Source organism: Nannobrachium achirus (genome assembly GCF_963921795.1).
Source record: "Nannobrachium achirus genome assembly, chromosome: 9".
In the NCBI taxonomy this organism is placed as follows: Eukaryota; Metazoa; Chordata; class Actinopteri; order Myctophiformes; family Myctophidae; genus Nannobrachium; species Nannobrachium achirus.
The window spans coordinates 64517454-64589542 of NC_137818.1; the positions used below are offsets into that span (position 1 = coordinate 64517454).

The window sequence follows — 72089 nt, forward strand, 5'->3', positions numbered from 1 at the left end:
ACGCTTTGAACGTTAACGTTCGCCCCATTTTTTACAGAACCTCGATGCCAATACGGCGCTCGTTCGTTCGTTCGTCTGATGACTGTAAGCTGATGAGGGGTCGCGCGGCCGTGTACTGTAAACACATTTTCCGCGGTGATGGTGTAAAAAATCCATTATGCGTTACATCAACGGAGACAATTTCACTTCCTTGTTGATTTCCTCTGGCCCCGGAGCTCTGTAGCCAGTGACTGGTCTTCTTCTTCTTCAACACATAACAGGCAAATTCACATTCATTCTCGCATGACGCCGCCCTCTGCTGCCTGGCAGACCAAAGTGCACTATTGCACAATAAAAAAATAAAATAAAATAAAAATAAATAAATGTCTATCTTTCTACTATAACGTCGCAAAGGTAAGCCGCTTTTTGATGGCACCAGACCCAATAAATAAATAAATAATCTGGCAGTAGGAGAGTTAATTTCTTGAATTTTGACACAAATCCCTGACACAAAACCTTTTCAGGTGGGTGTGTGTGCACATCAATTTGGGCGTCCGTGTCAAAAAAAAAAAAAAAAAAAAAACGTTTGAGAACTACTGGCGTACTGTTTGAGAACACTGACTACTTGTGATGCCCAAAAAAGTTGTAAAATAACTGTTTGAATGAATCAAAATAAACGAACGTCTTTTAACTGCTCAGGGCTTAGATTGTATCATGTCATTTTCACTTCCACTTGAAAATATATTTAATTAAGGGCAGAAACATACATCTTTTTCTTTCTTTTCCCGTATTATAAAGCTTGATCATAGATAGCACCACACAAAAAGTTTTATTTTGAGCTTATTACCCTTATTTAAAAAATTAACAGTGCAGTAATTTCTTTTAAATTGTGCAATTAGCTTTTCTTTTACTTTTTTTTTTTACAAAAAAAGAAAAAAGAAGGCTGATGTCCCTGAGGCCCAAACCGGGCTTCTAAAAAAAATAAGAAATAGGAGAGTAGAAGAAAGTAATTGAAAAAACACACAGCCCCCTCACGCATTTTAGAAGGACAATATCGCTATCGGTCACCAGAACCAGGGACGTATGTTTTCAATGAGTCTACCATGGTTAAAATGGTGTTTAATGGGCGTGTCTGATAAAATGAATATCAAATATCAAAATGTTGAATCAAGCAACTTAAGAACTGTCTGGGGTGCACACAAAAGCCTCAGTAGATGTAAGGACCCCAGAAGTGTTTTAAAGTGAAATGTCCCTTTAAAGAATGTGGTTGCACAAGCGTGAATGTTACAAGACATATTGATTAACCTTAAAAGTTAAGGTCCACAAAAAAAAGGAGAAAAAAATTGTTGATTTTGACCTTCAGAATAGCACATTCCATGAATTGCAGCTTATCATCAATCTCTATTGCTAAGTGCTTGTTTGACTTTGGTAAGTAGGACCTCTTTGGTCATGTTAACCTGAAGCTTGTCAAAACCTCCCAAGGATGAGTTGTTGTCAGGCTCAGGGCCGATGCATTCTCCACTTTTTTTTATTTTGATCCCACGGTTTTTGCAACCCATTTTCTCACCCAGTGCCAACTACCTAACTTGTAGTCCTGGTTTCCGCTCTCCCCCTGCTGCGCCAGGGGAATTGGGGGAGGTAGTATAGAAACCAGGACTACTGCATGTTTTTGTGAGGGCATCTACCCTAGGAGACACAGGGAGAACATGTAAACTCCACACAGAAAGGCCCTATCCTGAATGATGCCATCATATTGTAATTTGAACAGAGGAGAATCGATTTAAACTCGACTCTAACCTGCATCAAGTCTACATATTTAAAAGAGGTGTGTGTGGAGACTAAAGCTGTCACAGTATTACAAAGTTTGGTGGTCAGACTCGGAGAGAGTACTCTCAGAGTCTGACCACCAAACTTTTTCATCAAAACGGTCCGGTTCAACTACAATGACGTCACTCGCAACTTCTGAAAAGCATTACCCTGAATTTGAGTTTGGAAAACTTTACGTCGGAAAGTGTCAACTCTCAGACGAAAGGTTTGGTGGTCGGAGACAGTATGGACAGCCCTTCAGGAGACATACCGGTACAGGGGCTGTTTATGAACCATGGGAAGGAAAGCTGTTAAATCTAACCTACTGTGTACAGTTAGTGGCGGAAAGTAACTAAGCACATTTACTCAAGTACTGTGCCTAAGTACAATTTTGAGGTGTTTTTTACTCCACTACATCTCAAAGGCAAATATTGAACTCTACTATACTTATTTAAAAACTTTAGTGATAATTACTTTGTAGATTTTGATTATTAAAAAAAAGTATCTCCTTGTATGGGTCGTTCTGTCCATGACGTTAGTAATCTCCATACATGGAGTTCTGTGGCTGTGCTCATACGGACATAGGCTACCGTGCTCATATGGACACTCATACTGTAGTGTACATACATACAAAGCCAGATGTAGGAGCGGTTAGCACTGCTCAAAAACACTTCAGACCAATACACTTTGGCAATTTTAAAATAGATCTACAAGCTCACAACTACAAGCTCACAATAATGATTTTCTAGGGAAAATCTGAGAAAATCTTGAATCCATAGAATGAGCCTAGGATTAAACCTATTCAATATCAATTCAAAGGAGCTTTATTGGCATGAGAAAACATAAGTTTACATTGCCAAAGCAAGTGTCAAAATATAATAAAAACTGTTAAAATGGGGAACACATATAGTTGGAGGTCACCAGTGCCCAAAGTGCCAGTCAGTTTTCCAACCAGCAGATGGTGTTACACACACACCATTTGAAACAGAGAATGAGCACCCTACCCTCCCCTGCCCCTTCTTTGTATTACTGTTTGTTTAGACTTACCGTTTCTTTTTTTTTGTTCTTTCATTTTATTTTATTTACATATCTACTGCATAGTACTGTGTTCTATTCGTCTGTCATTCAATGTTATATGAGATACTTAAATGGTTTCCTGTGGAAATAAGCTTAGTCTTTTCTAGGATCTCCTTTTAGTAGACCTTGTACCAGTGAACTGTACCGTCATGAAACTGTACCTTTTCCTATGCAAACTTCTAATAAAGTCTTCAATCAAAACACAAAAGCTCCATGAGGTTCCAGGGTATTGAAAAGGTGACTCTGCCAGAGAGTAGTGGTAACATTTTATTGGATTTATAGTTTACAAATGCCATTCCCCAAAGGAATGGCGTTTAAGAATAAGAATATTCCATAGCATGTTATGTTGTAAGTGTGGGATGGTGCAGGTGGTACATCTAAGACTAAGACACACTTTGCAGCTTTCATAAATCATTCCAAAATGTGCATTATGTAATGTTCATGTCTGGAATGTTCTGGTTAGGGTGGTTAGTCATACACAGGACAGGTCACAGACATATTATTATGGATTCCACCTACGTTATAGGATAGTCCAGTCTTACCAGTGTCTGATTGGCTCCCTGGCAGGCATAGTTTTACTTAGGTTAGGATTAGGTTTAGGCATACGACATAGTTTTACTTAGGTTAGGGTTAGGTTTAGGCATACGACATAGTTTTACTTAGGTTAGGGTTAGGTTTAGGCATACGACATAGTTTTACTTAGGTTAGGGTTAGGTTTAGGCATACGGCTACTGGCTCCATAAACATCCATAAACCATCACAGACAATCATTGAGACAATCATTGTCTCACACCTGTGTCTCACACAGAAGGGGTGAGTATCTATCAGTATAAGATCATGATGTGATTATTTCTGTAAGAGACTCTTGGTGCAGGGGTGTCAATTGGGTATGGCAGGGGTATGCAGCTTTGATTGAAGAGAAACCCGCACACTCTGCTCCAAGGGGTATGCAGCTGCCATACCCTGGGTCCAGGGGGGAAAAATAAAAGTTACTTTTAAATATAAATCCATGAATGTCTCTTTGTCTATCTGTGCTGGTTATTATGTTGTTAAATTACAGTAAAATAACTACAAAAGCAAAATTCAACAAAATGCCTTTAACAAGGTATTATAATTATATTCTCCACATCTTGACAAGATGGTATATTCCCAGGTTCCGCAGGTCAGCTGCACAGGTGCAATGCATTATTGTTAATTGTGGCACATTTATTACAGTAACATGCCAAGTTTAGCGGCACTTGAACAACCGTTCCAGGCTGCCATATCCAGCCCAAGAAATCGTAGAAACTAGGGGAAAAAATTAAATGTACTTCTTAAAATAAATGTATCATGCCTGTTGCTAAGGTATGGCAACATGACTGGTGTCTTGCACGCACTCCACCATACCTTAGCTTTTTCTGAACTGACGCCACTGTCTTGGTGAAGGTCCAGAGGGACCGAATGTTAGTGTTTAAATAGAACTGATGCTGTGCTGAGCAAGAGAAGTGTGCATTTCCTCATGACATTTGTCATTCTTTAAACACACGCTAAAATCAACAAACACATGTGAAGTCGTTCAAGGTGTTCAAAGGCTCTAGCCTGTGCAGCAACCTGCAGTGTCCACTGAACCGTTGAGCTCAACCGAGTCCAACTGAAAAGCCATGCTGTCTGATGGTGGCTCCGGGCTCACAATGGACTGAGCAGACAGAATCTCCTCCACCAAGCGTCTGAAACACCAAGGTGTACTGGTTAGTGCAAGAGACAATACATACCATTAAAGGGATACTTCACCCCCATGAAAATTTACCCATTATACTGTGAAGCCGTGAATTCATGGACAAGTTGTGCTTTTGTCACATTTTCACAGTGAATGTAGTTTTTATATATACTTGATTGATTGATTGATTGATTGATTGATTGAAGGCTTTATTAGAAGTTTGCATAGGAAAATGTACAGATTCATGACGGTACAGTTCACTGGTACAAGGTCTACTAAAAGGAGATCCATGAAAAGACTAAGCTTATTTCAACAGGAAACCATTTAAGTATCTCATATAACATTGAATGACAGACAAATAGAACACAGTACTATGCAGTAGATATGTAAAGAAAAAGGGGAAAAAAAAGAAAAGAAAACAGTAAATCTAAACAAACAGTAAGTATATACAAGGAATATACAGTAAATCTAAACAGACAGTAAGTATGTACAAGGAATATACAAGTATACAAGTATATACAAGGAAGGGGCAGGGAGGGTAGGGTTGGGCTAGGTTTTTTACCAGTTGCGAACGGCTGCTGCCTGTAAGTGGTTTTTCAGGGCAATTTTAAAGGATGCTAGTGATCCACACTCCTTTATGGCCTTCGGTAAGGCATTCCACATTTTTGTGGTATAGCAGAAGAACGAGTTCGACCCTTTCTTTGAGTTGACTCTGGGTTGAACGTGATCTGTGGCACTGCCTCTGGTGTTGTAATTATGGACATCCTTAACGTTTATAAAGTATTTTGACAGGTACTTGGGTATCATAGTGGTGAAGAAAACAGGGGCTATAGGATTAATAACAAACAGCAAAACTATATTTTAAAAATGTGTTTATAAACTCCAACACAAACTGCCTTGTGCGAACATAAGCTTAGAAAACACTGCCCTCTATGTTTTGAACGCCCAACATGTACAGAACAAGTGTCTTGATCCTTGCTTCCTTTTCTCTATTTCTTTTTTTTTCCCTTCTTTTTCTTTTTCTTTTTTTTCTTGTTCTTGTTTTTTCTCTTCATTTTTGAAATTTCTATCTCAAATCTGTTTTTGTAAAAGGGTAGGCATAATAAGCATTGCTTCAGCCTATGCCTTTTTGGTCAGAAATGTGGCTTTATTTTGTAGACTAAATTTTGTTTGTATTCACTATAAAAAATGTAAAAAAAAATTGTATGATGCCAAAAGAATGACTGAAATAAACTAAACAAAACATCATTCACCATGAAGGAATCAGGCAAAAATAAAAATCATCCGGGGGGGGGGGGGGGGGGGGGGTTATTAATTGCGACCGTAGGTCGCATTTACTACCAAAACCTCCACCGGCTGTCTGTGAGTGAGTGAGTCCGTCACACTTTTGCCCTGCTCATATCTCCACAATCGTTGCCCCCATCCATGCCAAATTTTGCACACACACTCCTTGACTGCCAAACTACAACCTCCAAGGACCCCCGGAGCCCCAGGGACCCCCAGATGTAAAAAATGACCAAATGTGCTCACACGTCACACGTCACACTTTTTCCCTGCTTATATCTCCGCACCCGTTGACCCGATCCATGCCAGATTTTACACACACACACACACACACACACTCCTTGCCTGCCAAACTACAACCTCCAAGGACCCCCGGAGCCCCAGGGACCCCCAGGTCCCTGGGGGACCCCCAGATGTAAAAAATGACCAAATGTGCAAAAATGACCAAATGACCACCCCAACGGGGCTGCTCACGGGGAATTCCCGGGGACCACCGACTCTTGGTGCTCCAGAACGGATGCAAAAGTGGTGGCGCCCCCAGTGGAGGACCCCCTGCCACTGCAGCGCACATAAAATGCCGTAACTCGGGCTAGGAAGCGTCCGGGAGAGCCGGGGCCGGTACCTATTCGTCCGCCAAGGCAACGCGGAGACCCCACCCCTCATTTCTCACATGGCCCTATTCTAGCGCCACCTTCAGGCCGATTTTTAAAACACATTTTTGGACACTGCTCCTACAGTTTTTGCCCTAAAATCACGAATATCACTAAAAAGCATGTCTACACTCATGCCATCAACATGGATCAGGAAGATTTTGGAAAAACACATTTTTGCCCTATTTGTGGAGATAAGCCACCTACGGTCGCTTATCTCCCGATTAGGGAGTCTTACTGGTAGATACTAGGGCATTAACGACTTGTGATTTTTGCAAGTCGACTCGACTCAGTAAAAAGTTGAGTTGAAGTCGACTTTATCGTTTGATCACATCACACATGACCCCCCCCCCCCCCACACACACACACACACACACACACCAATCATTTTGGGGGGTCCCCAGATGATTAACTTAATGTGGAACATTGTTTTCTCACTCAACTGTAAACAAACCAACATAAAGTTTAAGTGTGTTGAGGGTATCTACACATTTCTAAAGTGCCAATTTAAGGACTTTTTAATACCTCTAAAATGGCAAATTAAACATGGTCCAAATTGTCAAATGTATAGAGGCAGAGATTGTGAAAATAGCAGATCTACATGCTCACAACGCCTCGCATCACGAGGCGTTGTGAGCATGTGGATCTGCTATTTTCACAATTGAAAGTATTTTTTTTTTTCTTCAACTTCGACTTTCGACTTTCTCTGGTGGTAGTCGACTTGTGTAATGAAGTTGACTGAGTCGACTTGTCGACTTCTTTGTTAATGCCCTAATAGATACAAAGACGTTTTGGAGGTGAAGTATTCCTTTTAGTATCATGCATTATCAGGAAGTATGCTGCACTGTGTTTCCTCTACTGTATACCTCATGGCCTCGTTGACATTCCTGTTGTCTTTAACTGAAGTGTCCATCCAGCATGTGAAGCCACAGTCCTGACTGAACCTCTGTATGCTCTCCACCGACACCACCCGCTCCGTCAGGTCACACTGGAGAGACAGAGAAACAGGAGGAGGGAATGAGAGACCGGTATTTTACCAACTACTTTAAATGTTCTGTTCTCAGGGGCGTCACAAGGGGTGGGGGGAAGTGGGACTGAGTTACTAGGGCCCAAGGTGGAGGGGCCTTCATTATTCTATACTTTAGCTATTGAAAAACAGCAGATATACAAGCTCACAGCATGGCACCGAGTGCCGTGCTGCGAGCTTGTAGATCTGCTATTTTTGAAAAGTCGTGAAAATGTGTGCAAATCTTTGAATATATGTATATGTTTGAATATTGAACATTTGTAACTCAAATTTAGCTTCTGGGGGGTCCCTGGAACAAAACATTTTGAGATGGGGTTCCGTGGCCAAATACACATCATTTTGGGGGTCCTTCACATGAAAATGTTTGAGCACGACATAAAAAGATAGATTTTTCAGGGTTAGGGTTAGGGTTAAATGTTCACAATTTTTCAAGCTTGTGAGCTTGTATATCTGCTATTTTTCAATAGTTAAAGCAGAAAAGAATGCGTCTACTGTCCTTAGCTCTTAGGTCAGCCTTGACAGGGAGTTAAACAGTGGAATCCCAAGCAAAGAAACACTGAGAGACAGTTCTTCAGTTTCTTATGGAACTCTTTACTTTGTGAAACTGTAAATAAGCACAGAAATACAGAAAATATGAATCATACTGAATAATGAACTGACATACAGTACAACTCCAACAACACTTCTCATCTAAACAGCACACAGGCACAGAGCACAGGCAGGCAAACATCAAAGGGGTCACCATGACAACACAATTGCTTTCAATTAAGCCCTCACTGGGCACAGGCAGCTGATTAGGCCAGGTGTGTACATTCACCAAACAAACTTTTTAAACATCATGAAATGTCCCCTTAAACATGAATTAAACCCCCAAAACAACATGATATAGAGAAATAAAGCATAACTATACAACAGAGGTACATGAACTTACAGATTGTGCCGGAATCAAGGGCAAACATTCAAGAAAACACAGAGTGCAGTGGCAGCATAACACTCCTTCCCTCTCTGTGTCTGGGTGAGGAATGAGGAATTTCAACACTTGAGGGCTTAAATACCCAACACTAGGGGGCAGTGTTTTTTCACTTCTACAGGTACAGAAATATGACACTGGGGCCAGAATACTCCCCGCCTGGCATCTATTAGATGGCAATACAATAAACAGAAATAAAACAACTCAAGGTAAGTACTGTAGGGTAAGGTAAGTATAGAGTCTTTTCTAGGTAGTCTCTTTGGAAACCAGGAGAATGACCTCGGACACAGGTCTTGAGAACAGTCTCTGTTCCCCTTTCCTTGCATCCTCTATTGCACTGACTTCAGCCATGAAGGTCTTGTTAGCGTTGAAGAGAAGGGCAGCGGACTAGCTGGTAGTGAGTCTACGTTGTGGTCTTTGACTGAAAGCAACAGTTTATTATCCTCAACGGTGTGATTGACAACTTGCTTGTCAGGATCATCTTGAGCTGGTTTCCACAGAGGTTGTGTAAGGTGTACAGCTGTGAACCTTTCTCTGACGTGGATGCTGCTTTCAGAAAGCTTTAAGAAGCTGGTATGACCATTCTCCAGGACACTGGTCCTGAAAGTGTTCACTGAAGGTTTGTGGTTTGCTCCCCTGGGGCACACGTCTCCGACAATTACCCATCCTAGATCGTGGCGTTGGGCAAATGGTGCATTGTGTGGCCCGTTGCACTGGTTTCGAACCTTGTGAACACGTATAATGTCCCTTCCAAGCAGCAGCAGGATGTCTGCCGAAGGGTCAAGAGGTGGTATCTTGGAAGCAATGGCTCTAAGATGAGGATGACGAGTGGCGGCTTCCGGTGTAGGAATTTCCTCTCGGTTATTAGGAATCAAGTTGCACTCGATGAGTGTCGGTAGTGCCATAGATACTTCCCCGTCTATAGCCTCTATCATGAACTCTGAGGCTCTTCTTCCACTGGTAACTGTTGTGCCAGAGCACGTTTTCAAGGTGTAAGGAGAGATGGTGCCGTGAATGTTGAATATGTCAAAGAAGGCGGACCTGGCCAATGACGAGTTACTCTGGTCATCCAGCATCACGTACATCTTCTTCTTACGCTCAGGATGCCCTTTTGGATACACGTAGACCAGACACATTTTCGAACATGACTTCCTGTGCAAGCCTTCTCCACAGACTTCTGTGCAGCTGGCAGTAGTGACAGTGGAGTTTTCCTCAGCTTGCTCCCCGCCATGTTCCTCTGAAGTGACAGGCTCTCCCTCCATCCAGGGAGGTGGACCATCATGTAGAGCTGAGATGTGCCGATCGCTGTTGCACTCTGAACAGCAGATGATGGTCTTACAGTCTTTTGCTATATGGTTTGTGGAAGTGCAGCACTTGTAGCAAATGGAATGCTCTTTGAGGAAACTCTTCCTCTCATCCAAAGACTTCATTCTGAACCCCCTGCATCTGCTTAGGGAGTGAGGTAACTTATGAATGGGACACTCCTTGCCCGGATCCATAGAACTTTTATTGCTGTCTGGGGAGTTGAGAGCTTCAACCTCAGTCCTATTGGCAGAGATAGGAGTCCTGGCCTTCCACTGGTTGGCTTGAGGCCTCTCAGTTTTGGGAGGTGCCATGCTGGAGCCTTGGAGGTAGAAGCTGGGATCTGTCCACATTTCTGCATGATAGTTGACAAAGTCAACGAAGTAAGAAAAAGGTGGGTAATGAACAAGATTATCTCTCTTGTAAATAGTCCCCTGAGTAATCCATCTCTCTTGGAGGTTTGGTGGGAGCTTCTCCACAATAGTGTTGATTCCTCTTGATGAATCGAGGAACCCAAGACCTGTTAGATAACCTTCATTCTTTGCTGCTGCAATCTCAAGGAGGAGATCTGCAAGCTCTTGGAGATGTTGGTTGTCTTTGTGAGAGATCTTTGGTAGGTTCTCCAGTCGTTTGAATAATGAAGCCTCAACAACTTCTGGAGAACCGTAGTTCTTATCCAACCGTCGCCATAACATGTCAAGACCAGCTGCGGGATTGTTGACATGGACTGCTCTGATCCTCATGGCTTGCTGAAGTGACTCCCCGCCAAGCCAATTGGTAAGTAGGTCTAGCTCCTCACTAGGTTTGAGATTCAAGCCTTCTATGGCATTGCAGAAGGTTGATCTCCATGCCAAATAATTCTCTGGTTGGTTGTCAAAAACCTTGATCCCTGTGGTGAGAAGGTCACGTCGCGCAAGAAAGGCTGCAAGGTCAGAGACATCTGTGGGTCTGGGAGTTGGCATGTTCGTTACCCTTTGTGGGGTGGTCACTGTATTGTTGACCTGTGGTGAGTAGGGGCTAGACTTGATGTTTGTATGACGGGGTGATGAGCTGGATTGTTGCACAGCTTGAGGGTGAAATGAGGCAGGTCGATGCGTGGTGTAAGGAGAGGCTGAAGTAGACTGATGCATGGCGTGATGAGGGCTTGGGTTAGATTGGTACGTGGCGTGATGAAGGGATGAGTTAGGTTGGAGCCTGTTGTGATGAGGCGTTGAGGAAGGCTGCTGCATGATATGCTGGGGGGTTGGAGTAGATTGATGCATGATGTGAGTAGGGGTTGAAGAAGACTGATGCACGGCATGAAGAGGGATTGAGGTAGACTGCTGCGTGATGTGAGGGAGGTTTGAAGCATACTGCTGCGTGATGGGAGGTGTGGTTGAGGTGGCCTGGTGTATGGCTTGAGAGTCATGAGACTGTTGGGGCCTGTGAAGAGAGACAGGTTGCAAGATGTGGTGACTAACACCTGCAGTGCTTGTCAAATGTGTCAATTGGGGCTGTAAAGTGCCTGCTGTCTGCCCTTTGTCATCGCCTTCATCCTCTTGTTGGGGGTTGAAGTGTGTCTTGACGTAGTCATCAGTGCGTTGTCTTGACGTAGTTCGTGACAAAGGGGGACCGATGATGGGCACCACCTGACTCTTATAGCTCCCATCTTCTGCAGCAGCTTCTAGCACCTCTGCAGCAGCTAATGCAGCTTTAGCTTTCCCCTCCTTTTTGAGGGCCTTTAATGTTGCATCAATACGTGTTTCTTCAATTTTCAGCGTGGCATCAGTGCATGCTCTTTCTGCCTCAATGCGTGCGCGTTCTGCTCCAATGCGTGCTCTTTCAACCTCCAAGTCTATTTGATGTTTGGCATATTCAGCTTCTGTGCATGCAGCTTCAGCCTTCGCCCTTGCTTCTGCTGCAACTTGGCTTGCGTGCGATCTACACGTATAATGTGAGGTTGCCGTTTTACTTGCATGTGACTTGCGGGAATGATGTGCAGATGATGCCTTGCTTGCATGTGATTTAATGGAACGAAGTGATGATGAGGACCTTGATGACCTTGATGAAGCTCCGGACTCAGATCTGACCTCCAAGTTCGATGCTCCACTGACATCTGGAAAGCCCGACATCTTGTCCATGATGTATGGTCAATCTTTTCACTGTACTGTCCTTAGCTCTTAGGTCAGCCTTGACAGGGAGTTAAACAGTGGAATCCCAAGCAAAGAAACACTGAGAGACAGTTCTTCAGTTTCTTATGGAACTCTTTACTTTGTGAAACTGTAAATAAGCACAGAAATACAGAAAATATGAATCATACTGAATAATGAACTGACATACAGTACAACTCCAACAACACTTCTCATCTAAACAGCACACAGGCACAGAGCACAGGCAGGCAAACATCAAAGGGGTCACCATGACAACACAATTGCTTTCAATTAAGCCCTCACTGGGCACAGGCAGCTGATTAGGCCAGGTGTGTACATTCACCAAACAAACTTTTTAAACATCATGAAATGTCCCCTTAAACATGAATTAAACCCCCAAAACAACATGATATAGAGAAATAAAGCATAACTATACAACAGAGGTACATGAACTTACAGATTGTGCCGGAATCAAGGGCAAACATTCAAGAAAACACAGAGTGCAGTGGCAGCATAACACTCCTTCCCTCTCTGTGTCTGGGTGAGGAATGAGGAATTTCAACACTTGAGGGCTTAAATACCCAACACTAGGGGGCAGTGTTTTTTCACTTCTACAGGTACAGAAATATGACACTGGGGCCAGAATAATGCGTAATAAAGTGTTCCCAGTCTAAATGGGTTAAACCCTCTCCCCCTATGAAGAACATTCATGGGGAGCCCGCAGTGAATTCTTGTACTCAAGGCCCAGAATTTGGTGCGACACCCCTGTCTGTTCTAGCGTAGCTTCATTCAGGGGCGTCAATTGGGTATGGCAGGGGTATGCAGCTGCCATACCCTGGGTCCAGGGGGGGAAATAAAAGTTACAAATAAATATAAATCCATGAATGTCTCTTTGTCTATCTGTGCTGGTTATTATGTTGTTAAATTACAGTAAAATAACTACAAATGCAAAATGTAACAAAATGGTCACTTAAAGGTATATTCAGTGATTGTACTTCATTCAAATAATAATATAATTAGTACATTTTCCATTCATTCTCCTCACTAGAATGTGTGCTGACCATATAAGGACTTCCACCATGGCCCGTGTTACGAGCATAGCTAGATTTGGTTTTCAGAGGTGGCCAGCCAGTCCTCGACCAATCAGGGTAGAGTATGGCTGTTGTTATGTTATGATGTTTAGTTATGATGGTCAAAATAAAAGTTTTGAGAACCACAGTCGCTCTGAATTAAGAACGTCTGCTAAATGCCTAGATTGTAAACTACTGAACTCATAAAATGCCACAGTCTCGTAGTAAATCAGTATCATACATATCCTGAAGCTAGAGACGTAGGCCTACCGATATTCAGTGATTGGGTCTAATGATCAAAACGAGAACGTTATAATGGTGTCAAAATCTATAAAAAACTAAACATTTTCACGCTGTAAGGCCAGTAAGGGACAAGATGACCCCCAGCCACTTTCATTATCACTGAATACACCTTTAAACAAGGTATTATAATTATATTCTCCACACTTGTATTCTCCCCATCTTGACAGAATGGTATATTCCCAGGTTCCGCGGGTCAGCTGCACAGGTGCAATGCATTATTGTTAATTGTGGCACGTTTACTAACATGCCGCGCGAGGCGTTGTGAGCATGTAGATCTGCTATTTCACAATAGAAGCGTTGTTACAAAATGTAATGCCTCTTTTCCATGAGGACTCCCATCTTTGCCATACCCTAGCTTTTGCTGAACTGACGCCACATGACTTCATTCACCTTATTGGCCAGCAGGATGCAGGGGAGAGGCTGCCCATTGGACAACATGCTCTTGTCGTCCAGGTCCTGTTTCCAGTGGCGGCAGCTTTGGAAGCTGGCCGAGTTGCTGACGTCGAACATCACCACACAACCTGAAGCTCCTTTATAATAGATCCTGTTCATAGAGATGAAACGCTCCTGACCTGAGGAGTGGCAACACAGTTATACTGTATAGACACACATGCATGCACACAGAGAACCTAGTAGGCCATTAACGAAAAAGTCCACAAGTCGACTCAGTCGACTTCATTACACAAGTCGACGTTGTGTAATGTCGAAGTTGAAAAAAAAAATCCTTTGTATTTTTTCTATCATTATTTTTGCTCCATGTGTGCGTCTGTACAGCATTTTAAACAGTAGGATTGCTTATTGTCAAGGACAGAATGATCCAATATTACAGTGCTACATTACATTTGGTATAACATGGTTCTATTGTGAAAATAGCAGATCTACATGCTCACAACGCCTCGCAATGCGAGGCGTTGTGAGCATGTAGATCGGCTATTTTCACAATTTCTGCCTCTATATATTTGACAAGGCCCATGTTTAATTTGTCATTTTAGAGGTATTAAAAAGTCCTTAAATTGGCACTTTAGAAATGTGCAGATACCCCCTATACACTTAAACTTTATGTTGGTTTGTTTACAGATGAGTGAGAAAACAATGTTGCACATTAAGTTAAACATCTGGGGACCCCCCAAAATAATTGGGGGGTCGTGTGTGATGTGATGACGTCATCAAACGATAAAGTCGACTTCAACTCAACTTTTTACTGAGTCGAGTCGACTTGCAAAAATCCGAAGTTGTTAATGCCCTAATAGAAACACATGCATGCACACAGAGAACCCCGGCGTAGAACCTAGTAGTCATGAATTAAATGACATGTGGCAAAGGTCATCCGGATCGGGAATCGAACCGGCGACGCCAGCAGGCATCATATAGCCTTGTATGTGGTATGCGCCTTGACCACTAAGGCCAGCGGGCAAAAATATCGTGATATTGTATTTTTCCATATCGCCCACCCCTGCACTGGGGTTAGAATCGCAAGGCACACGATGACCTACTGCCTCAATTAATGTTTGTCAGTAAATACACCCAGACCCACTCTAATACTGCTGCTTTGTGTTTACATTATCCTGTTTTGATGCAAAGTTTTAAACGTTTCATAGAATTTTGCACATTAATTTATTTAAACCTTATATCAATTTTGTTTTGTATTTTAATCTATAGTATTCTCTATGTCAAACCTTTTGGTTTTGCTATACTTGCAAAGTAGACAGATGGTAACAATGATGGTTTTAAAGTTGTCTTTTTATCTCAATAAAAGAAAAATATATACACAGTACAACTACAACATAAAAAAGGCCGTAAAAGGTATTATTTGGGATGATCCTTTTTAGGCAGGGTGTTTAACTGTACTTGTACTGTACTACATTTCAATTGTATTGACTATACCTATACTATTCTGCATTTTTTGTCTAATACAATAATCAATCAATCAATCAATCAATCAATCAATCAATCAATCAATCAATCAATCAGTCAGTCAATCAGTCATCAATCAATGAACCAGTAAGACTCCCTAATCGGGAGATAAGCGACCGTTGGTCGCTTATCTCCACAAATAGGCCAAAAGTTTGTTTTACCAATTATCAAGACATACGGGCAGTTGACAGTTTGCCATGGTTACTCATTGAAGTTGAATCTCCATATATGGAGATAACCTACGCATCACACTAAGTCTGACCTCACCAGCCCATATTTGGGCATGAGCAACTTATGTCTCCATATATGGAGATATGATGACATCACACAGTCCTCAGCCGATGATGTGGCGTGATGTCATACAATACACAAACGAGCCCTACAGTATAAAGGGGCAATTCTTGCCAGGAAAGAAGCATTTCTTCGACTCAGACCTTATCGCCAGGGTTGGCTTATAGCAGCTGTCGGTAGGACCATATATGGATTCTGTTAGTGTGGATCTCCTAACAGGGCATCATCTGGGATACTTTTATGCCCATATATGGAGATCCCTAACAGAATCCCTTTCATGCCCATATATGGAGATCCCTAACAGAATCCCTTTCATGCCCATATATGGAGATCCCTAACAGCATCCCTTTATGCCCATATATGGAGATCACTAACAGCTAACAGAATCCCTTTTATGCCCATATATGGAGATCCCTAACAGAATCCTTTATGCCCATATATGGAGATCCCTAACAGAATCCCTTTTATGCCCATATATGGAGATCCCTAACAGAATCCCTTTTATGCCCATATATGGAGATCCCTAACAGAATCCCTTTTATGCCCATATATGGAGATCCCTAACAGAATCCCTTGTATGCCCATATATGGAGATCCCTAACATAATCCCTTTTATGCCCATATATGGAGATCCCTAACAGAATCCCTTTTATGCCCATATATTATGGAGAAATCCCTGCTCTGAGTATCTGACATCAGTGTGATGTCACCTGTTTATGCCCATATATGGAGATCCCTGCTCTGCGTATCTGGTTGGTATGGTAAACAGTTGGTTGCTAGGGTAAAAAAACATGGTTGCTATGGTAAACAGTTGGTTGCTAGGGTAAACAGTTGGTTGCTAGGGTAAAACCATGGTTGCTAAGGTGGTTGCTAACGTACACTAACAGACCAGCAACAACAGACTGTTGCCACAGCAACGTACACAAAGGTTTGTGTACACATGTGGTGTGATGTCATACTGATGCGGAGATATGAGCAGGGCAAAGGTGTGACGTGTGACGTGTGACCGACGGACGGACGGACGGACGGACGGCCGGTGGAGGTTTTCATAGTAAACTGCTCCCTGACGGTCGCAATTAATCAGTGAATCAACCAATGAATCAATCATGTACCTGCAATGTCCCAAAGCTGCAGTCTGACTTTCTCTGTGTCTGTCCAGAGCAGCAACTTCATAGTAAACTCCGCTAGAGAGAGAGAGATTGAGAGTTAGAGGGTTTAATTGCCCATCTTATTGACTGTAATCATTGCTTTTAGGTTTTCTTTATTTTATTAATTTGTATCTTATGTTTGTAATCTATTAACCTCTCGCGCTGTCATTTCCTACACTCGTTAGTGCAACTATCTTTGAGCGGTGCCTCAGTGCTCCAACAAGTGACCTAATGTGTAGATATATCGTCACTGTCGGGCAGAAACCTCGTATCTCCAAGTTTCAAATGTGTTCGTTTTTTCGTAAAGTAAAGCCCTGCTTCATCGCACAAGGCCGTCGCACAAAAGTAGTGAAAACAGCCGATCTACAAGCACACACCGCCTCGTGGTGCGAGGCGTTGTGTGCTTGTTGATCGGCTGTTTTCACTAGTTTAGTACATTTTTTAAATGATAAATACAAAGTGAACGTTTTTGGACATACAAGGTTTCCACGCGACAACGACGATAAACATACCTACAGTATATATACTGTTTATGAGTATGGAGTGACCGTGTTTTTTTATAAGCATTGATTTGTTTGTACGTGGGAACACAACACGGTTTGCACTCAACGAAGACCTAAAGGTTTTAGATAAATAAATGAATCTTCAATTCAATATTGCTGCAAATAAACGTTTTTTACACATACACCGGAGAAGCTTCATAGCAGCAAACTTAAGTCTTTACTGATAGGCTATACAAAGTATTACCTCCCATTGTCATCTTGTAATTCTTGTTGAACTCTCCGTTGACAAAGCGGTGCACAAAGGAGGATTTCCCAACGTTTCCATCTCCTATGATCAGTATTTTGAACTGGTGCTCCGTCATACTCTCCCCCACTCAGCTCAACGCGGTTGAGCACAACAGCATAGAGAAAAGGTTCCTCCAATTTAGACGGAAGACATTAACGACGATGCTTGCAAAGCCTCATGTTCAAGATTCAAAAGCCACAACGCGTGATGCACTGTACAGTAGCCTTCATGTCAGTTCTTCACAGTAGCCTGCGGCAAAGTTTGTTTTTCCTTTCGTTTAAACAAGGAAGCTATTACTGAAATCTGAAATCTCTGGCTGACCTTATTAGCTGTTTTTCTTGCCTGACCCCACATGTTGTACCCCAAGTACTACCCTGCCCTAACTCAAGCCCAGTGTATCTCTTTCGCCATCCAAAACGTCTAAAATAATGTCTTTACGTTCAGAATAATCGCATTGGCTGCTTGTCTTAAGTGCATGGTGCTCTGCTGCTGCCAGATTTGCTTTGTGGACGCATGCCATGCATATCTCGAGCCACACCTTGGTGAAACACAGAAACGTGCAGCGCTGAAGTCATGGACATAAATGCGTAGAGACACTGCATCGCTCCACTGAACAGCAGCTGCCAAGCAGGCCCTTTTCAACTGCAAAAGATTAACACAGAACTTTCCATAACCTGAAAACTTCCAGAACCTGTGAAGGTCTGTGATTTTGGTTTTATGTTTTACATTTCCATTACAGCAAGAACCACCCCTGATAAGGGTTAGGTGTGTGTGTGTGTGTGTGTGTGTGTGTGTGTGTGTGTGTGTGTGTGTGTGTGTGTGTGTGTGTGTGTGTGTGTGTGTGTTCCAATAATAATCAAAATCTACAAACTAACTAGTAACTAAAGTGACCAAGTAATTGTAGTGGAGTAAAGGTATATTTAGCCTCTAGTTTTGGTTTCCCAGAACTAGTACTACCTCCTGAGCAGGGCCCAAATTAAGTCCAGAGAACCTTATCTGATACTGAGACGTAGCATATAATCCATAACCTGTGAAATACAGTTCTTTACAAATACGGGTGTAACGATATAGTAATTGAATCGAAAAATCAATTTAATTAAATTAATTTGCAATGATCTACTATATTGTTTACAAAAGCAAAATATCGTACCGTTTTGGCTTTGTATCGTACCGTTTTGAAATGCGGTAATCGGTATCGAATCGTTTTGCAAAGCAAATAATGATTGTATGGAAACTAAGTATTTATGCCTTGGTATTTGGCAATTTTAAGTGGGAAAATGTAAAAGAGGGGTTTAATTACCTTTCCATTCCATATAGCTACTCTTGGTCTATCGATAAATGTGTGTAATCTCTGTGTTCATGTCAAGGTGCGGGTCCATGTGTGATGAGATATAATGTCCATGTATTTGCTAGATAATCACAGTGTTTACTTATTTATATCCATAATAACAGATTTGTCCCTTAAAAAACCTGCTCTATTGACACGTCTCACACAGATTTAATGTCTTTGCTAAATAGTTACTATATCGATTTTAAATCATTGAATGGAATCGTATCGTATCTCCATGAATGAACCAATATCGTCCATGTATTGTATCATAAACCATGTATCGTGATGCGTATCGTATCGTTGTTCAAATGTATCGCTACACCCCTAGTTACAAAGCACGGCATGGTCCAAAATAGCCACAAGTCACTGCACTATTAGCCAGGGGCGTCACCACCATTCATTGTGAGTACGACGGAACACCCCCACTTTCATAAATACGTGAACTCGTCCCCCCCCCCCACCTTTTTCTCCACTGCAAGCTGGCTCTCTCATCAACACAAACGCAACCTCTCGTTACCGAAACTACAGCCAAGCGCTCCCAACCTCCTTGCCCATGTTGTATATTTTGAGACGAATTAGACTGAAAATGAATGACTAATCAGTACAGGCTGCCCGTCAACTAATTATTAGTTGGAATACTCATGGCAAATATACCTCAGTTGACACAGTCGTTCAAATTACATTCTTTAGTTACATAATCAAACATTCCTCTTATGTCAACTTTACACTAATTAGTCATCGTGATAATTTGTTTAGCTAAAAATCAACAACACATAAACTTCAACAAATATATGTTGACTTAAAGACCCAATGAAATGACTATTTTGGGTATTTTATTTTGAAGTTTCAGTTTGAAAAGGAAGCCTGTGTGTTTCTGAACTAATCCGAGGGGACCAGCCCTTCAGGCGATGGGATTTAAAATCTGAGTAATGGGAGTAATGGGAGCCAGCAATGGGAAACAAACAGGTGAATGTAATCAGAGATTCATTAATTTATATTAATTTTACCTGTCTATGTCATCACTTTTTGAATTTCTGTTCACAGGAAGTAATTAAGAATGGCCTATTTAGGGACCTTTGATATAAATATACACAAACATTGTCAGGGACGTTGCATTTTCAATATTGAGCTGGGTGCTTGTTTTTGACCCCGCCCCCTTTTAAGTAGGTATTTGTACTTTACTTGAGTATTTCCAATTTCCAATACTTTTACTTCTACTCCACTACATCTCGGATCCAAATATTGTACTTTTACTCCACTACATTTATTTGAAAACTTTAGTTACTAGTTACTTTTCGGATATAAGTTATAATATTTTAAAACACACATTAACCACTTTAGCCATTATACCTATAGGTTGTTTGAAAATAGCCGATCTACAAGCTCCAAACGCATCATATCACGACGCCTTGTGAGCTTGTAGATCTGCTATTTTCCAAAAAATTGTACTTTTACTTTTGGTACTTTAAGTACATTTTGATGCCAATACTTTCGTACTTTTACTCAAGTTCATTTTGAATTGAAGTACATCTACATTGCAGTATTGATACTTTTACTTAATAAGTAAAGAATGTGAGTCCACTGGTCTTTGCCATCTCCAGGCAAACGTCACAATGCAGTGTCAGCCTGGCTTCATCAAAGTCGTCTCCATAGAATTGCACCATGCGTTTGCGGGCGCTGTTTCCGACAACACAATCCTTCACATGTGTGTTGACCATTTCCACACGTGAGAAAAACTTTAGCATGATTCTCAAAGCAAAAAAAACGTGCTAAGTGTCTAGCTGCATACGCAGGCCACGGGCTGAGTGCAATGTAGTTGGAAGCAATGGACTGCAGCGATGCCGTTTTAGTGGTCCAGCGTGTGGGGCACAGGGGTCGCAGAGACGGTGCGTCTTCGTCTTGGTAGGCTACAGTATAACAGAGCTACATCATACAGCCAGGATGTGGGGCGGTCTTTGACGCTGTGTTAGCCCTATACTCTAATTGAAAGGGACAAAGGCCAACGTGTGATATCGGCCGAGTGCCAGGAATGCAGTTTGGCCAGTTTGGGAAAACTTGTGAAAACGACTGAGTGCTAGGAATTGTCAGCGAAAAATCAATGGGCTCTCATAACTGTACGCTCAAGCTCCCAGGCGCCCCCTATGATTCCGCCTCTGAACATTGTTTATTTTCTATTTTTTTGGCATCTAGTGTTCGGTATGGCCATATTATCACTACAGATATGCTCTAAAAGTGCGAAAAACATGTTTTTGATTTCACCCTGTCTTTAAACAAACATACAATTAAACTGATTCACTGAGGCACTGTTAAACAAAAGAGGTGTTATCTCACCCTCTCTAGCAGAAGACCAATGAATATCAACTTGGTTCCCATAGACTCACTGTCTCCATACATTCATTAGCCTACAGTGACATAAGAAATATGGGGTTATTAATATTGCCAGACCCACTGGCCCCCCCATTGTGCTTACGTTCCTTCCGGAAGCAGTCTCCCAGTTTCCATACAGAACCGCGAGGCTCCAGGCATATGTAAACAACATATGCAACATTGACATCATGACAGTTCGTGCGCTATCGGATAAAGGGGTGTTTTAAAAAGGTCTCTCTCTCTCCCTCCTTCCCCCTTGGAGACATATATTTCTTATAATGCTGCCGCTGTGTATGCAAAAAGCATGACTTATTTGCAAAACCACCGTGCATTTTTTTCTGTCCGTAATAGCCTATTGAATCTAACGTGGGAACAGAACAATCTTTGTAGTGTGTGTGTGTGTGTGCGCGTGTGCGTGTGCGTGTGCGTGTGTGTGTGTGTGTGTGTGTGTGTGTGAGAGAGAGAGACGTGCGTGCGTGTGCGCTGTGCTGTGTGCTAACTGGAGCTGTTTGCTGCTCAAAACCGGATAAAAAAACGCAATGTTTCAATCATCCCCCCCACTATCCAAGACCCTGTGACGCCCCTGCTATTAGCGTTCCTCAAATTATTAGTATGTGCTCACTCATTGCAACCCAACACATCACCCAAGGGTATTACGAAAATGCTCTTAAAGTAATATACAGCCAAAGTGGATGATTTTCATGTGTCTGTGGATGAGAGAAACCATCACTAGCAAGGGTGTCGAAATGAGTTAAAGGACAACTCCTCCCTAAAACACTTCTAGCCTCATTTTCCTATTTATATTGATCCAAAAAGACTGTCCATGGGGTATATTAGGCAGAAATGCCCCTGTTGTCCAGTTTCCCTAGCAGCTCTCATAGCATAGAGTGGAGCTTATAAGCCTATCGCTTTTACACTATTTGTTGTGATCAGAAGTGTTTTTATTTTTCATGAATGTCTTAGTAGTTGTCATTACAAACACATCCATGTCATCATTGTCCCACACAAGCCCTCACACTCTGCGAAACAGATGTTATTCTCTTATGTGTTTTGCCAAGTCCCGGAAAAGATGCCCTGTGATTGGCCAGTACAGTCACTTTGATTGGCACCTGTGCCGAATGCTCACCCCAAAACATTATTCATGAGATTGTGGTGGCTTGTGTGGGACAACCAAGGCATGGATGTGTTTGTAACTAGTAACACATTCATGAAAAAGAAAATCACTTTTGAACACAACAAATTGCGATAAGCTTATCGGCTCCACTCTATGCTATGAGAGCTGCTGGGTTCTGCTGGGGAAACTTTGTGCCAAATAGACCCCATGGACAGTCTTTAGGGATCAATATAAGTAGGAAAATGAGTCTAGAAGTGTTTTAGGGAGGAGTTGTCCTTTAATGTCAGTCCTTTGAGAGTGTAAAAATGGAACCAAATTGTACAGATTTACATAAATATTGAGGATTTTACTGTGGCAGTAACATACTGAAGGCCTACCTAGAGTGGTGTGGTACAACATTTCTGATATCAAAATGGAATCCTCTCACCTGCCTCTTCACTGTCACACATAATGTAAGGCTAATAGGCTTGGTAAATTATTGACAATTTCATCTTTTCCTTGTGTTGTACACAGTATACAAATAATTGGTTTCAGAATACTACTGTTGGTCTAAAGCAGTGGTTCCCAACATTTTTTGCTCGAGACCCGAAAGAGATATTAGACATTTGCCCGGGGCCCAAACTAGTGAAAACAAGAGATCTACAAGCTCACAGGGCGTGGCTTCGCCCCACATTGTGAGCTTGTAGAACGGCTATTTTCACTACATTTTGTTTTCTAAATATATATATTTTTTGCAAATCTTTGAATATATCTTTTTAAAAGCGAACATTTGTAACTCAAATATTTGCTTCTATTTTAAGATGGGGGTCTGCAGCCAAATACATGTAGGGGTCCTTGACTTGAAAATGTTTGAGAACCACTGATTTAGAAGAAGGATTTAGAAGACATTTATGGAATCGGGTCAAAATACTGGCTTTGATTTAAAAAACAAATACCAGATCTACAAGCTCACAGCGTGGCACTCGGTGCCGCGCTGTGAGCTTTTATATCTGCTATTTTTCACTAGTTAAAGCATAATCTAACGTGACACCAATGCGTTCCAGGTAACACAAGCCCTTTCTGTTTGCCGCTGCCTTTGATTGAGTTATTTTCTATTATAATTTCTCTGTTTTATGGATCCTAATGTCATGTTATAACTGTATTATTGTGTTTCCTTAGTGTTTTGTGTAAAGCACACTGATTTGCATTGTTGTTGAATATCGTCGTTGTCGGGTGGAAAACCTCGTATCTCCAAGTTTCAAATGTGTCACGTTTTTTTTGCGTCTCAGAGAATTAGAGAAACGGAGCGCTTGCCGTGCCGCACAGGGCGGAACAAGCGGTCGCCACAACAACGTCCTCCAGGCGGAGCCACTCGATTGTCCACGACATTGCAAGCGGCGCGAAGGCCAGCGGACCTTGGTCCTGCTCTTCGCCCCCGAGCGCCGCAGGCGCGAGTGGCCGCGAAGAGCGGGCCAGGGCCGCGCGGCCGGCGGAGCGCCGCGCGAGTTACGAAGCCGTGGTGAATGCAATCGTTATATTTATGCCCTAAACGCCCTGTCCAAGTGACTACAATGGAGCTAATGGCTAAGCTAGGCTAGGCTAGGCTAGGCTAGGCTAGTAAATAAAGAAAGAGAGTCGCAAACGAGTGACGTCAGCGCCTTCACTATTGAATGGCTGCGTCGCCATCTGGTGGTGATTAGTGTGTGGTGAACTACAAAACGAGCGCTCTTACCACAGTCTCCCTGAGTTACCCAAAATGACTGTAACATATACATTCTTTCGCAAAGTAAAGCCCTGCTTCATCATACAAGGCCGTCGCACAAAAGTAGTGAAAACAGCAGATCTACAAGCTTGTTTTCACTACTTTTCTGCGATAACATTATGTCGATAACAATTACAAAGTGTGGAGCCCGACATTAATAGGCCTACTTGATAGATATCGAACAGCAGAAATAAATGTAGTCAGCTTGTCAGACTGCATTTTTGGCTTGCATGTCAATGCACACACACCCATTTTCTACAGCGACACAGGGAAATGGATGCTAAAGCGCGGGTGTAAGTGAACTCGTTTCATCCTCCTACTGTATGTGAGGAGATTGTTAACAAAAACGTTACACTACACTACATCCATGCCACACAAAGTGGTTTGGATGTCTCGGCATAGTAAAACAACCAGATAAATGAAACACCTACCGCTCATCCAAAGGGGAATCCCCTCCTTGACCAACATATCGTCGTTGTCGGGTGGAATCCTTGTATGTCCAAAATCGTTTGTTTTGTATTTATCATTTTGAAAACGATCTAAACTAGTGAAAACAGACGATCTACAAGCACACAACGCCTCGCACCGCGAGGCGTTGTGTGCTTGTAGATCTGCTGTTTTCACTACCTTTGTGCGACGGCCTTGTATAGTGAAGCAGGGCTTTACTTTGCGAAAAAACGTACACATTTGAAACTTGGAGATACAAGGTTTCTTCCTGACAGTGACGATATCCGGCTTCCGGGCTTTGGGCAGGGCTGCTCTGATACATTCACCAACGTGTGTGGTCCCAAATGCATGCATCTCATTTCTGGTTTACGGATGCAGCCTGGGAAAAGAGTGTGTGTGCTATTATGCATTCCCATATCCAATGTTAACAGCTTTAAAACTGGTGTCACTTTTTCAGGCATTTGAATTCAAAAACTGTCAAGATGTGGCATGTTGTGAGCTTTTTAGATTTGCTATTTTTGACAATGTTGAATAGGGCGTACCGTAAGTGGTTAACCTCCTCCATTGCATTGGCCATTGAGCTCTGACTCTACTTTCCAATTCCTTCATTCCATATTTACAGTAATTATTGTTCAATTAAAGCCCATCATATTTTTTCATTATCTGAATGCTAATACACTATTGGCCCATTTGTCCTACATACATTTCATAATTATGATTGTGTGCATGATAGATTTTTTCAGTTCAGTTGGTCAATAACAAGGTTATAATTTTCATAAGCCTGAAATTCTGATATTTTAATTTATATCATCCAAGTTCACATCTTCTGACTATAGCTTGATATATTGCACATGAATAGTGTTTGTTGCTTAATCAAGACAGATTTCAATAAGCAATGGTGTTTGTGGAAAAACAGAACATAAAAAATAATACAGCCATAGAATTTTTTATTTCTGTGAATGTCAAGGAGAACAGTATGCAACACTCAGCATGAAATGACAGAACAGGATATCGATCAATACAAACAAAACAGCCAAAAATACGTAGACAACAATATATTACTGTAATAACAGGCTATCGAGTACAGAACATCAAGATCAAAGGTCAGGTATAAGGAAAGAAAAACTAAATCAAAGTCCCCCAAAAATATAAAACGTCAGCGATGGATTGGAATGTCAAACTGCTTGAATTGGTTCAAAGTATTACGGGCTGGCTTCAGTCACAGTCAGCTCACAGTCGGGGCAGCGCTCACTCTCTGTTGCCCCCTCACCTTCACTCATAACATAGACATGGCCTTTAGGGCATCTATACCAATGGCCAGGTGTCATCTGTATGGCTGGGACAATCGCCTTCCTCTCGTGAATCATATCCTCCAGACATTTCAATGCCTGTTTCACTTGGTCTTGCTCAGTAAAAGGACCAGGCGTTGCACCTTCTTTGACTAACGGGTTGTAACGGATGTCGTGGTCAGCAAAGAGGATCAGCCTCTTCAGCTCACGCTGTAGATCCGAGACCTGCTGGCCAGTGAATTTCTGCTTCAGGTCGAGTAGCCACATCACAAATCTCTGGATTTCCCCCTCAAAGAGAACTTGTTCACCAGACATGTGCTTCTTTTGGATCGTTTTGAGCTTTTCAACTTTCTCGAGGAAGGCCATCTTGTTTTCAAGGACACACAGGTCCTTCATGGTGAGATGACGAGGGTTCAGTTCAGCTGTGATGTTCATGTAGCCAGCGTTCTGAAGCCCGCTCATCTTCCACTGCTTCTCCAGAGTCTTCTTCTTCTTTGCAATATCTGTTTGGCACACACTGAGCTTCACCTTGACTTTCTCAATCTCGGTCAGGATGCTCTTGATTTGGGTTCCATAGCGGAGGTTGTTTCGGATGGGAGTTTGACACTCAGGGCAGTCTTTTAGTCTTATGGCCACCTGCTTCCCTTCATCAGACTGCTGTACGTCACCCATCCCCATGTATGAGTCAAGAGCTGTTGATTCAACGATGTGTCCACAGTCTTCAAGTTGAACGTACAAAGCGGTCCTGTCGGAGTCCTCTGCGCCAAAGACATTTGCATCACAGATGCGGCATCTCTTTGGACATTTCTCTCCACAGAGGCCTATGCAGGGATGGCCACATTCAAGGATCTTGTCACAGGGCTGGACGCAAGGTGGGCGGTCGCATGGCTCATGGCAACGCTTACTGCACCTCTGGTGAGGGCACTGCCAAGCACAGGGCTCTGTGCAAGGTGTGCACGGATGTCCACACGGGTGCGTGCAATTACCGTGGACGCAGCGGTTCTCGCAAGGCCTGCGACAGGCAGAGCAATCAGGAGCGCATATCTCCTGGCACTTGTGGGAGCAGACCAGAAGATGTTCGCACCGTTGGGCACAAGCGAAGTGGTAGCGTCCCTGGTGGCAACTGTGGCAAGTACCGGTGCAAGCATGGCCACATTTGAGCATCTCCTGGCACGGCTCCTGACATGCAAGCGTCTCTGGGTCCTGGTGGCAAGGGACCATCTGATTGTGCCCACATTGGAGCTTCTTCTGACAGGGATCCCAACAGGCAAATGTCTTTGGGTCCTGGTGGCAAGGAACCATCTGTTTGTGCTGGCACTCTGGTATGGTCTTCTCAACCATTACCATGCTCTCAGGGCATGGTTCATGGCACCACAGTGGGCACCCGTGCTTCAAATCACACAGAAATCTTGCACATTTCTCAGGGCACTGGTACTTCTTATGCTCAGGGTCACGAGGATGGCAGTACAATGCGCAAGGGTGGCCACATTCCAAACTGAACTCACAACGTTGTGTGCAGCCTCCGTCGGGAGCTTGTTCAAAATCTTCAGCACAGGAGGCCTCGACCTCACGGTCTGGGTGGTTGTGACAGCGGAGGGTGAGAGCTGTCCCGATCTCGCCCTTCTCCCGCAAGGTACCGAAGATGCCTGCCCACAGCTCGACTCTGCCCAACATTTCGCTGTTGCAGATGCAGTAGAGAGCTTTCTTGGCACGCGACAAGGCCACACAAACACGGTTGGAGATCCTCAAGAAGCCGACCTTACCCTCTGCATTGCTGCGGACCAGAGATAACAGGATGATATCATTCTCTTCCCCTTGGTACTTGTCCACCGTGTGCACTCTGACCCCGGCAAAGGACTTTTCGGTTTTCATGAGTCTTCCCAGGCAGAGAAGCTGGGCTGTGTAGGTGGTCAGGATGGTAATCTGCTCTGGTTCGTAGTCCTGTAAGAGAAGGTAGCGGCACAGGGCAACTACAAACATAGCCTCATGCTGGTTCTGGTGACTCTTTCCATCTCTCATGTTTTCTTCGGGGTAATTGTGCTCCAAGAAGAATAGATTGGTTTTAAGGCCCTGCAAGGCAATCATTTGTATGATAAATATCATTTGTAACATACAGTATGTACATGTATTCAGTCATGTTTTTGTCATTCCATGGTATGGAATGATATACCGGTACAGAATATAATCTAAATGTGTAGATGAGGGTATCTGCACATTTCTAAAGTGACAATTTAAGGACTTTTTAATACCTCTAAAATGACAAATTGTGAAAATGGCAGATTTACACGCTCACAACGCCTCGCAACGTGTGGCATTTTGAGCGTGTAGATCGTCTATTTTCACAATAGAACCGTGTTATACAAAATGTAATGCCTCAACTCTTAGTGCTCATCAGGGTGGGGGGTCGCCAGTTAAAATATGATTATTTTGGGGGTCGCGGCCTGAAAAGGTTGAGAACCACTGGGCTAGACCACACATGGACAGTAGTGGAGATGAAAATGAAACACACCATGATGTCTTCGTGGTCCATGACAGAGGGGTGGTTCTCCAGCTCAGCATAGATGTGTGGCGTCAGAAGAGAGGCGATGTTTGGCTTCATGCGATGCTGTAGACCAACATGAACACATACTGTACTGTACTGTACACACACACATTGCACAAACACGGCACAACTCTAAAGTAACACATGCAGTGAAGGCATAAGTGCAGTTTCACTTATGCCTTCAACTGCATGATTGGAAGATTCCCCATATTAAATGAATTGATTGTTATGCTATTCATGCGTAAATTATAAAAAAGAAAGAAAGTCCGCACACCAATTTTGCTGTTCCCAATATAGAGTTTACTTTGGTAACGTTTCGAGCCGCATGGAAGAGCCATGTTACCATTGAAACATTACCAAAGTAAACTCTATATTGGGAACAGCAAAATTGGTGTGCAGACTTTCTTTCTTTTTTATTGTTGATTACCTTTAGTCCAGCAACCAGCCTATATGGCTCTGGATGTGCATGACCTTTTTGGCTGTTTGTCAGCCTTTATCTCCATATTCATGCGTAAATTAACATGACAGCTTGACAGCTGACAGTGTTGCTGATGTGTGAAAAGAAGCACAAACCTGGCTGTTGAGTCTAACGTAGGGTAAGTTCATTTTGATCAGCCTCTCGAACATGGACACCTCCAGGTCGTATTTCCTTGCCAGATCATATACTGTAGCACTGGGCCGCAGCTGAGAAGACATCATACAAGAGATCACTGTAAAGTTACATGCACACAGCAACTGTGGCCATTTCTATTGTATTAAAAAAACAACAGCAATGGCTATGTAGGTCTAAAAATAATAGGATCTTACAAAAGCTGATGCCTCACTGCAGCCATGCACCAGTGGCGTCAGTTCAGAAAAAGCTAAGGTATGGCAACATGACTAAGACACCAGTCATGTTGCCATACCTTAGCAACAGGCATGATACATTTATTTTAAGAAGTACATTCTATTTCCCGTTTCTATGGTTTCTTGGGCTGGATATGGCAGCCTGGAACGGTTGTGCAGCTAAACTTGGCATGTTAGTAAACGTGCCACAATTAACAATAATGCATTGCACCTGTGCAGCTGACCTGCGGAACCTGGGAATATACCATTTTGTCAAGATGGGGAGAATACAAGAGTGGAGAATATAATTATAATACCTTGTTAAAGGTGATACACCATGAAATTTCACTTTTCCTATTTTAAAAACTTTTTTTGGGGTCCCACTAGCACCTTCTATCCTCACAAAGTCCCATTTCTGACCGTTGTGTCTTTCTCTGGTTTTGGGAAGGTGGAGGTTAAAAGTATCCCACGGGTTCTCAAAACAGGCTGTCCAGATTTGCTGCAGATTGTGACGTCATCTGCCGATTGTGACGTCATCACAAAACACAAAAAAAAAATCCTTTTTTTTTTTTTTTTCAAAAAAAAATGCTTTTCAAAAAAAAAAAAAAAAAAAATCAAAAGGATTTTGGGGGGGGGGTGGCGCAGTTCAGGCCAAAGGTGGTACTGCAGCTGAAATGCTCAGAGCCATTCAAAAATGAGAGAGGCTCTCTATTCAGGAGTGGTAATTTAGCCTCAAACCTTTTGAAAAACGTTTTTGGGACATAAACAATATGACATAAATACTTTTTAAATGCATGGTGTATCACCTTTAAAGTGAACATTTTGTTACATTTTGCATTTATAGTTATTTTACTGGAATTCAACAAGATAATTACCAGCACAGATAGACAAAGAGACATTCATGGATTTATATTTAAAAGTAACTTTTATTTTCCCCCCTGGACCCAGGGTATGGCAGCTGCATACCCCTGCCATACCCAATTGACGCCCCTGCCATGCACCTCATTCTATATGTATGTGCTTATGTGGGGCAGGGGCATGCTATGGCAGTTAAAACCATTTGAAATTAAACAAACTCCAGCAGGCAAGCCCTCTTGTGCCCAAAATAAGATTTAAACATATTAAACAATACGTTTAAATCTTATGCTATTCATGCGTAAACTTAACTGTGCGAAGTGAGCGGTGCAAACACGACATACACGACGTGCATATCTACGTTTTGTCCGTGACATCAGTTACTTTATGTATATGAGCACGGAGATCCATACAAATACAATTGGCTAATACACACAACGCTCAAAAAACTATTTTGATGGATGGCTGTCTACATGCATACTCAACAGGTGACATTCAACCAAGCCACACTCACAACACACATGTAGAGAGCAGAACGATACTGACACATTTAAAGAAAATATCTAAATGTAAATGTTGGCATAGAAGTCGGGATTACTCCTTCATTTGTATTCTTGCAATGCAATCGTTTTTAAAGCCAGTTTTCATTATCTATAATTTCCACAATGCCCCTAAGCTGTGATATAACAACACTATACCATGGTTATTGGTAAGTACTGTATGTCAGGGGTTTTCAAAGTGGGTGACGGGGCACCCTGGGGTGCCGTGATGGCAGTCCAAGGGTGCCACGAGATAATTCGATAATATTTGGCATTTATTTGGACACTTAAAATATTTAATATCATTTTAAACTTGAAGTACAAAGTTATTTTCAGTCAGTTCTAACCAAAATGGCTATTATCTCAATGTTTTCCTCACAACATAATCGCTAGAATATGCTGTAAATATAAGGTGCTGGGAGTGAAAATTATGAATATCGTCACTGTCAGGCAAAAAACCTTGTATCTCCAAGTTTCAAATGTGTATGTTTTTTGGTCAAATAAAAGCCCTACTTCATCATACAAAAGTGTCACTCAAGTTGTGAAAATAGCCGATCTACAAGCACACAACGCCTCGCGATGATTTAAAATAATAACACAAAAAGAGAAGGTTTGGGACATACAAGGTTTCCACCCGACAATGACGATATAATGTAGGGGTGCCTCGGATGAAAAAAAGTATTCATGGGGTGCCCTGAGACAAAAAAGTTTGGGAACCCCTGCTGTATGTGACATTGCCATGTGGGATTCACAGACAGACAGTGAGTGGTGCTTCCTGACCTGCTGGTGGTCTCCGATGAGGATGAGGTGCTCACAGGCTCCACCCAGCGCAGTAATAATGTGGGCCTCCAATACCTGCGCGGCCTCTTCTACAATCACCAGCCGCGGCTGCAATTCCTGGATCAAATCACGGGACTTGGCTGCTCCGGTCGTTGTCATGCCAATGACCTGAGGGGCAGATTTTCCATTTTAAATTTAGGCCTAGAATTATTGAATGCTTTAACCAGTGAAAAATAGCAGATATACAAGCTCGTAGAGCTTGTAGATCAGCTATTTTTGAAAAAGTTGTGAAAATGTGTGCAAATCTTTGAATATATGTATTTTCAAAGTGAACGTTTATTTTGCTTCTGGGTGTTCCCTGGATCTAAATATTTTGAGATGCGGGTCCGTGGCCAAATACATATATACATATAATTTTGGGGGTCCTTCACATTTGGTTTGAGAACCACTGTCATAGTAGTCTCTCACGAACAGACTAACTGAGCTCCATTTAAGTGAGAAACACCTTTTCTTTGACGATGGCTGGCCAGATTGCTGACATAGAAACATATTTTTTTCAAAAAATCTTAGAAGGATTCAAAAGACACTTATAGAATTGGGTCAAATTTATAATTTTCACGTTTTTTCAAAAATAGCAGATCTACAAGCTCGCAGCGCGGCACTCGGTGGCATGCTGTGAGCTTGTATATCTGCTATTTTTCAATAGTTAAAGCATAAAATAATGATACACAATAATGTGTGCCCGTTCTAAATGGGTTAACTCTGAACCTAAAATACACAATATTACTAGTACATTGCATTTATTTCTACTGGTATTACTGTACCTTGGCCTTCCTCAAGACACATAGGCGGTCACTGCGTTGTACGTCAGCTAGTCGATCCACCACGTGCTGATAGGCCTCAGCAGGCCGCAGGGCTTCGCTACGCAGTGCCATCCTGTAGCGCGCAACCCACAACCTACAGACAATTTACAATTTAGGCATTTAGCGGACGCTCTCATCCAGAGCGATTTACAATAAGCAAGGTCACATACATCAAATGCAGAGAGACAGTGTAGTGCCTCAGTAAACTAGGATCACAGGCAATCCAATAACCTCGCATGTCAGTCAACAAAAATAACAATCTGTACATTGCATCACTACAATCTGGTGTAGTCAGCAGGACGAGCAGCGTGATATCCTCGCGTGAGGGACAGGTCCGCGTCGTGTGCGGCGGTCCACGGCGTGAAGTGTGAAGTGCGAGGGTGTGCTCCAAAGATCGGGGGGGTGACTGTACCCCTCACAGTTAGTACCAGCCATGAACCAGCGACAACAGCCCTGCTGATCGGGCTCATACCTATTAGCATGACTGGTTGTGTGTTGGTCTGGCGAGTGGGAGTCCCGGGTTCAATCCCCGCTTCCGTGCATCACTACAACCATAGACATAGAAAGGTAGACGCCTCCTTCGGCTAGGGGGCGTATGCATTTAGCAACCAAGGGAATCTTCATCACTTCTGTGCTTCCGCGTGCGTCACACATAGGGAAGTTGCCAGGCCAATCAGAGGCAGGTGGGGGCGGGTCTTTACTTACGCAGCCTGTGAGAACAGCTGAGCTGCGCAACATCGGAACTGGCTCTGTTGAATGGTCCTTGGATAAGTCCCGGAAAAGTCCTGCTGTGATTGGCCAGTAGTCACTTTGACTGACAGTGTTCCCTCGGTTTTTCCAGGAAGTCCGGACTAGAACTTTTGCACATCGCTCCAGTTAACTGCAGAGGCAGACCGAGGCATCTAGCTCTTTATATCTGTGACTACAACAGCATAAAACATCTCAAAGATGGAGAATTGGACAAGGACTAATAGCCTGAAAGAAATGGTATTTGTTGATGGTACGTATTGTTGTGTTATTTTTACGCTAGGATGAGAAATTGAATATGTTTTTATAGTTTCCAGTGCAGTTCCAGCAGGCATACTGTACGGGTGCACACCTACTCGAGAACGATGAAGGTTAGGGTTAAGGTTAAAAAGGGAGCCGTACCGATAGATTCTCCATCTGTCTGGCAGACTGAGAAGCCAAACATCCAGAACTTCTTTCTCCTCCGCTTCAGTCATGTCTGAGCTCAGGTCCAGCTCCTTCCTGATTCTGTCCCTGATCTTTCTCCTCTGCTGTCGTTGCATCTATGGAAGCAAACAGACAGGTGCATGAAAAGGTTTGAACCCACATTAATGTTTTTTTAATCATTAATGATCATGTTGTTGTGTTGGGTGCCCCAAACCTAGGTGTTGGACAACAATGTTTTTCTGAATCGTTTGAATATTGAATATTTATTCTGCACTTTCATTTAAATTTCTTATTTTACACTGTGCTAAAGCCATAATCTTACCTGATTGATCACGTACACCTCAGTGTGTACTTTAACATTTTAATCACTATGCATCATCTAAAAAAATAAAGCTGTTATTGGTGAAATGAGCTATTTATGTAGGGCATATGGCACAGCTTGTTTTCTCTCACCTCCCAGCCCTCATCGCTTGGGTCTGCCGGTCGTTCAGTATCGTCAATGTTCAAAGCCAGCATTTGCTCCTCGAGTCCTGCCACGCCGGTGTCCATCTCCTCGTCCCGGTCGAATCTGGGATGGAAGTCTTCAAGGATTCGCTCAGCCTGGATCCAACCGGCCTGCTCCATGATTCCAAGCATCTCCTCATCCTCCTCTGTAGCAGAAAATAATAATGAAATAAAGTAAACTAAAGATTACACATCAAATTCTGTTTTCTAGCTTGTGTGCAGGGTAGAACGTAGCACGGGTCCAATTTTACCTACCCGAACCCAAATGGACCCAGACCCGAATGGATCTGCCTATTATTGGGAATATGAGATCTAATACCCAAACGGACCCGTGGCAATTAGACCCTACCCTGCCCGAGGGACATATTTTAGACCCGAACTGGCTCGGTTCTCGGTTCGGGTCTCGGGTAATCGATTCAATATGCGAGAAAAGACGATAATATGGATTTGGGAGCATACTTACAATGAAAGTCTCATTAAAACAATACATATTTAAAACAATTAAAACAATACATAAAGTTGAAGGGTAAACACACAATATTTTAAAGCTCGGGTCCTCTTGGATCCTTACGGGTAAATGCATTATTTTGGAATGCCCTGAACGGACCCGTGGCGATTAGACCCTGCCCTACCCTGCCCCGAGGGACAAGTCAATATTTTAGACCCGAAACGGCTCGGTTCTCGGTTCGGGTCTCGGGTAATCAGGTCCTGGAAGACCCGTGCTACCCTCTAGTGCAGGGATATGCCTTTACAATGTATTTCAAACAGCTTGCCAATAGCTTAAAGGGAAACGTTGATTGTTCTTATGCGAGGAGTGTAGTTTACCCTACAACATATCGTCACTGATCAGGCAGAAACCTTGTATCTCCAAGTTTCAAATTTGTATGTTTTCTCTTAAAGTAAAGCCCTGCTTCATCATACAAGACTGTCGCACAAGACTAGTGAAAACAGCAGATCTACAAGCACACGAGGCGTTGTGTGCTTGTAGATCGGCTATTTTCACTATTTTAAATAATTTGTAAAATGATAAATAAAAAAACGGTTTCGGACATACAAGGTTTCCACCCAACAACTACGATATTGTGGACACTAGGCTCCACTTTAAAACCTTTACCTCCATTTACAATGGCCTCCTCTGTCGCCCTCTGCTGGAAGACAGTGGAATCGATGCCCAACCACTCCATTATGATCTTCTCACCACCGGCCTCAAACCCACCCTGATTCTAAGAAAGGGGAGACATTACACAAACACTTAATGGCAAGTTTACATCGCCTTCAAGGCCATTGGGCAAAGACGTGTTCAGGGGAGTCTCACCAAATTCTGGGCCCTGGGTACAAGGATTCACTCACATTTTGTGCTTTAACTATGGAAAAATAGCAGATATACAAGCTCAGAGCGCGGCACCGAGCTTGTAGATCTGCTATTTTTGAACAATCGTGAAAATGTGTGCTGAGTCTGAATATTTCAAATCCTTCTAAAGTTTTTTTTGAAAAACCTATGTTTCTATGTGTCACTGGTGCTCAAACCTCTTCATGTGAAGGACGCCCAAAATGATATGTATTTGGCCACGGACCCCCATCTCAAAATATTTCGTTCCAGGGACCCCCCAGAAGCTTTAAAATACGTTCGCTTTAAAAATACATATATTCAAAGATTTGCACACATTTTCACCACTTTTTCAAAAATAGCAGATCTACAAGCTTGTGAGCTTGTAGATCTGCTATTTTTCAATAGTTAAAGCATTCAATAATTCTAGGCCTAAATGGGTTAATATCCTTTATTACCCGGCTTGTTTGGATGCTTGATCCTGATTGGTCGAGCGCTGAAATCAGCGGTGAATTATGAGCGTATAATGACGGCTCCGCTCTCTAATTCACCGCTGCCTAATCAAAGGCTCAGAGCAGCTGCTGCACTCAGGCTGAGCTGTGTGAATTTAGTGCTGTATCCAACATTTCTACCATGTAAACAAACACACAGTGTCATTTACAACCAAACGTTGCTCTGAAGAATGTTTTTAAAAACATTTGAAATAGACGACGCAGTAACAGAAAATGGATTCTATTTGATCAGCACTTCCTTGTTTTCCAAGGCGACCGTGTTGCGCTCGGGGGGACGCACTTTCAGCCGTCTGTAAACAAGGAAATACTTTGTTTTGTTTTTAGTTAGAGTCAAATTATTCATTTTATGTATTAGCCTACCCGGCTAATACATAAGTGCTATAAGGTCTTGCTGCTTGGTCATTATGGCTTATATGGACACTTCAGGCTGATAATCATCAGCCCGTCGTGTCCATATAAGCCATAATGACCGCGCAGCAAGACGTTATCGCATACATAATAACCGTTATGTTCTGCCAGCATTACTCACAGGTAGAAGTGGCCGGTGCAGGCTGATCCGATGTTCCTTTAACATGAACGTCTCTAGGAAAGACTCTTGGAGGATTCCTTTCAGGCTGCACCCCAGCTTCACCACCAGAGGCTTTATCTCCCTCTTCACCTCATCCAGGTCCCTGTAGATCTGAGAGAGACAATACAGAGACACACACAGTGCACTGAGGCAGTGAGAGAGACAATACAGAGACACACACAGAGCACTGAGGCAGTGAGAGAGACAATACAGAGACACAGACACACACAGAGCACTGAGGCAGTGAGAGAGACAATACAGAGACACACACAGTGCACTGAGGCAGTGAGAGAGACAATACAGAGACACACACAGTGCACTGAGGCAGTGAGAGAGACAATACAGAGACACACACAGTGCACTGAGGCAGTGAGAGAGACAATACAGAGACACACACAGTGCACTGAGGCAGTGAGAGAGACAATACAGAGACACACACAGAGCACTGAGGCAGTGAGAGAGACAATACAGAGACACACACAGAGCACTGAGGCAGTGAGAGAGACAATACAAAGACACACACAGAGCACTGAGGCAGTGAGAGAGACAATACAGAGACACACACAGTGCACTGAGGCAGTGAGAGAGACAATACAGAGACACACACAGTGCACTGAGGCAGTGAGAGAGACAATACAGAGACACACACAGAGCACTGAGGCAGTGAGAGAGACAATACAGAGACACACACAGTGCACTGAGGCAGTGAGAGAGACAATACAGAGACACACACAGAGCACTGAGGCAGTGAGAGAGACAATACAGAGACACACACAGTGCACTGAGGCAGTGAGAGAGACAATACAGAGACACACACAGTGCACTGAGGCAGTGCTTCTCAAAGTGGGGGTCCAGGGGTCCTTGAGGGGGTTCCAGGATGAATGTGTTAATATTAAGGATGGGACGATATTTATCGTGATAAAAAACACTCACGATAATCGTATCGTGGAGAATATATCGTGATATCGTCCTCCGTCATGCACTGGGATCAATTCACCTTTTATTTGCCGAGCTGCATATTTACCACTTAAACCCTCTATAATTGGTAAAAGGTACTTATAATATATGTACCAGTACTTCATACTTGTCTTTTTTCACTCTTGCCAAAGAATAGCAGATCTACAAGCTCACAACGCGACGCGTTGCGACGCGTTGTGAGCTTGTAGATCTGCTATTTATTGGAAAATGTTCCACCCCAGGATAATGGATTTTGATTATCGCGATAATATCATAAATCGTGATTTCTTTTGTCACAAAAATCGTGATATGAAATTTTCATATCGTCCCATCCCTAGTTAATATAGCATCAAAATACGTTTTCCACTTTAACTGTATTTTATGCTTCAGATATTCAACAATAGCCGATCAACAAGGTCACAACGAGTCGCATCTTGACACGTAGTGAGCTTGTAGATTGGCAATTTTTTTTAAGGGTTTTTAAAATCTTGAAAAGTGCTATTTTTAGCACTGAGTGAGCCACCAAAATACAAACATGTCTGTTGAATCATGATGGGCAAGTGCAATACATCCAAGTACAATACATTTAAGTGCAATATAGGATACAGGAAGAGTGGGCAGTCTGGGCACCAAGGAAGAGTGGGCACAGTGGCAATTCTTTCCTTAATGTAAAAAAGTATTAATACATTGGAAAATATTTGTAAGTAATGTACACGATTTGAACATGCATCATCCTTATCAGACTTAAATTTACCCTTCAACTTCTTGTTTATGCCCAAAATGACATGGTTACACACAGGTTTTGTAGCAGTTTGTAGCAATTGTAAAATATTATGCCTTAATTGGCAAATGTTCAAGCATGTTCAAATCATGTACTGTATACTTTACGTAAATATTCCAAATATTAGATTCTTTTATATTTTGGAAAGAAATTAGCCAATTTGGACACCACCATGCCACCTGTTGGAGAGACTGTCTCTCAATGTTTCTGTGGTGAATAATAGGGCCATTCTCTCTCTCATGTCATGGTAAATACATTTTTGTTTAGTTATGTTAATCATAACTAGTAAGACGCCTCAGGGCGACATGCAACCTTGCCCTAAAGGGCGAGGTCGTGCCAATTCTTAGTCATCTGATCAGTGATGTATATCGGACCAGTTACCCATATATGGAGACCCCTGGTACTCTATATGGAGATATGCTATGAGAGCCCAAACATGCTTACTCAGTTATTCGTTATGTGAAAGTCCTATGAAGTCTATGACATCTGACATCATGCCCTTTTAAGCCCATACATGGAGATCCCTGTCTGTAGAACCAGCCGTTAGTGTGGATTGTGGCCGATGTGGCCTCCGTATATGGGCATTCCCATATGAAGGCCTGTTAGAAATGGGCTTAATATTGATGGCATCAGGCAACTCCATATATGGGCATACAAGGGGTTCTGTTAGTGTGACATCACAGTGAAGCCAGAGCGTGATGTCAGAGCGGCAAACCCATTTTTTTAAGAGTGGTTCCCCTGACATCACAGTGACGTCAGAGCATGATGTCACAAACCCATAGAACCACAGTGTCAGGCGTGACAGAGATACACACATACGACCTATGGTTTTCATTTTCTCATACCAGACCAACTCACCTCTTTTTTTGCAGAACGGAGGTAGCGCGGCAGGTCATGAGTCAGCTCCCGAAGATTGAATTTCTTCAGTGCTTCACTGTTGCTCCGGCCTCCTACTCTGACGATGCCCTTTGGCAGAAACTTAAGGATACCTGTGTCACAGATAGAGGAGGCAATGTACATTTTATTTATATAGCGCCTTTCAAAACAAATGGTTTGTACAATAAAGGTGCCATACACTAAATAAAATAAAATAAAAACATCACATTAAAATAGAGTAACGCAAGTTAAAGTGCTGGTGAAACAAGTGCGTTTTTGGCAGCTTTTAAAAGGCATCGACTGACTCTGTATTTCCTACAGAATAACAAGAAGGTCTTTGTCACAAGTAATCTCCTTGGGGACCCAAAAAATCGATTCTATAGTCAATTAGACAATTACAGGTGGTGAATTACAATAGTCCAAGCGAGAGGAAATAATAACATGGAGGAGTTTTTCCAGGCCTTGAGGCGATAGTAAAGGCCTGATTTTGGCAACATTGAAAGAAAGTTTGGAACATTTACATACATTTACATGTAGTTCAAATACAGAAATATGTACAAAGTGGATTAGAGAAGACAGAGTATTTGAAGATAAGGTTGAAAATGGGTGAAGTGTTCCTAAGGTGTTTTTCATTTTCAGTTGATTTGTCACAAACAAAATAGTGTTTTTTTTCTTTATGTGTACATGGTTAACCCCCACATCCCAGCCCCAAAAGATCATGACATTGAATCAAAATAGAGAGAATTTTTGTCTTGCGTCGTAAGAGAACATTTTCTTCCGTAACAGCACTCCATCAGTGCTGTCAAAGTACAATTTAATTGAGTTGCATTTCAGGACATGACCTCACTGACTGTGACACTAACAAACATACCCTCAAGGAACTGATCCAGAGCATGGTTAGTGAAACACACCACCAGCATTGGGGCTCCACTGCTCCAAAGTCCCTCATTGGTCAACAGAGCCTGAGCAATCTTCAGGCCTGTATAGGTCTTTCCTGGAGACAAAGGGGTGTTAGGGATTTTAAGTAAAAGCTACAGAATTGATACATACATTACATCGGTTATTAATAAAATCTGAGAAGGGGCTAAAAGGGCTAAATTGCTACACAAATGCGATATATATACTGTATACAGATACTTTGAAATAAATTGCTAATTGAGGTTCATTTTAAGTACTACTACTAGCATTTTAGTGAATTTCAATTAGCTGCAAACAATGTTATTCCATTGACAGCAGTAGGCCTACCAATCCAGCCCATAGTTTGTTTTTATAGCATCCATCTGGATTTACATTATACATTGCTGTCAGCCGGAAACTGTCCAAAATCCGAAGATATTTTTCAGGTAAGGGAAAAAAAGAAAAAAGAGAGATAGAAAAATAAACTGTTACATTAAATTTAGGCCTAGAATTATTGAATGCTTTAACCAGTGAAAAATAGCAGATATACAAGCTCACCGCGCTGCGAGCTTGTAGATCTGCTATTTTTGAAAAAGTCGTGAAAATGTGTGCAAATCTTTGAATATATGTATTTTCAAAGTGAACGTTTGTAACTCAAATTTTGCTTCTGGGGGGGTCCCTGGAACAAAATATTTTGAGATGGGGGTCCGTGGCCAAATAAATATCATTTTGGGGGTCCTTCACATGAAAAAGTTTGTGCACCACTGACATAGTAGTCTCTCAAGAACAGACTAACTGAGCTCCAGTTAAATGAAAAGGACCTTTTCTTTGACGATGGCTAGTCAGATTGCTGACATAGAAACATAGGTTTTTCAAAAAATCTTAGAAGGATTAAAAATTCTAATTTTCACGATTTTTCAAAAATAGCAGATCTACAAGCTCGCAGCGCGGCACTCAGTGCCGCGCTGCAAGCTTCTATATCTGCTATTTTTCAATAGTTAAAGCATAAAATAATGATACACAATAATGTGTACCCGTTCTGAATGGGTTAAGAGAACACCCTGCCTTACCAGTGCCAGGAGGTCCCTGAATGATGGCCAGTTCGTTGGTGAGGGCCAGCTGGAGGGCTCTCATCTGAGACTCATCCAGTCCAAGCACCTCCCTTTTGGGCCAGGCCTTTGGCTTCAGACAGTGGAACGGCTGAATGCTGCTCCGGTGCTCAGGATTAACAATGGATGACATGTTGTATGTATCTCCTCTCTTCTTCAGATAGGCTGGGGGGAGCACATCAGTGTTGCAGTCCACGATGTACCTATGAAGGTGTCAGAGGTGGGATTATATTCACCATCGTTCATTATTTGTCAAGAAATACCAAGAATTTGTCAATACCAAGAATGATAACTATAAATATTCAGTTCGAAAATGTATTCTGTCTCAAGTGTATGCCAGGGTCACCAGCCCATTCGCCTAAGACTTATTCGCCTTAACAGATTTGGTCCTTTTGCCTGGCACTTTCGCCATGGAGGAGAGTCTTTTCACCGCCGTTGAAGAGCCATTTGGCCTAAATGTTCAAGGTTTTTCATCCATTTTGCCTGGCTTAAAATGTTAAGTCGGGTGTCTTTAACTAGGCAACGCTGCCACGCTGTGGGCCGACAGACAGACAGGTAGACAGACAGACAGAATTTGGCACAGAGCAGAGGAGAGCGCACCAGAACCAGACACAGAAAGTTTATGCTTGTGGGGGGATCTGCGCTCCTCCCACCGGAACAATTTTGCTGCATATCCTATATATTTTACAAACCTTCTTCACCATAAATCATAGCAGCAGTAGTATCTTCCAAATCAAATGCTATGATGTATATCGGGACATCATGACTCATGACCTTGCGCAGTGCACGTATCAATTAATTAATTATTTGGACGCACCTGATTCCAAAGCTCTAATCTGTATGTCTACGCTCAATTCTGCTGTTAGACTGTCCTGGCATATTATCCCTTTGTCATTTAAATATTATAGTGATTGTGACAGTGGCGTTACCTTGTCAAGTGGTGACCATTACACACGGCTATGCACATAATGCACTCCATAGTAATCAAATCAATACAGATAGTTATAGGAATCAGGTGCGTCCAAATAATCAATTAATTGATACGTAGCCTACATGCATTTCATACAGAAGAATGTGAAGCATGTGCATGGCTCTTATCTCACAGTTATGCCCTATGCAGGTGCAGTGAATATTTTAACTGGAGACCCCCCACCCTGACAAGCATTACATTTTGTATAACACGGTTCTATTGTGAAAATAGCAGATCTACATGCTCACGACACCTTGCAATGTGAGCATGTAGATCGGCTATTTTCACAATTTCTGCCTCTAATATTTGACAATTGGTGTGGGGATTCGACCAGAGATGACAGCACTTGTTAAATTTAAATGCATTCCTGCAGCTGTGTGCGTAAATGTGCGCAGCGTCCCTCACACAAAAGACGCGCAGAGAGAGAGAGAGAGAGAGAGAGAGAGAGAGAGAGAGAGAGAGATGCAAACATGGACAGTCTGATAGCTGTAGGTGAAATGGCTCTTCAACGGCGGCGAATCGGCCAGACAGGGTGGGTGAAAACACTCTCCTCCACGACGACAGTGCCACGCGAAAGGACCAAATGCGTTTAGGCGAATACGTTTTAGGCGAATATGCCTGACACCTATGCCAGTATCCACACCAAAACTACTACGAGAGTGGTGGATCATAATATCATTGTTGGTATCATTTTCAGAGATTTGATGAATAATGGAAACAATGACAGCCAAACAACGAATTTAGAGGGTGTCATAAGAACGTTCAACATGTTTACACAACATATGTGAGTATGCATCATTATCGTTAAGTTATCATCGTTACCATTCTTTCTTTTTTTTTTTTTTTTACGATTTTGCAACCCATTTTTCACCCAGTGTCAATTGCCTATGTAATCCTGGGCTCTGCTCTCCCTCTGCCACGCCTGGGGAGACAACAGACTAACCTCATGCTTCCTGCAATGCATGAGTAGTCCAAGTTGTTTCTTTTCACCTGACAGGGGGGATTTCCCTGGGATGGACGTAGCGCGTGGAAGGAACACGTTATTCCAACCAGTTCTTTTCCCCTCCTTCAAGCACCCCGGCTGGCCAGGGGGAGGCATTATTGAGACCAGGATTACTGCATGTTTTTGTGAGGGTATCAACCCTAGGAGACACAGGGAGAACATGCAAACTCCACACAGAAAGGCCCTATCGCCAACCCCACCTAGGGTGTGGGTGCTGATGACGCAGAGGGAGAAACACACCCCCAGCACCCACAGCGTCCCCCAGTGGGAATCGAACCCAGGACCTTCTGGCTGTGAGGCGAAGCGCTAACCACTGCGCCACCGTGCCCCCATAGTTATCATTCTTGGTGTGTACAGCCCTTAAGACCTCTAGGTTGATTGTACTCAACTGGTGCAGTCAGACAATAACTAACCAGCACAGTGTTTTATGTTGCATAAAGGCTTTAACAAAATATTGTGTAAAAAGTGCACATTTGAATTTCCTAAGTATTGAGCCCAAACTGCTGCTGTGACTGTGTCAGGGTGTGCCGGCAATATTCCACTGACAATGATGAACAAATATGAAATTGATATCTAACTGAATTATGCCTCTCTTCTCCGAGAACTACATAGACTGTACAGAGCAAAATATGGAGTTGGCAAAATAAAATGGAGCTGCAGTGCCCCCTATCAGTGCAGAGTATACAGTATATTTATTATAAATAGGTGTTAATTTTTTTGCTATCAAATGTTAATGACCCATTGAGTTTTGACAATGACCCCTAAAATGAATAGTATTTGTCCACTTCTAAATTTATCCTCATTAACTGAACATTAATGGTGACGTGTGTACTGATTTAATATTAACACTAATGATATAAATAATTTAACCATTGTTTAACTTCTTATTCTCAGTTAACGGTTAACCTAATTAACCCAATTAGATGTGACCCAATGAACTGCTTTGATGTCCACTATTTGTCCATCAACTGCCCTGTAGGCCTAGCCTGGCGGGGCCCGACGTCATACTGCATTCACTCACTCATTCCTTCCCCAGTATAACGTCTGGCCTTTGGCCTATTGGCAGCTTGAAAAGTGGGCGGGACTACTTGCCTTGACAGACAGACTCCTCTAACCAATCAGCGTAGCCAAACATCTCTCAGCCAGTCGGAAGAACGGCAAACAAACACGTCTTTTCGGCCGATAAACTCCACTAGCGCATCCTCCGTGTTCCTTTTTAATTGTTGTAATTGATTCCAACTCTGAAATAACTGCACTTATTGCTTGTTTTATTGTTAGAGCGTTAACTGTTACACTTGTTGCATCGCGAGGGCAGCCATTGTTGTTTTGAAAATGCTGCAGGCTGCAGCATGCATCTACGTCACCGTCTACACATGGACCAATCAGGGAAATCTTTTCACTTGTTGTCAGGAAAGACAGCTACGTTTGTTGTGCGGAAGCAGTCACTGATTGGCCCCGATCAGAAAATAATCAGGATACTCGCTGCCAATACCTGGAAGTCCAGACGTTATACTGTGGAAGGAATGAGTGAGTGAACGCAGTATGACGTCGGGCCCCGCCAGGCTACTGTAGGGCAGGCCTACAATTTATGTATGTCAGGAACGCATGCTGGAATACAGTACCTCTGGAAGGGCAGACAGGCCTCCTCTTGCTCCTGCAAGCCTTCTAGCACATGACGGTAGGCCTCAAAGAAGGCGGTGCTCTCCACCATCAGGAAGCGGTCTGCCTGTAGGATGAGGTCATTGTTATTCTACAGTATAGCTCAGTGCTTCTCAAATTGGGGTCTGAGGACCCTCAGGGGTCCTTGGGGGGGTTCCAGGGGGTCCCCAGCAAAATGAGTTAATATAGCATTTTGACCACTTTAAACCCTATATACACCGGATATTTGAAAATAAATTAGGTAGTCTTGTGAGTACAGACCGTTTCGGACTATTATGCCCAGGGCACAACGTTGGCTTTCGCCGGCCCTGCATGCCACCATTATTAATGGCCATTAAACACATTTCACAGTTCCGGACTACCTGGATTGCCATCAACTTGTCTCTGCTCTCCTCAGTGAAGATAAGCTGGACCCTGCCTTTCCGTAGGCCCCTGGGCTCACTGTCTGACACCGTGGCGTACAGGAAGCTCTCAAAGTTATCACACGACAGACAGACCAGCGAACCATAGATCAGCCTCTTGGAGTTCTCCCACCGTACACCCTGTTGGGAAAGTGTGTGTGCGTGCGTGTGGTAGATGGAATTAGTTATTTGGTTTTTAGACGATCTACCAGCACACAACGCCTCGCACCGCGAGGCGTTGTGTGCTTGTAGATCTGCTGTTTTCACTACCGTACTTTTGTGCGACAGCATTGTATGATGAAGCAGGGCTTTGCTTTGCGAAAAAATCTACAATTTTGAAACTTGGAGCCCTCAAAATGGAACGAAGGCCGACATTTTATTTTTAATATTTTCCTAATGGCTGGCCTGGACCGGCCGGGAATGAACCGGACGTTCGGGAGTTGTCCCGCTTTTCCCAATGGCCAGCACATCCCTGACAGATACCAACCTTAAAAGGCTGAGTGTCAAACTGAACCATGTAGGCTACGCCCACATGCGTACACACTGGCTCCACCAGACGGGTGTCACGATAGACTGTGATGTCATCAAGGCGCATCCTCCTCCGCGAGCTGTCGTTGGCCATTTGTCTCTGGAGGAGTTGCTGGATGCCCTCACGAAGCGGTCGCACAAAGTCCTCTCTCAGCAGCCGGAAGTGAGTGTCGAGGTACAGGTGGTTGCTGGCATAGGGCTCAGAGGTGAGGTTGGGTCTAAGGAATGGCCTCTGGTCCTCGTGCATCTCCTCAGGTGTGGGGCAGATGGGCAGCTTCCTGAAGTCCTCCTCCTGCTCTTCTACACCTAGGATAGGAGGTATGGCAAAAGCGGACATAGTTTTAGTTTATGATCACACACCACCAGAGTTTTTTTATAAGAACTATTGAAATGTTAAGCGGCACATCCAAACATTTCTTTTTTTCAAATGTTTGTATTGTTAAGCGACGCATAACAATACACATTTTCAAATCAGACATTAAACAGTGCTTCCATATCTTTTAAAAAGAATAAAATACACACACACCAAAAAAGAAAATACATTACAGTGAAAGAGAACAAATATTCCTAACATCCAGACATTTCGACGGATACTGGATCAAAATAGATAAACTGTAAAGAAACAGATACCACCTTTAATGCTCCCAAATCTATTTATTAATAAAGCAATAAAACAAACATGCTTTTGTCAGGTATACTGAACAGCACGTAAAAGGGAATAGTGGCCAGAGTTACATCAGTCCATGAATGGAGACGCCACAATTAGAATTTGGAACTGATCACAGATCAGACAATGAAGTTACACATACAGTCTGTGTCAGAGGGAGCCGATACATAAGCCATTGTTTCTATGACAATTAGGAAATTAATTATACAACAGTTTTCAAAGTGGGTGACGGGGCACCCTGGGGTGCCGCGACGGCAGTCCAGGGGTGCCGCGAGATCATTTGATAATATTTGGACACTTATTATTTAGTATAATTTTAAACAAAGTTATTTTCAGTCAGTTCTAACCAAAATGGCTATTATCTCAACGTTTTCCTCACAACATAATCACTAAAATATCGTCACTGTCGGGCAGAAACCTCGTATCTCCAAGTTTCAAATGTGTATGTCTTTTGGTAAAGCAAAGCCCTGCTTCATCATACAAGACTGTCGCACAAAACTAGTGAAAACAGCCGATCTACAAGCACACAACACCTCGCGATGCGTTGTGTGCTTGTAGATCTGCTGTTTTCACTAGTTTAGTACATTTTATAGATGATACATGCAAAACGAACGGTTTTGGACATACAAGGTTTCTACCCGACAACGAAGATATGCTATAAATATAAGGTGCTGGGAGTGAAAAATATAATGTAAGGGTACCTCGGATTAAAAAAATATTCATGGGGTGCCCTGAGACAAAAAAGTTTGGGAACCCCTGATATACAGTATAAAACATACCCACAGGCATAAAGTGTCCATGCCCCATACATAATACCTGTCCCATGTTACCTTCAGCGAAGGAGTATAGCGATAAATATAAATAATGTCCTTCACCATACCATGTTTCTCTTCACCAGTGTTTCTAGGTCTCCACCAGGGTTTAGAGGTGCTCTCCCTGGATTTCTTCTGGAGGCTGACCAGCTCCTGGATCTCCACCAACTTCTCATCCGTCTGCGGGAGGACATTCATTCCTCCTACCCTGAGGTCACGGATGGAGCTTGGAATGACCATGACCAGCATGGACAATGACTGGAGAGAACTGTTAGGGAATGTTTTGAGCACCTGGAAATGAGTGAATGGGAATAAAGGTTACGTATTTGTATACCCTGTAGTTTCCCAACATTAGCACATTAGGCCAAAACAGGGATGTCAAACTCAAATACACAGTGGGACAAAATAGAAAAACATTTGAGGGCCGGACCATTGAAGTGTATTACCCCCCAAGGCCGGGAACACACTTTTGTGTATTACATTATGTACAGTAGTACAGTAAAGTTTTTCAGATTTTTTTCTATGAAAGCCAAAGGTGTAAGCTATCAAATAGTTTTGGAATGTTGTTTCTAACTGCTACAGAGGCTGAGTGATAAGTTTTCCAGAAAAAAAAGTTGGTCATTTTCAAATCTGACTTAGGTCTTTAAGGCTTTATTCAAATCGGACTTAGGCCTAAATGGGTTAAAACGTTTTGAAATTATTGCACATTTTGAACCTGGACCTAAACTGCCTATATTATATTATATTATATTATATTATATTATATTATATTATATTATATTATATTATATTGCATTTAGATATAGATACATTAATCATTAATGAATAAAGTAAAACTAAATAAGTTGCAATATCTTCTGGCTCTGTCAGTAATTTCAAGTGAAAACGATTTCTTTATTTTAATTTTTTCAACAGGCAAACAGCAAAAAAGTTTTTTTTCCTGATTTGGCCCCCAAGCCTTGAGTTTGACTTCTGTTAGGTCCTAACAGAAGGAGCAATAACTGAAAGTAAAACACATCCAAGATGGGCATTTTGTCAAGCAAATATGTCCTGATCATTTTGCACAGTGAGGTTTGCATGGAGGTAAAGCTATCTCAGTTTTAGGAAATGGCTTCTCTGCTGTTAGAGTAAGGATGTAATTTACCTCAAAGACAACAGCCAGGATGTTGTCCAGATGGTCTGTGTACTGTTTCCTGCGGACAGTGTGGGACTCTGAAGCCATTTTCTCCACATGATGTGGCAGTGTGAAGCGGAGGAATCCTGAGTCTTTCACCATGCCAGCCAGGTGTCGCCGGGTGCCCCTGTCTCTCCGTGCCTGGAAGGCCTTGCATAGGACCGAGCAGAGGAGTTGGACAAGGTCCTGACTCATTTCTTTGTCGTTTAGCAGGTCTTGCAGAGTGCTGATAGAGGACAGTGTGATGGCCACCTCGGATGGATCCTTTCCAGATAGCTTATCTAGTATTTTGAAGGTATACCGATGACTGCCATCCTTCCTCTTAGCAGAAGGTGAACGCCCCTCGTCCCTGGTGTGTCTTCCAGGTGCATCGTCGTCTTTTCTCTTTCCACCGCTGCTTCCCGCTCTCCCCGCACCACCACCTCCTCTTCCCCCGGACCCTTTCTTCCCTCTCTCTCCTCCACCTGCTGAGCCCACTGCATCTCCAACTCCAGCTGCACCTCTATTTCCCTCTCCATCTCCACCCCTCGCTGCCCCTCCGTGTCCCACTGAGACTCTACCTCCTGCTGCACCTCTGTGTCCTGCTGCAACTCTGCCTCTGGCCGTACCTCTGCTTCCGGTCGCATCTCCTCCTCCTGCTACACCTCGACTACAGCCAACTATACCTATGCCTCCCGTTGCACCTCCACCTCTACCTCTACCTCCAACTGCAACTCCTCCTGCTGCAGCAGCACCACCACCTCTGGCTACATCTCCTCCTCCCGCTGCACCGCGACCTCCAGAACCTCTCCCTGCAGATGCACCTCTTCCAACAGCTCCACCTCTACCTCGTATTGCACCTCTTCCTCCTGCTACACCTCTTTCTGAAGCTGCACCTCTACCTCCAGTTGCACCTTTTGCTACAGCTCCACCTCTACCCAGAGCTGCAGCTCTTCCTCCAACTGCACCTTTTCCTACAGCTGCAGCTATACCTCGTGTTGCACCTCTACCTCCAACTGCAACTCCTCCTCCTGCTGCTGCTGCTGCTGCTGCTGCAGCACCACCACCTCTGGCTACTTCTCCTCCTCCCGCTACACCGAGACCTCCAGAACCTCTTCCTGCAGATGCACCTCTTCCAACAGCTCCACCTCTACCCAGAGCTGCACCTCTTCCAAGAGCTCCACCTCTACGTAGAGCTGCACCTCTTCCAAGAGCTCCACCTCTACCTAGAGCTGCACCTCTTCCAAGAGCTCCACCTCTACCCAGAGCTGCACCTCTTCCAAGAGCTCCACCTCTACCTAGAGCTGCACCTCTTCCAAAAGCTCCACCTCTACCCAGAGCTGCACCTCTTCCAAGAGCTCCACCTCTACCTAGAGCTGCACCTCTTCCAAAAGCTCCACCTCTACCCAGAGCTGCACCTCTTCCAAAAGCTCCACCTCTACCCAGAGCTGCACCTCTTCCAAGAGCTCCACCTCTACCCAGAGCTCCACCTCTACCCAGAGCTGCACCTCTTCCAAGAGCTCCACCTCTACCCAGAGCTGCACCTCTTCCAAGAGCTCCACCTCTACCCAGAGCTCCACCTCTACCCAGAGCTGCACCTCTTCCAAGAGCTCCACCTCTACCTAGAGCTGCACCTCTTCCAAGAGCTCCACCTCTACCTCGAGCTGCACCACCTCTTCCAACAGCTCCACCTCTACCCAGAGCTGCACCTCTTCCAACAAAGCCATTACCTGAAAAAACAAACACAAATAACAACATTAATTTAAGCTGGTGAGTACTTTCTCCAGTGGACGTCAGGTCATTTTATCAAGTGATATTAATCACATCTAATTATGACTGAACACCTACTGTACCAGTTATTTTTGTTTTCTAATACACATAAAATCCCATTTATCTGACCCATAGAATTTAGTAGTTTAGGAGATGTTTCCCCACAGTATAACACCATACACTTTCAGTTCTATAATGCAATCACATTTATAATGCATAATACTGCATAACAGTATAGGGCTTTATAACACTCGTTATACGTTTTTATCATAACTTATAACAAGGTTTATGATCTACGAGTTCCAGTCTGGCTTCAGAGAGTCCCATTCCACAGATACATGCCTCATCTATTTGAATGATTACATCAAACGTGAAATTCACGATGGCAAATATTGCGGCATGGTCATGCTGGACCTCCAGAAGGCATTTGACACCGTCGATCATTCTATTCTGATTGAAAAACTCAAAGCTATTGGTCTTGATAGCACAGCAGTGAGTTGGATGCACTCTTACTTGGTGGGGAGGGAACAGATGGTGGAAGTCAACGGAACCCTGTCCCCCCCCCCCCCTCCCAGTAAACTGTGGAGTACCTCAAGGGAGTATACTAGGACCACTGTTGTTCTTAATATACGTAAACGACATGTCATCTGCTTGTGACTGCAACCTGTTTCTGTTCGCGGATGACTCGGCTCTCCTAGTCTCAGGCAGAGACATATCGCAGGTTGAAAAGGCCCTTAACTGTGAACTTAACAAGATCTGCACCTGGCTCAATGACAACAGACTCTCAATTCACCTAGGCAAAACTGAATGTATCCTCTTTGGATCTAGTCAGAAACTTAGCCTAGTTGAGAACTTCACAATTAAAGTAGGTGACACTGTGATAGAAAGAAAAAACTACATCTGCTACCTGGGTTGCATCCTGGAGGCTAACCTATCCAGTGAAAAAATGACCACCAAGGTAATCAATAAAGTCAACCAACGAATTTGCTTCCTGCATAGGGTTGCCCGCTGATCAATATTAAATCCCGAAAGACACTAGGAGGTGCTCTTATTGGGCCCCTCATTGATTACGGAGTCCTTGTATGGTATCGCGACGCCCCAGCTGCCTTAAAGTTAAAGCTCCAAACAGCCCAAAACAAACTAATTAGGGTTGTGCTTGGTCTCCCTCCTCAGACCCACCTTACCGATCATCACCACGAAAGCGTGGGATGGCTCAAAGTAGCTGACAGAGTACAGCATCTTGCAATGGGCCTGGTGTACAAGATACACTACACCTCCAAGATTCCCATGTACCTGACAAACTACTTCTTAAAGGTCAAGGATGTCCACGATCACAACACCAGAGGCAGCTCCACTAATCATCATCAACGTAGATTTAACACTAAACAAGGCTCTAACTCGTTCTCCTGCTACACCATCAACATGTGGAACGCCCTTCCACAAGCCCTAAAGGAGAGCAAATCCCTAGCCTCCTTTAAAATTGGTATGAAAAGTCAGACAGTCAGACAGCTGCTACCCGTGACTTGTAAATAGACTAAGCCCCCATGCCCCCCCCCCCCCCCTTTTTTATTTTTTTTCTGCCTATGTATTTGATGTTATGCTTTTGAAACTGATATTATCCTAGATAAAGTACTATGTTCTATCCGTCTGTCTTTCAATGTTATATGAGATACTTAAAGTGTGGTTCCTGTGGAAATAAGCCTCGGCTTTCTAGGATCTCCTTTTAGTTGACCTTGTACCAGTGATTTGTACTGTCATGAAACTGTACTTTTTTCTATTGCAAACTTATAATAAATTCTTCAATCAATCAAAAAAAATGTATTCCTGGTCATAATGCATTATAAACTCAGCAGAACAGCACATTATAACCGTAACAACTTGTAAAGTTAAACCATAAAAAGTGCCTTTATACAGTAACTGACTAAGTTATGGTAGCTATGGTAGTTATGATATGCTAATTGTCAAAACATATTAGGGTATTGGGCTTCTGAATTAGAACATTCAGATAGCGGTTCAGCCCCTTTGCTCTTACATCTTGCATGGCTGCCATGGTCAGGTCCTTTCCTCTCCTCCTCCATGCCTCTCAGGGTGGATGTTGATGAAACGTAGGATGGTCACGTTGGCAGCTGCTGTGTGTGGAAGAGAGGAAAATGAAACTCAACATTTAGCCAATTTAGGCCTAGAATTATTGAATGCTTTAACTATTGAAAAATAGCAGATATGCAAGCTCACAGCGCAGCACCGAGTGCCGCGCTGCGAGCTTGTAGATCTGCTATTTTTTGAAAAATTGTGAAAATTAGAATTTTGACCCGATTCTATAAATGTCTTTTGAAATCCTTCTAAGGTTTTTTTTGAAAAACCTATGTTTCTATGTCAGCAATCTGGCCAGCCATCGTCAAAGAAAAGGTCCTTTTCACTTAACTGGATCTCAGTTAGTCTGTTCTTGAGAGACTACTATGTCAGTGGTTCTCAAACCTTTTCATGTGAAGGACCCCCACACTGATATTTATTTGGCCACGGACCCCCATCTCAAAATATCTAGTTCCAGGGACCCCCCAGAAGCAAAATTTGAGTTACAAACGTTCGCTTTAAAAATACATAGGCTATATTCAAAGATTTGCACACAATTTTCACGACTTTTTTAAAAATAGCAGATTTACAAGCTTGCAGCGCGGCACCGCGCTGTGAGCTTGTATATCTGCTATTTTTCACTGGTTAAAGCATTCTAGGCTCATGAAAACCAAAATAAACAAATCTAAATTCCACTGGTGCAAAGAAAAGGGTGTGAATAGATGAATGATTGACAATGTGGTTTAATGAGTAGATACATGGACGGTGATTCATTTGGAATCACGGTCGAGGAGGATGTGCATTGTGCAATCAGCACAGCCCCTTCATTATTCTGTATAATATGCTGTAATATCAACAGGTTATGGTGGTATCAATACGTTCTATGTTATTAATAAACACCTCATACTGTCCGAAGGTCAGGGTTGTCAAAGTGATAGACCAATGGAAGCAACGGGAACAGTGTGATAAAAGGTTACTGAACTATTCTACTTCTACAATGTGATAAATATGAAAAGGAAATGCAATGGAATGAAGCATGAGAATCAAAATCAACCAATTCAAATGACAACGCAATAAATCACTGACAAAATGACAAATGCCTCTAATCGTAAGCCTTTTATGGTCAGTGCACCGAATTCGAATGACATAATCAGCCATATCTCAGGAACGGTGAGATGTAGAAAATAGGGGTGTAACGATAATTGTAACTGAATCGAAAAATCGATTTAGCAATGATTCATTAAATCCTTTGCTATATCGTATTGTTTTAAAATGCGGTAAACGGTATTGAATTGTTCTTATTGTATGGAAACTAAGTATTTGTGCCTTGTATTTGGCAATTTTAAGAGGGAATATGAAAAAGAGCGGTCTAATTACCTTTCCATTCCATATAGCTACTCTTGGTCTATATTGATAAATGTGTGTAATCTCTGTGTTCATGTCAAGGTGGGTTTGTCCATATGTGTTGAAATAATGTCCATGTATTTGCTAGATAATCACAGTGTTTACTTCCATAATAATAGATTTTTTACACGTTTTACACAGATTTAATTTCTTTGCTAAATAGTTACTATATCGATTTTAAATCATTGAATCGAATCGTATCGTATCGCCATGAATGAACCAATATCGTATCGTCAACCATGTATCGTGATGCGTATCGTATCGCTGTTAAAAAAGTATCGTTACACCCCTAGTAGAACAGTTAGCACTCTTTTAGATCAGGGAATTTTGCATAACATGAACTGCTTGTCAGCACAAGGAGGGCCTCTCCAGTCTTGGTCTCATCAGTCACAAGCTGGAGGAGGTTTCTGGATACTTCAGAGACCTCCAAAATCCCAAACATTGCCCTCAGGTCTTTCGTTACGTCACACAGATGCAAGAATTACACCACCGAATCTACCACCACCTAAAGCAGGGGTTCCCAAACTTTTTTTTTTATCTCAGGGCACCGCATAAATATTTTTTAAATCCGAGGCACCCCTACATTATAATTTTCACTCACAGCACCTTATATTTATAGCATATCGTCGTTGTCGGGTGGAAACCTTGTATGTCCAACACCGTTTGTTTTGTATTTATCATCTATAAAATGTACTAAACTAGTGAAAAGAGCAGATCTACAAGCACACAACGCCTCGATGCGAGGCGTTGTGTGCTTGTAGATCTGCTGTTTTCACTAGTTTTGTGTGACGGTCTTGTATGATGAAGCAGGGCTTTGCTTTACCAAAAGACGTACACATTTGAAACTTGGAGATACGAGGTTTCTGCCCGACAGTGACGATATTTTAGTTATTATGTTGCGAGGAAAATGTTGAGATAAGAGCCATTTTGGTTAGGACTGACTGAAAATAACTTTGTACTTCAAGTTTAAAATGATACTAAATATTTCTTCAAGTGTCCAAATACCATATATTATCAAATTATCTCACGGCACCCCTGGACTGCCGCCGCGGCACCCCAGGGTGCCCCGTCACCCACTTTGAAAACCCCTGACCTAAAGAATGCTGGCTTATCATAGGCTACAGTTATTAATGCTGGGTGCAGACAACCATAAAGCAGGCAGCAGGGTGCACTGTGGCACTGAACCCCTCATAGCCCTCATCAATCAGGTTAGAACAGGGGTCTTCAACGTTTTCAGGCCAAGGACCCCTTAATTGAGAGAGAGATGAAGCAGGGACCCCCAAAACCTTTTCACAGATTCCATATAGTTTCATTGTTTGACAGCAGTGTATTTTGGATTCATGTTAATGTGGGTTTTCAGATATTTAACCAATTGAACCGTCAATACTTAATAAACTTGACCTTTCAATATGTACTTTAAAAGTCTCTTTTCCCCCTCTACACCAAAGCCAAAAATAGCCGATCTACAAGCTCACAACGAGCTTGTAGATCTTCTATTTTTGGCTAAAGTTCTCAGAATAAAGACACTAGGGTTCAAGTTGTTAGAAGAAAAAGGTTTCTATCACACAAAGATTTGGAGGACCCCCTGTAGTAACTCTGAGGACCCCCTAGGGGTCCCAGACCCCCTGGTGAAGACCCCTGGGTTAGAATGTGGGCAGATGAAACACACAGAGTTGTAAAGTAACTACGTACATTTACTTTAGTACTGTAGTAAGCTACAATTACTACTTTTTTGCTACTTTTACTCCAATACAATTATTTTAAAACTAGTTACTAGTTGTTTCTGGTTGCTTCTATATAGGTCTTACAAAAAGGAGACTGCGTGACAGATTATCTGAACATATAGGTATGCTATTCGTTCTGCCAATATGAAGTACCCCATGGCCAAACATTAAAGTGAAGCCCAACATGAGAGTGATACAACTGGATTTCAAGAAGAGAACAGTGTGTTAGTATAAATGGCATCAAGTCTCCTTATCACACTTGCTCGGTTGGTGTCCCCCAGGGATCAATAGTAGGACCAATTCTGTTTTCTCTGTTTATAAACGATCTACCTGATGTATGTAAAGATGTACATATTCAGATGTACGCAGATGATGCTGTTATACTGACTCATGGAAAGAGCTATGCAGAGGTGTCAACGGTTTTAACTTCTGTTCTGACCAGCGTTCAGGACTGGCTTACAGACTCATGCCTGCTCCTGAATGCAAAAAAGACGGTCTGCATGGCTTTTTCCAAAAGACCAGTTGTGATGGAATCATCAAATGTGTTTCTGGGTGGAGAGGAACTTGAACTTGTGTCAGAGTTCAAGTACCTCGGGGTCATGTTAGACTCAACCCTAACCTTTAAAAAACATGTAAAAAAGGTTACAAACACAATCAAGTTCAACCTTCAGAACTTTAAACAAATCACACCTTTTTTGGCAGTTAGTGCTGCTAAATCGTATCTCCAATGCATGATCCTATCACACATTGAGTACTGTTTCACAAACTGGTCTTGCGCAGGTATAACGACTCTCAAACCCATTGAACAGCTATATAAGAGTGCGCTTAAGGTATTCGATAGGAAACCCCACTCATATCACCATTGTAATATTCTTCAGAGGTACCGTTTTTTGAGTTTCGCTAATTTTAAGGTTTTTAAACAGGTCAGTATCATATATAAGACCCTAAATGGTCTATGCCCACCTCCCCTAAAGGAATTCATAAAAAGGAAGCCTGATAGAGGACTCAATACTAGAGCAATCACTAGAGGGGATTGCGAAGTACCGTACCGGGTAACCGCTTTTGGAAAAAACACCCTTTCAGTGCAGGGATGTTCAATCTGGAATGACCTACCTCTAACAATAAGAGACTGTTTGTCATTTCCATCCTTCAAGTTCAATCTAAAAAAATGGTTAGTTGACAATCAAACCTGTGACCATGTATAGTTCTAAGAGTACAGCTCATGCCATGTACGTATATTTTTAACTATCCTTTTTTAATGTAGGGTACTGTTAGTAATATGTGTTGTTTTGTTGTTTTTTTCTTGGTTCAGGAAAAATAGTATTTGTATGTATGTTCTTAGGCGCCCTCTCCTAATGTAGGGTTACTGTTTGTTGGTATGTATTGTTTTGTCTTCATGTGGGGACTACGGATGAAATTTAGCATTCTTGCTAATTCCGGCTTATTTACATTGCATTCATGTAGTGTTCATTAATATGCATTGTCCCGTCTAAATAAACAAATAAAGTAAAGTAAAGTAAAGGATAGAACATAGTACTTTATCTAGGATAACATCAATTTCAAAAGCAGAAAAAGCATAACATCAAATAAAAAAGTAGGAAAAAAGGGGTGGGGGGAGCATGGGGGCTTAGTCTATTTACAAGTCACGGGTAGCAGCCGCCTGAAGGTGACTTTTCAGACCAATTTTGAAGGAGGCTAGGGATTTGCTCTCCTTTAAGGCTTGTGTAAGGGCGTTCCACATGTTGATGGTGTAGCAGGAGAACGAATTAGAGCCTTGTTTAGTGTTAAATCTACGTGGATGATGATTAGTGGAGCTGCCTCTGGTGTTGTGATCGTGAACATCCTTGACCTTTAAGAAGTAGTTAGTCAGGTACATGGGTATCTTAGTGGTGTAGTGTATCTTGTACACCAGTATTTAGTCAGGTACATGGGTATCTTAGTGGTGTAGTGTATCTTGTACACCAGTATTTAGTCAGGTACATGGGTATCTTAGTGGTGTAGTGTATCTTGTACACCAGTATTTAGTCAGGTACATGGGTATCTTAGTGGTGTAGTGTATCTTGTACACCAGGCGCATTGCAAGATGCTGTACTCTGTCAGCTACTTTGAGCCACCCCACGCTTTCGTGGTGATGATCGGTAAGGTGGGTCTGAGGAGGAAGACCAAGCAGGACCCTAATCAGTTTGTTCTGAGCTGTTTGGAGCTTTAACTTTAAGGCAGCTGGGGCATCGCAATACCAGTCAAGGACTCCTACCACTTTTTTTAGTCACGTGTTCAAATACTGGATTGTGATTGGCTTAAAAGAGTGGTAAATAGGACAACTCTAGTCGTCTGTGTGAAATACCCGGATGCATTGTGATGCTTCGCCTCGTGCCACAACCCTGAAACAGTGGTAAATCAGCCAACAACCCACTCCCTCTCATGGTAAATGGCTTACTTTGTTTATGATTCCAGGACTTCTATTGTGATCATTGTTCTTTACATGTAAACATTGTTATCTTTAATTATTGTGAGCCTCCCTGAATGTCCTAACATTATTCTAGTGTGATTGTAAAGGCAGTTTCCACCTTCCAATGTTCCAACATAGAACATTACTTCACAGGTGGGTTTGGCAGTGATCCTACACAGCAGACCAGGGGTCTTCAACGTTTTTAAGCCAAGGACCCCTTAGTTGAGAGAGAGATGAAGCAGGGACCCACACAACCTGTTCATATATTCCATATAGTTTCATTGTTTGAGAGCACAATCATGAGTGTATTTTGGGATTCATGTCAATTTGTGTTTTCAGATATTTAACCACTTGAAGTCATTACCTAATAAACTTGACCTTTCAGCTTTCACTCTGTACTTAGTCTGCTCTTTTCCCCCTTCTCACCAAAGCTTGTTGCTAAAAATAGCCAATCTACCAGCTCACAATGCCTCACACTGCGAGGCATTGTGAGCTTGTAGATCTGCTCTTTTTGGCTAAAGTTCTCATAATATGGACACATAGTTTAACAAGTTGTTAATATAAAAAAGGGACAAAGGTAGGGAAGGACGGTATCTGCACATTTCTAAGGTGACAATTTAGGGACTTTTTAAATCCTCTAAAATGACAAATTAAACATTGGCCAAATTGTCGAATATTAAAGGCAGAAATTGTGAAAATGGCCGATCTCTGAGCATGTAGATCAGCTATTTTCACAATAGAACCGTGTTATACAAAAGGTGTGTGTGCATGTATGTGTGTGTGTGTGTGTGTGTGTGTGTGTGTGTGTGTGGGGGTGGGGGTGGGGGGGGGGGGGGGGGGGGGGGGTCGCAGCCTGAAAAGGTTGAGAACCACTGCTGTAGCTAATCTGTTTGCACAGAACATGAAGTGTCAAAGCAACCATGTATCCATGTACAGTCAACTCACCATGCTTGATGAGTGTAAAGCAACAATGTATCCATGTACAGTCAACTCACCATGCTTGATGAGTGTAAAGCAACAATGTATCCATGTACAGTCAACTCACCATGCTTGATGAGTGTAAAGCAACAATGTATCCATGTACAGTCAACTCACCATGCTAGATGCAACAATGTATCCATGTACAGTCAACTCACCATGCTTGATGAGTGTAAAGCAACAATGTATCCATACAGTCAACTCACCATGCTTGATGAGTGTAAAGCAACAATGTATCCATGTACAGTCAACTCACCATGCTTGATGAGTGTAAAGCAACAATGTATCCATACAGTCAACTCACCATGCTTGATGAGTGTAAAGCAACAATGTATCCATGTACAGTCAACTCACCATGCTTGATGAGTGTAAAGCAACAATGTATCCATACAGTCAACTCACCATGCTTGATGAGTGTAAAGCAACAATGTATCCATACAGTCAACTCACCATGCTTGATGAGTGTAAAGCAACAATGTATCCATGTACAGTCAACTCACCATGCTTGATGAGTGTAAAGCAACAATGTATCCATACAGTCAACTCACCATGCTTGATGAGTGTAAAGCAACAATGTATCCATGTACAGTCAACTCACCATGCTTGATGAGTGTAAAGCAACAATGTATACATGTACAGTCAACTCACCATGCTTGATGAGTGTAAAGCAACAATGTATCCATGTACAGTCAACTCACCATGCTTGATGAGTGTAAAGCAACAATGTATCCATGTACAGTCAACCCACCATGCTAGATGAGTGTAAAGCAACAATGTATCCATACAGTCAACTCACCATGCTTGATGAGTGTAAAGCAACAATGTATCCATGTACAGTCAACTCACCATGCTTGATGAGTGTAAAGCAACAATGTATCCACGTACAGTCAACTCACCAACTGAATATCAGGATGAAACAGGAAACAAACTCTTCCTCTTTCCATCTCCTGTCCTCTCCATGAGGTCAGAGGTCATCCATATCAACTAGATGTGATCAAACACATGGACAGACGGTCACAAAGTGTCACAGCCAGCCTACAGCACTGTCTCTTTCTCTCTCTCCACCACACCTGGCTTCTGTTTACAAAGTGGCAGGAAGCCAAACCAACCAATCAGCTTCTATCTTGATCCTTGTGGAGTTGGAGCAGGGTTTTTGTTGTTTCTGATGTTAAAAACATCTCCGTCCCTGGGGGGATTCCAACCAGCAACCTTTGGGTTAACAGCCGTGTCATGACATGTGTCTGTATGTGTGTAAACTGTAAATAATTAATGTCACACTTGAGGTCATTCATGTTGTCTTTTATTTAGTTTTATTCCATATTACCATTATTGTTGTTATTATCATATTATCCTGAGAGGCAGCAATGTCTGAGGAGACGAACAGGATTATGTTTTATTCATAAAATATATTATTTATAAAAAAGTTACGTTACATATTGTAACATTGTAACATTTGGTGGTGTTTTTATTCCAAAAGTTGTGAAAATGTTGTGTGAATGCTGTTGCACTTCCACTGTTTCAGGGACAGAGGGCGCCAAATGACAAGCAGAGGATTGGTCAAGCTCTGAAAGTCTGACAACAAGGAATCTATTTAAACATGCAGTAGTTTAAAGTCTGAGTGACACCAAGGATATTTAAGCATGCAGTAGTTTAAAGTGTGAGTGACAACAAGGATAAATTTAAACATGCAGTAGTTTTATTTTTTACAGTTTATTTTAAATAATACAGGGAATAGTGTGTTGTTACTGTAATGTTATACATTATGTGTTACATAATGAACGTAGGCCTACTTATAAACTTGACAGTGTTTCTGCCTGTATGTTTTTTCACTGAAGTTAAAGTACAATTTTACTTGAGGAAATGTACAGAAGTGTTGTCATCACAAATATACCCTCCTCATATTTTTTTTTTATCCTCTTTTATAGCAGGTCAAGTTCTGGTCAATGAACCCTCTTCAATCCACCCCAACCCTAAAAGTTACAGAGGAAAACATTAGGAGAGAAAACAACAATAATAATTGGGTTTAGTAATGACATGTAAATGTCAATATGTGAGACGTTGTGATCTGTTGTTTTGCCCTGTCTGTCATTTTATCAGTTTCTGTGTAATATTCAAGTTAGAGTTGAGGCATTACATTTTCTATAAAACGGTTCTATTGTGAAAATAGCAGATCTACATGCTCACAATGCCTCGCAACTGTAGATCTGCTATTTTCACAATTTCTGCCTCTAATATTTGACAATTTGGCCAAAGTTTAATGTGTCATTTTAGAGGTATTAAAAAGTCCTTAACCCATTTAGGCCCAAGTCCGATTTGAATAAAGCCTTATAGACCCAAGTCCGAATTGAAAATGACCCACTGTTTTTCTGGAAAACGTATTACTCAGCCTCTGCAGTTAGAAACACAATTCCAAAACTATTTGATAGCTTACACCTTTGGCTTTCATAGAAATAAATCTGAAAAACATAAAATATCTTTTCAAAAACTACTGTACAGGGCAACGATTCGTGATTTTTGCGAGTCGACTCGACTCAGTAAAAAGTTTAGTTGAAATCGACTTTGTTTGATGACGTCATCACATTGAGTGAATGGGGGACAAAACCCGAAACCCTGAGCTTAATTCCACTGAAAAAACACAGTCAGAAAAGGAGAGGATCATTCTGTCCTTGACAATAAACAATCCTACTGTTTGAATGCTGTACACATGCACACACAGGAGCACCGATAATGATAGTGTTCTGTTTTTTTTTTTTACTTTCCCTTGTGGGAGTCGACTTGTGTACTGAAGTCGACTGAGTCGACTTGTCGACTTTTTTTGGTTAATGCCCTAGTGTACTACATACTGTACATACTGTACATACTGTACATACTGTAATACACTTTAATGTGTACCCGTCCAGAATGGGTTAAATTGTCACTTTAGAAATGTGCAGATACCCTCTATACACTTTAACTTTATGTTGGTTTGTTTACTGTTGAGTGAGAAAACAATGTTGCACATTAAGTTAATCATCTGGGGACCCCTCAAAATAATGTGGGGACCCCCTGGATTATTTTTTCCTTAGTTTTTAGTTGAACCTTACATCATAGTGACATCATAGTGACACCATAGTGACATCATAGTGACATCATAGTGACGTTCTCTCCTTTCTCCTCAGGGTGATAAATCTCCCATGATGCTTTGGGACACAGAGGAGGCGCCGGCCGAGGGAACCGCCGTCAACCAGACCGCCGAGGTGTGTGTGTGTGTGTGTGTGTGTGTGTGTGTGTGTGTGTGTGTGTGTGTGTGTGTGTGTGTGTGTGTGTGTGTGTGTGTGTGTGTGTGTGTGTGTGTGTGCCGCACGTGACATTTTCAAAAAACATTCCCATAAAGTCACGATACGATGTTTGATGAAAAACAACCACAAACGTACGTCTTTGTGCCGCAGGCGGAGAGGGAGGAGCGCACCGCCACGCGCAAGTGGTTCAAGTCCCTGAGCGACCTGCGGGGGAAAGAGCGCTCCCTGCTGCACGGAGACTACACTGCGCTCTCCTCTGGCCCCGCCCACATGGTGTTCCTCAGGCTGTGGGACCAGAACGACCGCTTCGTCTCCGCCAGCAACTGGGGCGACGCAGACCTCCCCGTCACTCTGGACACAGGTACTTCTAAACATACCTCTCTGTCACCCTGGACACAGGTACTTGTAGTAGGGGTGGGGATATGGAAAAATACAATATCACGATATTTTCCCAAGCTGTATCACGATACACGATTTTATCACCATTCTTTTTCACCTTGGTTTTTATGGTTATTTTTCAAGTTACTTGACAAAAACTAGACTCTCTGGGTTCCTTTTTGGGAGTTCTAAATTGAACTTTACAAGTATGTAACTCTGACAAATGAAACCCATTTTGTTTCATTTGTATACTGTCAGAGTTAAGTTACCAAAATGCAAGTTTAAATTGAATTCTGCAATGAATCTCTGTATTAACTCTTCCCACGCTTTGAACGTTCACGTTCGCCCGATTGCGCAAGACCTTACCGCCAATACGGCGCTCGTTCGGTTCGTTCGTCTGATGACTGTAAGCTGATGAGGGGTCGCGCGGCCGTCTACTGTAAACACATTTTCCGCGGTGATGGTGTAAAAAAATCCATTATGCGTTAGATCAACGGAGAACAATTCACTTCCTTGTTGATTTCCTCTGGCTGTAAGGCTCTGGGGCCAGTGACTGGTCTTCTTCTTCTTCAACACATAACAGGCAAATTCACATTCATTCTCGCATGACGCCGCCCTCTGCTGCCTGGCAGACCAAAGTGCACTATTGCACAACCAAAAAAAATAAAAATAAATAAATAAATGTCTGTCTGTCTATCTACTATAACGTCGCAAAGGTAAGCCGCTTTTTGATGGCGCCAGACCCAATAAATAAATAAATGATCTGGCAGTAGGAGAGTTAACGATTAAACAGGATTTTTTGCAAGGCTCCCTCAATTGTATCACGATATATACAATACTGTACCTCTGAAAAGGCATATCGTGGAGACATTGTATCGTCTCAATGATAATTATCACCATATCGCCCACCCCTAACTTGTAGTTAGAGTAAAAATACCTCACAGGTACATGTAGTTAGAGTAGAAATACCTCACAGTTTACAGTTTACAGTTTAGGCATTTAGCAGACGCTTTTAATCCAAAGCGACTTGCAATAAGCAGATAATACATCACTATAATAAACAAGATAACATGTCAGAACATCATATAACAAATGCATAGGAATATAAATCTAGAAAAAAAATATAATCAGTAAAGAAAAAAAGGATTCTAAAAACCTAAAAAACAAATGCTATCTAGCTTCCTGTATGGTCATTGAGTGTTTCAGTAGTGCTAAGGGTTTAGGTGGAGTCTGAAAAGGTGAGTCTTCAGTCCACGGCGAAAGCTAGAGAGTGAGTCCGTTGTTCTGAGTGCGACAGGGAGTTTATTCCACAGTTTGGGGGCCAGGAGGGCAAACTGTCTCGGACGAGTGGATTTTTGTCCTGGGGCTTTTAGCGAGGGTTCTGTCAGCATCCCTGTGTTGGCTGATCTAAGTGAACGGGTGGGGGTGTAGGGGTTGATCAGGTTTTGGAGGTATGGAGGAGCCATACCTTTGGCTGCTTTGAAGGTCAGCATCAGTGTTTTGTATTCAATGCGAGACGCAACTGGGAGCCAGTGGAGGGAGCGGAGAAGGGGGGAGACATGTGAGAACTTATGCTATAAATATAAGTTGCTGGGAGTGAAAATTATAATGTAGGGGTGCCTCTGATTAAAACAAATATTTATAGGGTGCCCTGAGACAAAAACAGTTTGGGAAACCCTGGCCTACCGTTTGTCAGGTGGAGAAATGTGCATATTTCTGTAGCGTAATAAAATTTAATAAACAGTGTAATTCAGGGGTGCCGTGGATAAAATAGTTTTTTTTTTACAGTCCAAAAAAGTGTGAAAAGCACTGCAGTATATAACTCCACAGAGCTGCAATCTATTTGTGTTCATCTTTGGCAGCCTTGGACATGTACTGTACATAGGTTGGTTGTAAGAGGCTTCCAACAACTTGGAACGCCAAAAAAAAAGCAGCTAAACGGCTTGCAAAGTTCTGTGCAATCTCTTCTACTATCACCAAATATGGCGAAGGCGGTGTTACTTGTACCCTTGAATGGTGTGTGGTTATTGGATATTTGTCCAGGATTTGCTGACTGTACGTTATTTACAGCACCTTGTAATATTTGTGTCCTTGATGGGGTGGGCGATATGGAAAAATACAATATCACGATATTGACCCAAGCTGTATCACGATAGACGATTTTATCACTATTCTTTTTAACGTTGGTTTTTATGGTTATTTTTCAAGTTACTTGACAAAAACTAGACTCTCTGGGTTCCTTTTGGGAGGTCTATATTGAACTTTACAAGTACTATACAAGAACTTTACAAGAACTATACAAAAGAAACCAAATGGACCCTTACGGGTCCATTTGGTTTCATTTGTATACTGTCAGAGTTAAGTGGAGACCTTGACATCTTAAAGTTTGAGAACTACTGATTTAGACCAAAATTTAGACCAAAGTTTTAAATTCTGCAATGATTCTCTGTATTAACGATTAAACAGGATTATTTACAAGGCTCCCTCAATTGTATCACGATATATACGATATCTCTGAAAAGGCATATCGTGGAGACATTGTATCGTCTCAACGATAATTATCACCATATCGCCCACCCCTAGTCCTTGTACTGTATCTCTCATGTGGACATAAATAAATGGTTAAGGGAGCACGGTGGTGCAGTGGTTAGCACTTCGCCTCACAGTTGGAAGGTCCTGGGTTCGATTCCCGCCGGGGGAAGCTGTGGGCGCTGGGGGCGTGTTCCTCCACCCGCGTCATCAGCACCCACACCCTAGGTGGGGTTGGCGATAGGGCCTTTCTGTGGTGAGTTTGCATGTTCTCCCCGTGTCTCCTTGGGCATAGGCCCTCACACAAAAACATGCAGTAGTCCTGGTTTCTATTCTACCTCCCCCTAGCCAGCCGGGTGCTCCCCAATGTCCCCTGGCGCGGCAGGGGGAGAGCGGAAACCAGGACTACAGGTTAGGTAGTCACCGGGTGAGAAAAATGGGTTGCAAAAATCGTGGGATAAAAAAACATTTAAAAAAATAATAATAATAAATGGTTGAAATGTGTGTTCGTTCACAGCTAAATTTGGTCTACCAGTCCAGGCCAAGGTCAAGCTGTCCACAGACCCAGCGTTGGAAGCAGAATCCATGCTGGACCTCAGCAAATTCACCCTGAAACCTGGACAGGCTGTGTTGCTGCACTTCCCCTACGTGGCCTAGAGGGGGCGACACAACCACACACACAATGCAGGGGAGAGACTAGTTCTAGACTAGAGAGTTTAGCCTCCAGACGATAGAAAAATACCTGCAAATCTCCCTGAGAAATAATGATTCGTTTTTATTAAGAAGAAAAAGAGGCAATCGTCTTTTTATTTCAGGTTATCGAGTCAGGACTGTTAATAAGACATCTGTGGCGCACGTGAAATTAAATGTAAGCCGGTTTAATTCAAAGGAATAGAGTTTGAGAAGAGACAACTATGGATGAGTTGAGTTTATAAATGAGCATAGGAGAGGAAAGGAGGATTACTTTTAAAGGACAACTTTAGTTTTTTACAACAAGGGTTCATATTGTCGATTGTAATTAGAGAAAAGAAAAGATGAGTGTTAAAATGTTTACATTTACTGCTTTCTATTGTTTTAGCGATTTTAGTAGTAGTTTGATTGCAGGGTATGTGTACAAGTGGCTAGATATGTATTTTTAGACACAATAAGCTGCCAATTTCTTTGTTACTATTTACAGTAACACTACTAGACCCCATAAGTCACATCTGCCCATGAAAGATCGCGGTGCGTCTTGGGAATGGGCTTATTGTGTCTAAAAATACATATTTTGTCACTTGTACGCATGACCCCATCCTGGGAACATGCATGCAAATCAAAATAGTTAAAATCACTAAAACTAGAAAGCAGTGAATGAAAACATTTTAACACTCATATTTTCTTTTCTCTAATGACTACCTAAAATATGAACCCTTGTTGTAAAAAAACAAAGTTGTCCTTTAAAGAGCTGACAACGTTGTGTGTTTAAAAGAAAGATGTTTTGTGCCTCGTATTTCTGTTCTTTTGTTTTTTAAGTTTAATTTTGATTGTTTTTAAGACATTCCATTTTCATTGTTGTGGGCATTTTACTCAGAGAGAACCACTGACTTTTCATTTATTTTGTTTCTTCTGTGTGATTTGGATGTGGGTTATTTTTACACGGTTGTTTGACATTTTATTTTGTTACGCGTCACCAGGAAAGATGTACCGTACCGTTATTTTTATTTGAAAATGGTAACACTTCCGCCCTCTCTTCTTCCTCGCGCGACAGACTGTGAAAAGAGCAGATCTACAAGCTCACATTTTTATTTGTTTAAATACCTTTTACTTTATTTTTTTAATTCATCAAATCTGCCCCAAATGGGGATGCCGGCGATAAACCGACAGTTTGATTTAAAATAGTTTTAAAATGTTTAATTTCCTAAAAATAAAACATCTGTCAAGAGAAGGAGGTAAGATTGGGGTTGGTGTTTTTTCAGAGGCATTGAAGACAGTTTGATTAAAACATTTAAAGCATTGAAGACAGTTTGATTAAAACATTTAAAGCATTGAAGACAGTTTGATTAAAACATTTAAAGCATTGAAGACAGTTTGATTAAAACATTTAAAGCATTGAAGACAGTTTGATTAAAACATTTAAAGGCTGTTGTCCAGTAAACAAACAACATGTCATGTGTGTGTTCACAGCTGATGTCATCAACGTGCTGTATGAAATGTTACTGTGATGTCATAATGTCCTGACTATAAGCTGATGTTTGATTGGACGATACAAACATAAAAGTTACCATGTTATCAACTACCGACTCCTGAGTATTTTTTATCAATCTGCTTATTATTCTAATAACTTATTATTATTATTATATCCCTAGAATTGTAGTGGTTCTCAACCTGTGGGTCGGGACCCCCAGGGGGTCCACAGATGACGGTGAAGTGACAATGTAAGGACTAAAAAAAGAGCACAAAACGCCATAAAAGAATGATCAACAAACTATACTATTAAAAACTGGTCCAACATTTGCCAAATTGTCAAATAGTATAAGAAAGGGGTCTTCAACGTTTTCAGGCAAAGGACCCCTTAGTTGAGAGAGAGATGAAGCAGGGACAACCTGTTCATAGATTCCATATAGTTTCATTGTTTGACAGCACAATCATCAGTGTATTTTGGATTCATGTCAATTTGTGTTTTCAGATATTTAACCACTTGAACCGTCAATACTTAATAAACTTGACCTTTCACTCTGTACTTTTCCCCCTCTACACCAAAGCTCTTTGCTAAAAATAGCCGATCTACAAGCTCACAACGCCTCGCAGCGCGAGGCGTTGTGAGCTTGTAGATCTGCTATGTTTGGCTAAAGTTCTCGGAATATGGACACTAGGGTTCAAGTGATTAATATAAAAAAGGAGAAAAAAAATTCTATCACTCAAAGATTTGGAGGACCCCCTGTAGTAACTCTGAGGACCCCCTAGGGGTCCTGGACCCCCTGTTGAAGACCCCTGGTATAAGATAAATGGTGAAAATAGCTGATCTACAAGCAGATATTTTCACTTTTATGATCTACAAGTAGATGTAAATCAGCTATTTTCACTTTTATGATCTACAAGTAGATGTAAATCAGCTATTTTCACTTTTATGATCTACAAGTAGATGTAAATCAGCTATTTTCACTTTTATGATCTACAAGTAGATGTAAATCAGCTATTTTCACTTTTATGATCTACAAGTAGATGTAAATCAGCTATTTTCACTTTTATGATCTACAAGTAGATGTAAATCAGCTATGGCCAACAGAGGCAGGCGGGACGCTTCAAAGGGCGTGTCTTTTCGGTACCTGCTTGTAGAAAGTATTTACCCTCTCCCATACATTACAATTCAGTCATTTAGCAGACACTCCATTAATCCAGACCATACATGGGCAACTGGCGGCCCGGGGGCCACATGGGGCCCCCACCTTCACTTAATGCGGCCTGCAGGTTATCCCTGCAAGGCCCGAATTAATTTCTACTGGCCCAAAAAAATTTAAAAAAATCAGATGCTGTTGCAGGAGTCCTAATCACAGGAAAATTTAATGTTAAAAAATTAATAATGTTTTTGTAAGGTTTTATAGCCATAAATCATAAATCATAAATCATGCTCTAATTTGCATTTTGGGGATATTTTTCACAATATTAACATATCCACGTGTTCTAGACATTTTAATGATCACGAAAAACAATATTACAGGTATTTTACTTATGTTTTAGTGAGGAATAGCTTCAGTTAAGAAGTGAGATGTTGTTCGTCCAGACGCTGGAATTTCAACTTCTCTGGGAGGTGTGAATGTCAGTCTCTGTGGGGGGTATTTATATGCAAATATCGTGGCCAATGGCATTGTAATACTAAACAATAGGATGTAATGGTGATGTTAATGTGAAAAAAGAACAGGAAAACTAATTGTAACATTTTTTTTAAAATGATTTAAAAAACGTTGCCAAAAAGCAACGATGGGCCTTGCAGGGTTTTAATGTCGGAATACTGATATATTATTGATTTCAGCTGTTATAATTCTAAACATGCAAACATGACCCGCTTTAATTACTTCAGTCTGAATCTATACTGACAACACTATGAATATTAATACACAGGAGGCCTGGAATTTCGTCATTTTAGGAGCAAGGCCAGTTGGCCTTTACTGTTGTCAAACTTTTGAGGGCACAAAGGCCAAGTGCCAGGGCAGGAAGGCCATCAATTAAAACAATGATTTTAAGTCCACGCCAGTCATAATTAATTTAGCTTAAACATTAAGGAAGATTACATTTTTAATTAGGCTAATGTAATACCTTTCAATTAAAAAAATATCAAAAAGCTGTTTATTTATGTTTTTCCATGTGCAGTGGTGTAAAGTAACTAAGTACATTTAAGTATTGTATAATTTGTTATTGTAATTTTGAATAACCTTTAGTTACTAGTTACTTTGTATATATAAATTATAATATTATTATATACATGAACCACTAGCCCTATTTAGGCTGTTTTTCAAAAGCTGTAGGATCAAAACGAATTTATTTTATTATATAAATTTTACTTAAACATGTTGACGACAGTCCTTATTAATCATAAAAACAAATTCAGTATCACACATTGCTTTTTTCTTAGTTTCCTAGGCCAATTACCAAAAAGCAGAACATTTTACCTTACTTCACCCTATACTTTGCGCTTCCAAAAAGTGTCCCAATTTACCTGACTTCACCCTATTGTTTTACACGTAACAGCGTAGCCTACTTTGCGCTTTGATTGATTGATTGATTGAAGACTTTATTAGAAGTTTGCATAGGAAAAGGTACAGTTTCATGACGGTACAGTTCACTGGTACAAGGTCTACTAAAAGGAGATCCATGAAAAGACTAAGCTTATTTCCACTGGAAACCATTGACGTATCTCATATAACATTGAATGACAGACAAATAGAACACAGTACTATGCAGTAGATATGTAAAGAAAAACAAAAGAAGACAGTAAGTCTAAACAAAACAGTATATACAAAAAAGGGGCAGGGGAGGGTAGGGTTGGGCTAGGTTCATTTTTTACCAGTTGCGAACGGTTGCTGCCTGTAAGTGGTTTTTCAGGGCAATTTTAAAGGATGCTAGTGATCCACACTCCTTTATGGCCTTCGGTAAGGCGTTCCACATTTTGGTGGTATAGCAGAAAAAAGAGTTTGACCCTTTGTTGGTTTTGACTCTGGGTTGAAAGTGATCTGTGGCGCTGCCTCTGGTGTTGTAATTATGGACATCCTTAATGTTTATAAAGTATTTTGACAGGTACTTGGGTATCATAGTGGTGTAGTGTATCTTGTACACCAGGCCCATTGCAAGTTGCTGTACTCTGTCATCTACTCTGAGCCACCCCACTCTTAACTGGTGAGTAGCGGTGAGGTGAGTCTGATAGGGAAGTCTAAGCAGGACCCTAATTAGTTTATTTTGGGCTGTTTGGAGTTTAGTTTTCAGGGCTTGTGGGGCGTCACGATACCATACGTGGACTCCGTAGTCAAAGAGGGGCTGGATTATTGCACCAGCTATGGTCTTCAGTGTGTTGAAGTTGACCATCGGGGCGATCCTCTGTAGGAAACGAGTTCGTTGATTGATTTTATTTATTACTTTAGAAGTCATCTTTTCACTGGAAAGATTAGCTTCAAGGATGCATCCTAAGTAAGAGATTTCGTTTTTTCGTGTTATGACCTTGTCACCCACTTTGATTGTGAAGTTATCGACTTTTTTGAGGTTATGATTTGATCCAAAGAGGATGGACTCCGTTTTTCCCAGGTGAATTGATAATTTGTTGTCGTTAAGCCATGTGCAGATCTTACTCAGTTCAGAGTTAAGTGTCTTTTCAACCTGCAAGTGGTCCTTGCCCGAGACTAGGAGAGCCGAGTCATCCGCGAACAGGAACAGGTTGGAGTCGCAAGCAGATGCCATGTCGTTCACGTATATTAGGAACAACAGAGGTCCCAGTATGCTACCTTGAGGAACACCACAGCTTACTGGGAGGGGGGGGGGACAGGGCAGAGCTGCCTGCTGCTGTACAGTCTCAGTCTTCATTTGGATCATTGGATTTACAATCTTTTCTTTCTTGCACAAACATGTGATTTAAAGGGGAGCTTTAGCAACACAGCACATTGGATACAGCTCGTTTTGTGTTGACGGCACTCACAGCAGGCAGCGGCTTGAAAAAAAAAGGAAAGAGAGAGAGAGAAAAACGTTCACTCTCTTGCTGCCTTGGACATAAAGGGAGACAAATGTGTCCGTCCATGCAGTGAGCAACTGGAAAGCTGGCGTCTCATATTATCAAAACTAACTAGCACAGCACACAGGTGCAGCCAATGACATTAATGCACATTGTCGTGAAATACAGACAAGACAAGCAGCAGAGCTCCGTTTGAAGGCATTCGTTCGCACATCCAGATTTATTCAACAGGATGCGTTAGATTTAACTCCCGTTTAGCCCGGTGATGCTTTTGTGTTGTATAACACTGTGTCGCGGGACTCCGGTGGCTGCTACGAGCATAAATCGAATCTACTACTGGTCATATAAGGAGCTCAACCAATCAGGCACTGCTGTCACCGTAATGACTGGAAAATCGCGCAGATGGAAAACGGTGAAATGAAGTTAACGGACTGCTGTGGGCACCGGGGCACCACGGCCACTGTGGCCGTTTGGGCATGTCATTTTTCGAGGGGCACACGGCCAAAGAGAGGGGCAACGACGGCCATGGCCGTCGTGGCCGCCGTGAATTTCCTGCCCTGCACAGGAACAACGACAGACTGTCAACGATACATTTATTAAACAATTATTACTTCTACACATGATAATACAATAACATGTGAACGATGAGAACAGTATCACATTAATATTCAATGAAAGATAAATAATGGTATAATGATCTACTGATGACTAATATTTGACAAAGTGCACATTTCTTCTACAAATAAAAAATTAGACTAAAATGTCATGGAAGGACTCGTGGAGAAGAGATCCAGTAGAACTAAAAGACAAGTCATTTTATGCTCACAACACGGCACAGACACACTGTGAGCTTTACGACGTCATGACAGACCTCCAAAAATACATTTTAGTCGACTAAATCAACTGTAGATTTAGTCTGCTAAAGTCTAATGTTATTTAGTCAACTACATTTAGACTAAAACTAAAACGTTTCAGAGTGACTAAAATATGACGCAAATTATTTGTAAAAATCAACACTACTCACAATGTGTGGCTCTGTAACATAGATCTTAGCTATCAGATAGCTTGTAGATCTGCTATTTTCACCCAAGACATTTGGTGTAGAGGTGGGGGAAAAGCAGGGGACCAATTACAGAACCCTGGGGAACCCCAGTCAATAAAGTATATGGGGTTCAAGTGGTTCAGTATAAAGGTGATCAATGATCAAATATACAAATATACATCAAATATACAATTTATCTCTGTCTATTGTGTACAAATATAAAAACATAGAAAATACATAAAATATGAGT

The 72089-nt window shown here is 42.1% G+C and overlaps 2 protein-coding genes across 2 annotated transcripts; both read right to left on the bottom strand.

The window, feature by feature from the left end:
• Positions 1-4435: 4435 nt before the first annotated feature.
• LOC308291070 (ras-related protein Rab-7L1-like) lies at positions 4436-17511 on the bottom strand (the record flags this gene model as incomplete). Its single annotated transcript, XM_080732984.1, has 5 exons — positions 4436-4568; positions 7359-7480; positions 13684-13865; positions 16611-16682; positions 17394-17511. 5 exons carry the CDS (start codon positions 17509-17511, stop codon positions 4436-4438), a joined length of 627 nt encoding a protein of 208 aa, XP_080589110.1.
• Positions 17512-25636: 8125 nt separating this feature from the next.
• LOC308291071 (NFX1-type zinc finger-containing protein 1-like) lies at positions 25637-48240 on the bottom strand (the record flags this gene model as incomplete). The annotated part of the gene is made up of 17 exons (XM_080732985.1): positions 25637-27793; positions 28233-28328; positions 28839-28949; positions 31265-31432; positions 32089-32221; positions 33277-33416; positions 33754-33950; positions 34919-35027; positions 36173-36322; positions 38808-38938; positions 39697-39819; positions 40793-41034; positions 44427-44530; positions 44826-45005; positions 45352-45698; positions 46940-47162; positions 48016-48240. The coding sequence occupies 17 exons, from the start codon at positions 48238-48240 to the stop codon at positions 25637-25639; spliced, it is 4836 nt and encodes a 1611-aa protein (XP_080589111.1).
• Between the last annotated feature and the right edge of the window lie 23849 nt (positions 48241-72089).